At 55.1% G+C, this 68,093-nt stretch overlaps 9 protein-coding genes across 9 annotated transcripts in view; 5 read left to right on the top strand and 4 right to left on the bottom strand.

The window, feature by feature from the left end:
* NCLIV_025690 (hypothetical protein) overlaps window positions 1-693 on the top strand; it is a gene marked incomplete at both ends in the record, with an annotated part of 14,040 nt that extends 13,347 nt beyond the window's left edge. Inside the window, 2 exons of the mRNA XM_003882764.1 lie at window positions 239-370; window positions 583-693. Of these exons, the coding sequence (XP_003882813.1) occupies window positions 239-370; window positions 583-693 (243 nt within the window). The remainder of the gene's footprint in view (window positions 1-238; window positions 371-582) is intronic.
* A 3,727-nt stretch (window positions 694-4,420) lies between these two features.
* Window positions 4,421-9,551, bottom strand: NCLIV_025680 (secreted alpha/beta hydrolase superfamiy protein,related; the record flags this gene model as incomplete). The annotated part of the gene is made up of 8 exons (XM_003882763.1): window positions 4,421-4,614; window positions 5,083-5,950; window positions 6,305-6,706; window positions 6,963-6,981; window positions 7,039-7,165; window positions 7,780-7,929; window positions 8,207-8,300; window positions 8,922-9,551. 8 exons carry the CDS (start codon window positions 9,549-9,551, stop codon window positions 4,421-4,423), a joined length of 2,484 nt encoding a protein of 827 aa, XP_003882812.1.
* A 5,155-nt stretch (window positions 9,552-14,706) lies between these two features.
* On the top strand, window positions 14,707-17,871 carry NCLIV_025670 (ATP synthase subunit beta, related; the record flags this gene model as incomplete). Its single annotated transcript, XM_003882762.1, has 4 exons — window positions 14,707-15,085; window positions 15,895-15,983; window positions 16,361-16,502; window positions 16,796-17,871. The coding sequence occupies 4 exons, from the start codon at window positions 14,707-14,709 to the stop codon at window positions 17,869-17,871; spliced, it is 1,686 nt and encodes a 561-aa protein (XP_003882811.1).
* Window positions 17,872-25,463: 7,592 nt separating this feature from the next.
* On the top strand, window positions 25,464-34,668 carry NCLIV_025660 (hypothetical protein; the record flags this gene model as incomplete). Its single annotated transcript, XM_003882761.1, has 15 exons — window positions 25,464-26,175; window positions 27,270-27,285; window positions 27,375-27,432; window positions 28,412-28,483; window positions 28,782-28,829; window positions 29,497-29,574; window positions 30,217-30,275; window positions 30,792-31,023; window positions 31,586-31,702; window positions 32,042-32,112; window positions 32,839-32,906; window positions 33,041-33,077; window positions 33,486-33,562; window positions 33,886-34,010; window positions 34,366-34,668. 15 exons carry the CDS (start codon window positions 25,464-25,466, stop codon window positions 34,666-34,668), a joined length of 2,073 nt encoding a protein of 690 aa, XP_003882810.1.
* Window positions 34,669-36,214: 1,546 nt separating this feature from the next.
* Window positions 36,215-39,700, bottom strand: NCLIV_025650 (conserved hypothetical protein; the record flags this gene model as incomplete). Its single annotated transcript, XM_003882760.1, has 1 exon — window positions 36,215-39,700. The coding sequence occupies one exon, from the start codon at window positions 39,698-39,700 to the stop codon at window positions 36,215-36,217; it is 3,486 nt and encodes a 1,161-aa protein (XP_003882809.1).
* Window positions 39,701-42,326: 2,626 nt separating this feature from the next.
* Window positions 42,327-44,734, bottom strand: NCLIV_025640 (conserved hypothetical protein; the record flags this gene model as incomplete). Its single annotated transcript, XM_003882759.1, has 2 exons — window positions 42,327-43,560; window positions 43,917-44,734. 2 exons carry the CDS (start codon window positions 44,732-44,734, stop codon window positions 42,327-42,329), a joined length of 2,052 nt encoding a protein of 683 aa, XP_003882808.1.
* Window positions 44,735-47,066: 2,332 nt separating this feature from the next.
* NCLIV_025630 (putative gorasp2-prov protein) lies at window positions 47,067-51,625 on the bottom strand (the record flags this gene model as incomplete). Its single annotated transcript, XM_003882758.1, has 8 exons — window positions 47,067-47,164; window positions 47,728-47,790; window positions 48,271-48,469; window positions 48,892-49,354; window positions 49,934-50,079; window positions 50,409-50,623; window positions 50,897-50,996; window positions 51,449-51,625. The coding sequence occupies 8 exons, from the start codon at window positions 51,623-51,625 to the stop codon at window positions 47,067-47,069; spliced, it is 1,461 nt and encodes a 486-aa protein (XP_003882807.1).
* Window positions 51,626-56,271: 4,646 nt separating this feature from the next.
* Window positions 56,272-60,811, top strand: NCLIV_025620 (hypothetical protein; the record flags this gene model as incomplete). The annotated part of the gene is made up of 3 exons (XM_003882757.1): window positions 56,272-58,883; window positions 59,319-59,593; window positions 60,363-60,811. 3 exons carry the CDS (start codon window positions 56,272-56,274, stop codon window positions 60,809-60,811), a joined length of 3,336 nt encoding a protein of 1,111 aa, XP_003882806.1.
* Window positions 60,812-65,250: 4,439 nt separating this feature from the next.
* On the top strand, window positions 65,251-67,419 carry NCLIV_025610 (uncharacterized protein; the record flags this gene model as incomplete). The annotated part of the gene is made up of 4 exons (XM_003882756.1): window positions 65,251-65,585; window positions 66,254-66,470; window positions 66,891-66,936; window positions 67,220-67,419. 4 exons carry the CDS (start codon window positions 65,251-65,253, stop codon window positions 67,417-67,419), a joined length of 798 nt encoding a protein of 265 aa, XP_003882805.1.
* Between the last annotated feature and the right edge of the window lie 674 nt (window positions 67,420-68,093).

Here is a 68,093-nt window from a genome sequence, read left to right as displayed (position 1 = left end):
TTACGTGAACTGGTCAAGAGACACGCGATGCTGACGCCCGCCCCCCCCCCCCCCCGGCGGTTTCGGGGCACTTCCTGCATCCGTGCCTCCCCCGTGGTTCGACGCCACGTGAGCGGAGCTCCAGTGCATGCGCTGGACGTTCCAGAGATTTCCACGTATAGTTGCTAAGACAGCTCCAAGAGTTGCAACGACCTTTGTACTCCAAATCACTACAGATTTTGCCTGCGGTTCCCCTCAGGGCACGTCGGCAGACATAACAAAAGAGAGCCTGGTGAGGCTTCAAGACAAACTCGCGCCTCTCGGCGGTCGCCTGGTCATGTGTGTCCACGACGAGATCATCGCGGAAGTCCCCGAAGACAAAGCAGAAGAGGTGCGTCGAACGCCATCTCCACTCCAACAGATCTGCTTCCCACGAGGAACAACTCGTTTCCTTCGGGACGAGCGACAGTCGCGCGAAAGACACAGCCTTCTTCCTTGTCCGGTGTATCGACAGCGTGCACGCCCATCTCAGAGCCAGGGTGCGCCTTCCCGGCACACTGCATGCGCGTTTCGCGCCGGTGTTCCCTCTGTTGCTCTCCGCAGGGCTTGCGAATCCTCATCGAAACGATGGAGGCCGCGGGGAACAAATTTCTTCGCTTCGTCCCGTGCGTCGCGGAGGGTGCAATCGCCGACAGCTGGGCGGACAAGCCTTAGGCGAGCTCGGCGGTTTCCCGCCGCCTCCACTGGACCTCCCCTGCACTTCCACAAAGGTCGAGCAGAGGCAAAGATCTGCACATGAGCGTGGACTTGCCTACGTATGGATTTTTTCGCGCGGCGTGACCCGCAAAGACTGCCAGCCGCGCCAAGGGGTGTTCTGTCGGCGCGTCGTCGGAGATCCCCGGTCCCTTTTCCAGCGGGTCTGGTGATTGCGGGAACGCCCCGTTCTTGAGGCGCGTCGCGAAGGGCCAGACCCCGTTCACGCTGCTCAGGCTCTCGGTCCTCCGCGACGCCAACAACGGTTCAGGCATCGTCCCGCGCTCTCCATTGGAAGCTGGGGCGAGACTAATTCGAGCGGGAAGCCTCGTTCCAGGGTGTTGGGCCGAACCGGCGCTCGACGTTTCCACAGTTTTGTTCCTCCAGAAGATCTGTTGAGGTCGAGATTCTGCGCCTTTTCAAAATGCCAGGCGTCTGCGCGGATCTTCATCCCACACAGGGGAACCGCGAGGGATTCGGTTTCAGATTTCCGGGGATTCCACAGGTCAGCTGTTTGTTTCCCTAGGCCTTCGATGCAGACGGCATCAAGGCTTGACGACTGTGTCCAAGGACGCCGTTGCTCGTTTTTTTGGCGGTCTGAGCACGCGTGTCGGGCAGATCAACTCCAGATTTGCCTACGTTGCCCATGTGACTCGGGGCTCCCGACACGTGCGCGGCTTCAGAGAATGGTCAGTTGCCCCCGGGTACGCTGTTCTCCGTTTCTCCCGGTTGTCGAGTCGCCGCAGACACTTCTGTGACGGCGAGTTTTGTTGAGACAAGACACCCGTCGGTATCGAGAACATTCCCCTCGGGAAGTTGTGCGGGGGGAGCGTCGAGAGCCGTGTCTCTGCTTTCGGCGAAACGGGTTGCGCGCCCGCGGTCCGCTCGACCGTTCCCTTCGGAGGCTGGTGCAGAAGAAACTGTGCTCGGAGGAGTTCTTTGGGACGGTTTTCCCTCTTTCGAGGCGGTCATTTCGGGCAGCGACTGCGTTGCGAGTCAGCCGCTGCCGCAGGGAGTGCCCAGTCAGCAGGTTTCTTGATTCACGCGGACGACGGCAGCCTTGAAGGGTTTTCGGTGGGTGGGCAGAAGGCCCGAGGGAATCGGAGACAGTGTCAGTTTCGTGCTTGTTCCGCCTTGTGGCGCTTCACGTAAGGCTTACTTATACGTGCCTGTCGGTGATTTCTCTCGCGTGTCCGGTTTTTTCTGTCAATCGGCTTTTCCGCTCTCTCTCCAGCGGTTTGTGAGGGACTGCTGTCGCTCGCTAGGGTCATGTCTGCGTGGAAGGTTCTCTGTATTCGCACTATAATGTGTATACGTTTCAGGTTATCTGTGCTCGGGCGTGGGAACCGGAAGTGAGCGTGAGCACTCGGGTCTTGGTGCCCGTTGCACACACACACACACAGCCCTGCGTGGAGCACAAGTTGTCACATGCGTGCTTTGTCCTCCCGATTGACAAGCCCAGGTAATTTAGGTGTCTCGCGTCGCCCGCCTTTCCGTGCATGTTTGACTTGTCGAGCGGCGTTGAGGCGTCTCGTCCGCTTCGCCAAACGTCGTTTCCGTTGTCAACAGACCGTCGAGAAATCCCGTTCTCCGGCGCGCGCAAACCTCCAGCGAGTTGCTGCCAGGAGCCAGCGACTGTCGCTCGAGGCCGCGTTTCTAGGGTCGAGGAGTCGGCTCTCGCGTCCGAACTCAAAACTGCGATACGCGACGTTTTGCCACGATTCCTTCTGCGCCGTTGCGGCCACGAGCACGCGCCCGGCGCCGAGGACACGCCAAACACGGTTAGAAAGCCGCGGGAACGTGGCAATCGCGCACACGTTTTCATCCGTGTTTCCTCGTTTCCGATTCCGCGACCGGCTACACATGTGCAGGGAGCACCGCGTGGCGAGCTACAGCGGGCGGTGTGCTGGCGACGGTGGACAATGGGCCGTGCGACCGACGGGCGGGCAGTGTGTAACGTAGAACTGCTACCTTGGTCGTCTGCGCGGAACCTGTAGCTGCGTCAAGCGAGAAGCTGCAAGTCCTCCCGAGTGCCCGAGGCACGGAGTTGAGCTCGCCACAACGCGCAACGGGCGCCTGGAGGCGTTTCCGTACCCCGGGAGGGAATCGTATTGCCAAAAAGGACGCTGTGAAACGCACGCAAAGCACTATCGGAACGACAGAAACTCAGTTTACAAAATCCTCAGGACATCCGGGGAAGAAAGGCCCGATGCTCTCGTGTCTCCGCGCCTCTCCGGACGCAGAAAACTGGCAAACGGTTCAAACCGACATACGCATGCTTTTCCCGTTCCCCAGAGGCGTTTGTCACGTAGACTGGAACGCGCGCGTGATCGACGCAGCCGCTCGGGCCTGCGCGTGAACGGAGACCCCCGCCTTGCCTTTTCTGGCCTTCGAAAAACCGCATTGATTGTCAGTGGCGAATCTCGTGGACGCGTGTTCACGGCCTCGAACCGTTTCAACCCTGCAGCACGGATTTCTCTGCATGCTCGCTCTGACCTCCCGGTCCCGCGTGAGGTGTATGTCTCCCGCGTTGTTCTCGAAAGCGGTACGCGCTGGAGGCCTCTTCGGGGTTTCGCGCCCCTGCGTTCGCCCTCAGCTTCTTGCGCTCTGTCGCTTTTATGCCATGCCCAACGACGGGAGCGGACTGTCGCCCAGAAGCACTTTTTTCGCCTCGACAGGAAACGAAAAGAAACGTGTGGACCGTGCGCCTGTCGTCTACTGTTCAGACCGAGGACGGCTCCATGCCAAAAAACGCTACGACGCCTTTCCGCCTGCTCAGAAGGATCCTTCAGAAGCACGCGAGAAGGGCTGCGAAAAGGACGCCCAGCGCCGCGAGGCTGCACTGTGTCCCTTCCAGAGAGAAACGAACCCGCGTGGCCGTTCTTTCCGCGGAAGAAAACTTCACCTCGAGTCGGAACTTTTCGAAACAACCAGAACAAATAGGAGTCCTTCAACCTTGTCCCGCAAGCTGCCTGTCGCCCACTGGCGGGGGTACAAAGCGCCTCGGCCGCCTCGCAGAAAGCCCTTCGCCTGCGGCTGCCTGGCGAGGCGACAAAGAGTCCCTCTCTGGGCCTCGTCGATTACGCGATGCCGATCCCACTGCATGCAGTCAAACCTGCACTGACGTCGACACGCTACCGCCCAGCTGTCGCCCGCTTCCCCCGTAGGCGAGTCTAGGACAGACAAGAGAGACAGACTCTCTCTCGCGTGCGGAGGCCCCTAGGGCGAAACAAACCTCTGACCAGTCCCTCACGGCGCCTCCCGGAACACGAACTGAAAAGGAAGGCGGCAAAACGCTACGGAGACAAGCGGGGCGTTTCCCCCCTTTGCTCCCTTCCCGAAGTGGAGACCTACGGTCGTGTGCCGCCCCCCCCCCCCCCATCTGTCTTTTAAAAAAATATCTTCTGAATGCGCCGTCTCAACTGTCTCCACTTTTCCAACCGGCGACCTTTCCCTCGGTATTTTTTTGGGGGGATGTCTTGGGAGGCGCGCGCTGGATATCCCCGGGCTGGGTGCTCGGGGGTTGGGCGGGGGCCAGGCAAGAGGCCTGGTTGCATGCAAAAACGATGCCCTCTGGCGACGGCGAAGAATGGCGAGTGTCTCCAGATGCAGACGCACAGAGGGCCCGGAGCCGTACGGCGAGTCGCGGGGGACGTGTGGAGCTGAGAGCACGACTCCCGCAGGTTTTTTACGGCGACACTCTAGAGAGCGTCGGCACAAGCACTTGGTCTCCGGATCCTTGGAGAAGAATTTCTTGCGTCGAGTTCGAGTCAAAGGACAAAAGGTGAGAAGTCGCAGCGGCAGCCGCCGCCGAGGCACTGCGAGACCGGAGACCATCGAGAGGAAGGTGGACGGTCTCTGAGGTCCTCTCTTGTTTGCCGCCTGCGGAAAACGGGAGCAGAGGCAGAAACTCTCTCGACACGTAAGAAGAACGCACCGCTCACGAAACTCGCGTCTCGACCGTGTGGACGCAAAAGGGACACATGTCCAAAAGCAGCTTGCCGGATACGCTGCAGCCACAGAGGGAGGCACAGGCCTCGAAGGCTGTGCGTGAACAGATCTGTTTACACAGGCTGAAGACAAGAGAAGCTAGCGTTTCACGGAACGCCTCAGGTTTGTAGGGCCATATATCTGGTCCACCTCGGCGACGACAGACCGCGTGCGGAGACTGCCCCACCCCTGCAAAAAGGTGAGAGTTCATCGCAGGGCCTCATAAAAAAGGCCTTCACATAAAAAATACGGCGCCGCACTGCGGCAGCCGAACGAGCCTTCCCGAGGTTTCTGTGTCGCTCCACATCCTCAAGAAAGCGCGACGACCTGACAGTGGTCATCCACTTCTCGCGTGTTTACCTGCTGTCTCTTCGTCGCCCGCATCGGGGAGCATCAGCACAGCTTCTTCGAACTCTGAGTCTTCAGATGCGCCGTTCTCCCCCTCCACCGGGCTGTCCGTGAAACGCTCGACAGGCAACAGTCGCGTCTCTCCAAACGCATCTTCTTCCTCCGTCCCTGGTGTCTCATCGTCCGCTCTCTCCCCCACAGGGGCCAGGCCACAGTCTCTGGACCGTTTCGGTCCCTGGATTCGCCGCTGCTGTCTTTCCTCCAGAGACCCCGCGCTGGTCTTCGCGCGGGCTACAGAGCTGCCTCGCTCGTGCGCGGCTAGCTCCGCCTTCATCTGCGCTCGCACGCGCCTCTGGATCGCGCGCTCGCCTCCCTCCGCTTCACAGGTGGACCTCCGGTCAGACCTACAGTCAGGTTTTCCGTCCGATCTTGGCGCATCGGATCTCTTTCCGAGCTGCTGGTCTGTGTCTGTCTCCTCTCGGGTGCGCCGGCGGAGCGGGCCTTGCCGAGCCCCTGCGCCGTCTGGGGTCTGCGCGAGGCGAATAGTGAATTTCGGCGAGTAGCCAAGTTCGTGGAGATAGTCTTCGGCGCGCGTGCCGGGAGGCGCGCGATCCTGCGGCTGCACGTAGGTCCCCTCGGAGTCAAAAGGGAGGGCGAAGCGCCACTGCTGCATGCCGCACGTCGCGGGGAAGTCGAGAAAGGCCATGACGCAGCCGATGCTCGCCTGAGCCCTGTCGGCCAAGACCAGGTGCGAACAGGCCGGAAAAGTGATCAGGTGCGAGTTGGGCATCAACGCCCGCAGCGAGGTTGCGCACGACAGCGGCGCGACGGCGTCGTCCTGACCCCACAACATGAGCACCGGCTTCCCAGTCTCTCCGACCTGTGCGTAGTCCACAAAAAGAAACGCACGCACACGCGGGGTAACAAACGGGGGGAAACGGGAACCGCGGATGATCGAGGTCACGGCGATGCGATCGGGGGGGGAGGGGGGGAGTTCGTACACAACAGGGTCTCCTGCAGATTACAACTGGAGTCCTCGTCCGTGCCTCGTCCCCCCCTTTGTGTGCGCTAGCCCCCTGGGACGCAGGAGAAAAACCGCGAATTCGCAGCCACTTCGGACACGCAACTGTGCAAGCAGTTCACTGCATTTCCGAAAACAACGTGGCCTCTTACCGCCCAAACATACGCGCTCGCTCGGAAACCGAGAGCTGAGCACCCCAATACGCTCGCTCACCCTTTCGTAGATTTTCCGTGCATCCCAGAGAGGGACGTGCGTGACGCAGCCCACAAACGTGGCGACAACCCCCTTCTTGACGTAGAGTTGCCACATGAGCCTCCTCCACAGAAGTTCTCCAGGGGAGACTCCCGACACGGCGCCTTGTTCGGACGGCCTCTTTGCATCTCCTGGCGCTCCAGTCGAGTCTGCAGCTGCGGAGCCCTGTCTGCAGCTGAACGCCTTCCCGCTTGCTCGTCCCGCTTCCCGCCTTCTCTCCTTTCTGTCCCCCTCCGAAGGCCGTTTTCTCCAAGACAGGCTCTTCTTCCGAGGCTCCTCGGGTGCCTCGGCAGTCGTCGGCCCGGCTGCAGCCGCCGACGCGCTCGACCGTCGCCGCTCCTCGTGCTCCTCCTCTTCGTATTTCTGCAGACAGAACACACAGAGACACTCCGCCGTTGCGACTTTCCACGGAGCGCCCGACCCAAGCCGGCGACGCGTCGCGAGTCGCCGGAGCGTGGTGAGACGAATCGGGCGAATCGACACGGGTGAAGCGGGGCTCTCAGATGTGGGGGTTTTTGCGCAGGAAGCCGGCAACTGACCCCTGTTCTTTGTAGCAGGTTAGGATGGAGATGCGGAAGGGAAGCAACGAAAGGAGAGAAAGCCGACCTCGCGGGCGTACCTGGACGAAGCCTTTCTTGCTAAAGCAGCAACGACAGACGCACGTGGGCACCAGGCAGCAACAGGGAGACACGCACCACCCGAACCGTTGCAGCACTCTGACGGCGAAGGGCTTGTTCGGGAGCAGTCCCGCCGGAGCAACCAGGCAGATGCGGTCAACTAACTCTTTCCGGTGAAGCGCATACTCTGCTGCGATGACGCATCCTGAAAACGAGACCACGCACGAGACCGTTAACAGACGCCGGCAACGCCGGGCGGGTGTACAGGCTCAGCAGATTTGCAGCGCATCCCAGCCAGGTGTCGCCACAACGCGACATGCATGTGGCCCGGACGCGCGAGCCTTTGAATAGAGCCGCGAACCGGAATCCCCATAACCACGCAACAAGACACACTTGCCAGATATTTACAGATGCACACGCCTGCAGTAGTGTCTACTGAGTCATATAAAATAGATAGATAGATAGATAGATAGATAGATAGATAGATATTTCCATATGCATATCAAGCAGAGATTCAAGTATATACGGAGACATGCATCGAAGTGCATCGGAGAATCAACGAGTAGCCATTTTTCAGGAGCTACACACGACAGCTTTGTCCTTCGGCGGGGCTAGATGAGGATCAAGAGGGGGAAACTGGTGGAGACATAGCGCGTAAACAAGGGGAAACGGATGGACGAGAGCAAGAGAGGAAAGGCGGGAAACGGTAAAAGGGAGCGTCGCCACAGCGTCCTTACCTAGGCGTGCATGTATTTAGCTCGCATGTATGCATGGGGAACACAAATCTCTCAGCGTCCCAGGTCTGGCGGTGTTTCTTACCCATCGAAAAGCCTACTACAGAGATGCGCTCATTCTGGAGGCCGAGGTGCTCGAGGAGTTCGTCCGTTTGTTTTATGAAAAACTGGAGACCATAGCGCTTCAGAAAAAAACTGTAGCGCGGCGATGCAGATAGTCCGTGACCGTAGAGATCTGCGTTGCAAAATGCAGACGGCACAGAGTTAGCCGTATTTTGAGCACTATTAGGGCGACTCGGGAAATATCCAAGGAAATCAGGTGCGAATGCCGGGAGGGGAAAGCCCAGTGCTTCGATGTGAAGGGCGAGCACAGAAGGATGCACGGCACGCCTGAGTGTGTGCACGGCTGTATGTCCACAAGAGCAGAGAGGAACCTTGTGATACCGCTCCGAATCGGAGAGATGTGCGAAGGAGTCTAGGGAGAGGCGAAAACCTAGCGCTCGGTTGCTGACCAAAAATCAGAGTTCGGTAGCCGAAACGCGCGAGGACTTCTTGCATGTCGTAAAAGGTGAGCTGTGTCCCGTTCAGACCGTGAAATGTGACAACCTGAGAACAGGACACAAACCGACGCTCACGTCGTTCCCTCGGCGGCAGAAACTTGTTCCTTGGAGAGAAACGCCTAGCAGAGAGTCACACGCCAGGCTATCCCGATCCCGAAAAGGACAAAGCGAAACAGAAACCACGCGTCTCTCCGGGAGTTTTGCTTGAGGTTCCATCTGCGCAGCGCCGAGGCTTCGTGGATGGGGCTCGGACGAGGACGGCTGAGGGTTTGCGGTATCGCCACCAAAGAGGAGCTCCCCGCAGACCCCAGAGTGGAGCCTCGAGGTGGCTGCGTTCAAAAACAAGGCGTGAACCATGAAGGGACTTGCTTGCGCTACAGGTACCGTTCACGTGTCGCGTCTCAGCCCGGTTTCGTGACGCGGGTTTAGGAACGCAATGCACGAAGGCCTACTGCATTCACGGAAGACGGACTCGCCACATCCAGCGTCAGGCCCCGAGGAGAGGCGATGCGCTCTCTCTCGCCTCTTGGAAAGGTTACGTTTATCGTTTCCCTGCTGGATTCGGAGTCGCGCGATCCTCTTTTTCACAGCTCTTGGGGCGGCCGATCCAACACCACGAATCCCCCCCCCCCCCCCCCGGAGTCTGTGGTCTTTGCAAGGAACTCACAATCGGGCCGCCTGGAGGACCTCGAAGATCGTAGTTGATGATCCCAAGCGACGCTTTGAAGGAGCGGAAATAGGTGAAGGGGCTACAGACGCCCTGGCCCCGCAACCATTTAGGTACGGGGTAGTCGGCATTGCAGTCTCTGCCTGAATCTTCTTCCAAAATCTTTTCCAGATTGATTTCCGCTTCGCTCAGAACGCGCTTTTGCCTTGCCGGGGATTCTTTCCCCAGACTCCCGGCTTTCTCTCCCCCCAAGCCGCCCACCTTCCCGCTACGGCGACTCTCGGCAGCCGAGCAAGGGACGCCCTCTCCGTCGAGTCCGTGTGCATTTCCTCCGCTGTTGGAGACGCAATTTGAAGCAGGCGACGCAGAGGTGTCTCCGTTTCTCTCCTCGCACGCCGTTGCGCCCTGAAGACAGCTCGGGGCCTCACAGCCCCCGGGGTTTGGGCACTGTCCCCCAAGGCCCGAATGCTGGTGACTGCAGAAGAGTACCGAGGTCGGAGTCTCGGGCGACACGAACCTGCCGACTGGCTGTTCTTCGCCGGGGAAAGCTGCGCCGTTGCAGCCTGCAGCCTGGGCCTTGTCGGGCGGCCGGCCGGTTCTGTCCAGCTTGGCTCCAAAGTGGAGGGCCATGGGAACAACGCGAAAACTGTTCAGAGGGGAAGGCAGAGGAGTTCGCGAGAATCCCACAGGCCGCGCATTTCGCGTGGCAACGGAACGGGGTGCGCGAGAAAACAGGCAGGGCTACGCGGACACAGAAAGCTGGTGATGAGGAGGCAGCCTAGAGAGCCCGGTGTGGGTAGGTGACAAGGGGGAAGTTGCGTTTTTGCGCGATCCCTCGCTGGACAAAGGCAAAAATGCGCCAGGACGCGGACGAAGCGAGACTCCGCTTGCAGCTCGTAGGAAGAAGAGCGGTCGAAGACAGATGGACGGAACAAATCGAAAGACACAGAAATTCCGGTCGCAAAACCTAACACTACCTCCTCTTCGAATCCAAAGGATTACGTAAGACAATGACGTGACGGCCAAAGCACAAAGAGCCTGTGGGAAGAAGGGTCTTTTTGGACGGCATACAACGGGCTAGGGTGGGAGGACTTGGGCCAACGACACCAGAACGCCGCAAAGAACTGCGAAACCACATGTATGCTCATGAGGCAAATCTGGAAAATGCTGCACTGGGAGGGTGAACCCATGGAAATGACCTGGCCGTAGACGGTCTCCGCGTTCCTGTGCTGCCACGAGATCACGCTCTCGGTCGCAACCAACCCTCAATCCCGCTCGGAAACTGTATTCACAACGATCTGAAGCCTGCACCGTTACGACTTTTCGCTTTTATCTTCCATCGTGGCAGAAGATCGGAGTGGGAAGGCGCGGGGGATATGTTGCTGTCCTCGCCACTCCCTCCCCCCGCTCTCAAGAATCAGCCTCTGTTACCGCCTTCCTTCTGTGTGATGGGTCTCTTCACCGGTCACCTGAGTACGTTGATCAGCCAGGGAAACGAAGGTGTACCGAGTCTTAGAAACCTGACGAAGCATCAAGTGTCCCGTCGCTTCCGAGGAGGCTGTTACAGCCCGGGAGACTCAGTTAGAGGCTTTCCCTCGGTCAATCGCATTGTGGAGGTGGCTAGTAAAAACACGAGGGTTTCCGGTCGTGCGTCTGCCTTGGCCGTCCAATGCATGAAGCCGGAATTCCGTGGCTGAAGGAGACGAGCAAACAGAACCTTGCGAAGGAGATTCAGCGAACAAACGGCGCGTTGGCTGGGCTCAAAGGCCCGGGCACTGAGATCCCTTGTGACGCATGGCAAGACCTAACTTCCAGGAGAGACAAACGGTCGCATTTTCTCAGTCTTGCAGAGCTCTTGGAAGAGAAAAAGAGGTCGAGACTTTGCAACGACTGGAGAGGCGACCCTGCGAAAATATGGTAGCTCGATGAGCCGTGTGACGTTGCAGTTGCGGAGGGATAGCCTGTCTGCACAGGCGCGGGGTCAGACAAAATGAGGTTAAAATAACCCTCCCTCCGAATGTTTCTCTCTCGGGAAAGCCCTCCGGGTCTCAACGAAATCGGTTAGTGGGAAAAGAGTGCAAGAGAGAAGGCTGAGAAACCCGAGAAAACCTGCCACCGACAGACCTCCCGCGCCCGCGATCAATGACTCACCGCTCCAGTCCCACTGCATGCGAAACGCGCTGCAAACAGTGCTCCGTCAGGAACAGTTGTACGGTCGCAAACTTGCAAAACGCAGCTGTGTAATAAGAAACGCTGCGTCGCCGGGGAGGCGGTTCGCTGGAAAACAGAGAGCGGGCTCTTCTTCCGACACGACGGTGAGAGAGGACACTTCAACAGACCCTCATTGTCTGTCTGAATACAGAAACGGGTGGCCTAACAAATCAGAGGATCGCGCTCACAGCAGTTTGCTGCGAGTTTTGCGAGAAGAACGTGTCTTCAAAGGGATTCTGTGGAAAGAGCGATTGAAAGGCGGGTTTCTGGTAAGTCCGTATTATCGCGCGAGACTGCGAAAGCGAGTAGCTTGTAACCTGGCCAGTACTCGACACACGCGTTCTGTCGCTTAGAACACTGTCCTGGCCGTCACACTGCGTGTACCGTGTCAGACCAACGTGGATCCCCCACCCCACGTGGATCCGGTAAACAAGGACATTCAAGACCTCAACCAGTAGTCCAACTTGTCGTATGTACTCCCCAGGAAAAGGCAGTTGTTCAGGAAGGACCACGGGGAAGGCGGTGGATTCCCGCTGCCAGGCTGCTTGGGCCGCCACCGGGCGAACCGCCTTTCAGCATTTCGCAGAAAAATCGATAAACTCACTCGTGGAGCCGATTTGAAAGCGTACCGCTGTTTCGAGCGGAACTATGCATTCTAGGCCACTGATTTACGAGGTCGTGCATCCTGATCTGTGAGAATTTCCGTATCGGGCCCTCTTGTGTGCTGATGATGGCAGCGCTTCATCGCATCATCTTCCGTCATGTTGCGCTTCGGGTCCGGTTTGGGAGCTCGGAGCTCACAGTGTGTTTGAGTCAGAGCCGTCTACTTGACAGTCCAGCGCACGATGTCGCTGGCTTTCCCAGACACGTATGCGATGGAGAACACCGGGAACCGCCCTGTTCTCCATGCTGAACCGCCCACTGAAAGACTCTGCCTCCAGTGACGAAATAAAAAACCGCATGTTCGCACCGTTTACTCTGCCTGGGAGGCTCACAAAATCGGAAAGGTAGTTGGATGGGCGACAGAAAAGTGAGGACACTCCCCCGGTGAGCACTCCGGATGACGAGGTGACTTGTTGCCTTCTGCCTCTTATTCCTTCGACGTCTGATGAGGTCCATGGGAAAAACAGACTGACCTAAAGGGCCACATTGACTATGTATGTTACATCAATAGATGGCTGGGATTATCGGGTGAGATGGGAAACAAATGATTCACATATTTAAGTGCAAAACTGGGGGCTTCGAAGTCGAATCACTTGGCACGGTGAAAGTCCCAAGGGGAGTCACCAGACTGACAGCCACTCTCGCCCTCGGATGGAGCGGCAAGAGTCGTGAGCAAGTTCCTCGCGCCAGTTTCTGGTTGGCTGTTTATTGAAGATGTAGCCAAAGTTGGAAGAAAGGATAAAACGTGTAGGTCCGCTGGGGAGGCAGGAGGCAAACGGTAGACGGTTTTAATGCCTCGCTGGGCAAATCCCTGTACCAGTCTACATCTTGATGAAAGTTTCCAAGTGGATACCAGCAACTCAAGAAATGTGTATTTGCTGTTTTGTGCATCTACATTGGCGCAAGCATACACATCAGCTGTGCAGAGAGGAAGGCTGTGTGTGAACAGCATTGCTCGGAACACCATGTGAAACTAGAAACTGCGAAGGCTGGGAACCCCTAAGAGACTCTGAGACAGGCTGGGATTTATCAGTGAATGCTCCACTCACTCTTTGCACCGAAGGTGGACCGTTGTCCACTTGAACGACAAGCTTTTGGGCTCCTAATGTGCAGCGCATACTGTGCACGAAGAGACTCGCGACGGCAGCCTTTCTTGCACTGGTTCGATTTCGCGGTGTCCGAATCGAAACCGTGGTAGCCGTCGCGTCTCATGCCCGAACGAGAACGCCTGCTTCCGCTTCGAGGGAAGACTCTCTCGCCCTGTCACAACGATAAAACAGCTGTTCCTCTAACACTCCGTAGCTGATTGAAAACTGGAGCGTCTGACACGGCCAGCTTCTTCTCTTTGAGGATAAAGGCGCACGTCAGCAGCTGCGCGCGAACCCTTGTCCTGAAATGTGTAGAAGAGTGTTGCTGTTTTTTGCCTGATGGCAGCATTGCTGGGCAGCGTCTCCTGGAACCTGGAACTTCGCCACCCCTCATTTCAGCGAAGAAATGGCCAGGAGATACAGCGGTCTACCTGCGTACGTGCGAACCCATTCCCCTATCTACGAATCCTACGCTGGTGCAGTGTGCAGGCGTCGCTCCCGTAGCAAAACTCTTTCTTTGTGCTTGTGCTCCCAGCGATCCACCGAAACTTTCCATCTCAATGGAGTTTTTTTGTTCGACGAGTACCAGCAACTCGTCAGAAACAACTAAGAAGATCTACGCCCACCAGCCCTGAGATCGGGGTATTTCCAGAAAAAGCCGGGTTATTTTCAAGCACTCTCGATGCTGTTTTTCCGCCCCGTGCTACAAGCAGTCGACCTCACTCCGATAGTCACATCTGTTTTACCCCGCCGTTCTTTTTGTGTCGAGACACAAGCTACCAGAGCACAGCGTGCTTTGTTGGATCTTTCAGCTGGCGAGCGGGTGATCTACCACCGAGGCGCCGTTCACACGGTCCCGAACTTTTTCTGGTACGTACGCATAAATCCAGATGCCAACCGACTGGGGCCAAGTCACTCGAAAGGTTCTCGGCCCTCGCGGTTGAAGCTTACCCATCCCTTCGGAGGCTTTTCGTTTGCAGGCAGGCAGACTGCCCCGTAGATTCTTGCTGAACGAGGCAAAACTGCGGCACGGACGCGTCCTTTCTCGGAACGCCCTCATGCGTAGAAATAAGGCCGGACGAGGACGGGTGCCGCCACGCGGTCGGTCAGGAAAAACCCGTGCAGGCGTTTTGCGCCTCTGCGTTTCGCAGATTTCAGCTGTCTCTATGGAATACACTTTTCTGTACGGGGGAGTTTGTCTGAACAAAGACAGCAAGGCCCTACCCTCTTTGTGTTTGGGGCACAGCGCCTTCAGATCCCTTCCCCCGATCATAAGGCGGTAGCTGAGGCAGGGAAGAATGGCCCAGGAGCACCGGCGGCGGTCGATTCAATCGCTCGGGGGAGACACCTTGAAGAGGGCTGTTCTTTCCAAGAGAAGGGCCAACAGCGAACGAGAAGAACGAACAGTCTCGCCTTTTTTTTCGAGTGCTTCTCCGGCAGCTGGAAAGCCTCTTTCTATTTCTTCCTGCTGGTTTCCCGCGTTTCCCCCCGTCGTTTCGCTCGTCCCCGTTCTGTTGTGCGCAGGGGGTGTGCACGCGAGCGACTTTCCAGTGCCACGTGTGGAATCCCCTCACACGTTCATGCTGGCGCCTGTTTCCCCCGCGTTGTCCCTTGGTTTTTTTGTTCACTTTTTCGTTTCTTCTTGACGTCTCTTCTCGCTCCCACCTCGGTTTCGCGGAAGGACGGAGGCGCCTCGAGCGCGCGCGGTTCAGTGAGGGGCTTCCGTACACCTCTCTCGCACAGTGCTGTCTCACCCGTCCTCCCCCTGTGCTTTGTCACCAGAGAGAAACTTTCGTGTGTCTGCCTGGAACGCTTCCCGCAAAATGGCGTCTCCTGCGCTCCAAACGTGGTGGCGCACCTTGGCCCGCCTGCCGGGCGTCCAGGCGCGCTCGAACCACTTCGGTCCCCGCGCTCTCGGTCACGGTGCCCGCAGCGTTTCCCCTGCGGCGATGGCCTCGTCTGCCTCGCTGCTGAGCCCTCGATCCTCTTGCCTCCGTTTCCTCTCCTCTGCTGCCCCGAGCGCAAAGAAGCCGGCCAGCGCGGGCACGACCCCGCCGGCGGGCACAAACCTTGGGCGCATCACCCAAGTCATTGGAGCCGTCGTCGACGTCCACTTTGACGAGCAGTTGCCTCCGATTCTGAACAGCTTGGAAGTCCAGGGGCACTCAAACAGACTCGTCCTCGAGGTGGCTCAGCACTTAGGTACGCGCCGGAAAAAAAACGCAAGCTGTGTTTCAGTAAGGGCGATTCGGATGTCTCGCCACAACACACACACATTCGCACCGGAAACCTGCGCCGTTCGCGTCACAGACTCGGGGACTGGGGGACCGAACCGTTCACGCTGCAGCTGCGCAAGTGCCGGTTGTGTGCGACGGCTGCTCGGGGCTGAACGTCGGGCGTACGTACACTTTGTGTGTCGAGCAGCGAGTGCGTCCGAAATCCATCAACGTGAACATACGCGCGAAAATGCCCCGGCTCACAGTCACCCTTCTGCGTCAACGCGTGGAGTTCACCTGAATTTGTGCTGGAGGGTCTTTTTTGTGCTCCGTTTCAAGCGTCGTGTTTTCGTGCACGCGGACCAGGGAAGATTTTCAAGTGGTTCACACCCGCAGGTGGCGGAATGCGCGTTTGGGTACAGAAGAGAACTTGGGGCCGTGACGATGTAGACGTCGTGCCTAGACATGATGTGCACTGGTTCCCTTTTTTGCGTTCAAAAGCGTTTCCAAAAAGAGTGGAGAGCAAATCTCCGTGTGCGGGGCTTCTTCGCAAAGAAACTGGTTTCGTCACGCTCGGCACCAAGGCTAGCCGACAACTCTTGCAAAAGTGTGCGCGCTATTAAGGCATCTGGCCGACTGATTCTGCGCCATCATGCCCAGCGCAGGTTGCGGTCGACAGATCTTGGAATCCCGGGGCCGTAGCGGTTTCGGGTATTTCCAGGACAGGATGTGCAGTGCTGTCCTCTCCTGAGGAATGCTTGTGGATTTCCGCGACTGTCCGCTTGCTCTCTCCAGGCGAAAACACCGTCAGGACGATTGCCATGGATGCCACTGAGGGCCTTGTGCGCGGGCAGAAAGTCGTTGATACTGGCGCCCCCATTCAGGTGAGAGACCCCGCGAGAGGGAGTTTTCAATTTTCCAAGGGAGAGTCCCCAGAGGCAGTGCATGCGCCTGCCTTGCGCCATTCGGAACAATTTTGAGGGGGGACTCAGCTTCTGGGTCTTTCCGAGATGGTCAGAAAGAGGGTAAACTCATGTGAATTCGTCCTGAATCGATGCAACCCTCCCGAGGGAGGTCCATGCTTGGCCAGAGAGCAGAGTACGCGTACACGCTGGGGACTCGTCTGACGTTTGCACGTGTAGAGCTGCCATGTATATCGAGGCTCTTCACTGCGCCCCAATCGCAGAACGTTTCTCGGGTCCATCGTCTCTGGAGCTGTTTCAGTTTGTCTTGGATCTCCGGTCTCTCTCTTTCCCTTCAGGTGCCCGTTGGCGTTGAAACCCTCGGGCGCATCATGAACGTTATTGGAGAGCCTGTGGACGAGTGCGGACCGGTGCCCGCGAAGAAGACTTACTCCATTCACCGTGCCGCTCCGCTCTTTGCTGACCAATCGACCGAGCCAGGTACTGTGCGTGTGTGCTAGCGACGCGCTTTGCCGTAAAACGCTTTGGTACTCTCTTGTCAAGCGCCGCACGCACGGTTGCTGTCGGTGGGCAGTTTTCAGGCAGGCACGAAACGGAGCGCTGTGTGTGTGTGTGCGGTGGGAGACTTGGTGTTTGGCTTCGCTTCCGAGGGCTGCAAAAACAAACCCGGGAGGATTTCTGACGGCGAGTTCTCAATTATCGCCCAAGGCGGCGTTTTTCCTGCGGCATCGTGAACCGGGGCGCCGTTTTTCGTGGTTTCTTTTGCTCTCCAGGCCTTCTGCAGACGGGCATCAAAGTCGTGGATCTCCTGGCCCCGTACGCAAAGGGCGGCAAGATCGGTCTCTTTGGGGGCGCAGGAGTCGGAAAGACAGTGCTGATTATGGAGTTGATTAACAACGTCGCGAACAAGCACGGCGGCTTTTCGGTGTTTGCTGGCGTCGGCGAGAGGACCCGCGAGGGGAACGATCTGTACCACGAAATGATGACGACCGGGGTGATTAAGAGGAAGAAGCTGGAAGACGGCAAGTTCGACTTCACTGGATCCAAGGCGGCGCTGGTGTACGGACAGATGAACGAACCGCCTGGGGCGCGCGCGCGTGTTGCGCTGACGGCGCTCTCGGTCGCCGAGTATTTCCGCGACGAACAAGGCCAAGATGTGTTGCTCTTCATCGACAACATCTACCGCTTCACTCAAGCGGGCTCGGAAGTGTCGGCGCTGCTCGGCCGCATTCCCAGTGCCGTCGGCTATCAGCCGACGCTGGCGACAGATCTCGGCCAGCTGCAGGAGCGCATCACCACGACGAAGAAGGGTTCGATTACTTCCGTACAGGCCGTGTACGTGCCGGCAGATGACTTGACGGATCCTGCGCCCGCGACTACCTTCGCCCATTTGGACGCCACGACTGTGCTGTCTCGACAGATTGCGGAGCTGGGTATTTACCCGGCCGTTGACCCTCTGGACTCCACCAGCCGCATGCTGGCTCCGGAGATTGTGGGCCAGGAGCACTACGACACGGCCCGCGCGACGCAGAAGCTGCTGCAGGACTACAAGTCTCTGCAAGACATCATCGCCATTCTGGGTATGGACGAGCTCAGCGAAGAGGACAAGCTGGTCGTCTCGCGAGCGCGAAAGATCCAAAGGTTCCTCTCGCAACCCTTCACTGTGGCGGAAGTCTTCACCGGCAAACCCGGAAGATTCGTCGAACTGCCCGAAACCATCAAGAGTGCACAGACGATCCTCCGTGGCGAATGCGACGACTTGCCTGAAATGGCCTTTTACATGTGCGGTGGCCTCGAGGAAGTGCGGTCGAAGGCTGTGAAGATGGCCCAAGAAGCGGCCGGAAAGTAAATTTGAAGCGGATGCTGGAAACGTTTGGATACACGCGTGCGGAGGGACGGCGCAGGTGGTGTGGACACAGACACACAGGGGCTACCGGAGAGCCGCAGAGAGGAGAGCAGGAAGGCCGCGCCGCTCTTTGCGTTTGAGGCGCACGGCCATCCTCGAAAAAGAGCGGTGGACGTGCCCTCACGGCTGCTTCCGAATTTGTCGACTGCTTGTTTGAAGCCACACCATGTTCTCTAGGATTTGTGCCGCATGGCGTAGGAGTGAGTGTTTGTGGAAACGCGTGCGTTGAGATACCGAACTTCCTATACCTTTGTGGACTCGCAGCGTTGCCTGTCCGCAGGAGGCTGCCTCTCTCTGCCCGGCTCACGTCGCACCTTGTAACTTCGCGGCCAGAGCGAAGCGCCGGCTCAGCGAGGATAACTCCTCCTACGATGGGCCGTTTATTCTACTAGCCTCTGAGGAGTCCTCTCCCCCCGCAGTTAATACGACTGGTGGCAGTAATCCATATAGATACTACGCCGCAAATACAACCGGTAGAAGACCGTGTAGTATATGTCAGCGAGTGTTCTGGGTTTCTGGACATGGCCAGTGCACGAACTCCAGCGGGTCGCACAGAACGCTCGTTCGCCAAGTGTTTACACATCGATCGTCGCTGACGCGTTCCACAAACTCGAACACTTTTCTGCAGGCGGAAGTATCGGGGTATCATCATCCGTATCGACCACTTTCCGGAATTGTACGTCTGTAGTTCTTTCCCACCTCTTTCCCCGTGGAAAGCGCAAGAGCAGTGGGGAAGCACATTCGCGAGACAGCTTAGGAAGGCAACGGACTTCCCTTCAGTGTGTTTTCTCGGCGGATCGCCGCCGCGACTCACCGGCGAAAAGCAAAAGTTCACCGGCAGGGACGTTTCAATGGCCACCAAGCCCTCGAACGCGTGGAACGGTCTTCACGCTCAGAGAGGAGGGGTTACAGTACGCGCTCGTTCCAACCTCTGTGGACCCGACGTGGACACCCTTCTGGTGGAAGGTTTCATTTTTCCACTCTACGGATTGCCGAACAGATTCCGAAACGCGTTTTACAACGGATCTCTTCTCGTGCAACTCTGCACTGCGTCTTTTTGCGAGCAGATTTGGGTTCATCTGGTCACCTTTTGAGTTCGTGGAACCTGCGCACCTCTCTCAGATCATTCACCTGAGCCAACCCCGGACAGGGCGGGGTTTTTCTTCCAGTGGCCAGGCGTTTTTCAGCAAGACAGAACGAACTGTGTCTTGTCAGCGCAAATCGGTCTAGCGATCCTTTACTCCACAACAGGCGACGGTCTGTGCTCTCCGGCGAAACCCGAAAAACAGATTTTTTGTGTGTGTAGATCAGGGGGAAAGCCGATTTCGACACCCCCCCTCTTGACGGAAATGCCGTCTCTGGGCTTACTTCGCGTTCCCTTGTAAGCTGAGCACTCTAGGTGGCGTCACTTCACAGGAGCGTGACGGTCTTCATTTGTCGGAGCGGTCCAAGCAAGGAAAACGCGTGTTCAGAGAAGACAGATATACACGTCTGAGAGGTTGCCGAGTCGATACCGCGAGTGCGCGCGCGCGAGGAGGCGGAACAGGGCGGGGAACAGAAGTTCTTTTCTCCTAAGGGAACCCGCTTTTTTTCTTGGTCTCTCTTCTTTTCATTTTTAGTGCTTGCTGCTTTCTCTTCGTCTTTCCGGGCATTTTTAGACAGCCCATCGTCCTTCGCGTGTGCGTTGTCGAAGAAGCCCGCGAACGGGAAAAGACTTTGACTGTTTTCCGCGGAAGACCCGCCGTCGTTTTCCCAAGTTGCTTCGTTCAACCTCCCAGGTTCCTTCTTTTCCGAGTTTCCCGCTCTGATATGGCTTGCCAAATTACGCGCCGAAGCGCGGTCGAAGAGCGACGAAACAGACAGAGAGCGCCTGCATACGACCGATCTTTTTCTCTCGAGGGGGGCGAGAGCGCGCAGCTGGCGCGTGGATTTGTCTTGCTTAAGAAAAGGAGACCGACTCGAAAAAGCCCGCGCACATTGCGCACAACTAGACTGTCTTTTCGGCTTTCTCGTGCTGGACTCTAGGCAAATCGCTTTGGCAGAAATTCTCTCGAAAACCCGAAACCCTCAGAGGGGGGAACTCGCGCGGGGCGTGTCTCGTCGGCCGAACTAGCGCCTTTTGTGTCCTCTCGAGAAGACAAGAAACGCTGTGCGGTTCCACGCGCAGAGCCTCCTCTCCCCCCCTTCGACTCAGAACGTCTCTTCTTCAAATTCGAGGCTCCCTTTGTGTTTCCTCCTTTCGCCCTTCTCTTTCCGATCCTCTGTCGCTCCACGTGAATTTCCACCAAAGGTTTTGCCAACCGCCGGATAGGCCTCAGTCGTGCCGGGTTACCTCCTCTGCAGCTTGTCTTTTCCCAGTCCTTCCCCAGAAGCACCGGTTCTGCTTCGCGGGATCTCTGCCTTTTCCAGATCTATCCTTTTCCGCCCTCGGGCACTCTGTGCATCCTCTCCGCTCCTTCCCGTGCTGTCGACGCTCCCGAGGCTCTTCCCGTCTGGGGCCCAGCAGCCGGGTTTCTGACCGAGTGCAGAGTCGCATCATCCGCACTCATGCGCAAAAGTATTTGCTTTAGTTTCCACGTCACCTTGGACAGCTTCTACGGTCTGTTCTCTGGCTCCGCCGCCTCCCTGTTTCCTCTAAAGAAGAAGAGAGCCCTGGATATGCGTCGAATCGCGCGGCGCTTTCCACGTATCCGCCCAAATACAATTGCACTCATCGAGACCTGTGCACAGGACAAGCTAAAAGTTAAACACAGGGAGATACATCTCCGTCTGTATCTCCCCACATATATCTAAGTGACGGGGTGTATAGGTAGGGAGCTGTAGGGTCAAGATGGCGTCTGGATCCAGTGATTTGTTTGTAAAGTCTTTGAGGAGCAACACGTCCGCCGTTCGCTCTGCTGGGTCTTCTCGCCCTTCTTCTCGCGTTTTTTCACATTCGCACAGAAATTCGGGTGCTTCCCTCCGACCGTCGCGGGCAGTCTCGCGACCGTCGACCTCTGCTGGCTTCCCAGACACCTCGAAGCCCCTGTCTCGGCTGAACCCGAACGCAGCTTCTGTCTGCGGAGCTTCGCTGAGGAAAACGGACCAGAGAACGTCTGAGTCTTTCGCTCTTCGGCGCGAAGCTTCCGCGTCGCCGGCCGTTCCCTCTCGCACGCCCTCGCCGTCTTCCCCCGCTGTATCTCTGCCTCGCCTGGCGTCAGACTCGGCGCCGCCTGAACACGAATCCGCGCGACAGGAAACCCGCACAAACGCCCGTCGAGTGCCTTCTCTCTCTCCGAATTCGCTTCCTTCCACGGCATGCGGAAGACGCGAGCAGGAGACGCCCCTTGTGGACTGGCAGCAAGGCTGCCGCTACGTCGAAAAAAACAGAAACGAAGGAAGAGGAGACCTCAACAAAGGGTCAACCCGTGACGCAGGAGGAAGAGCTGAAGAGCTCGAGGGACAGCGAGATGCAGAGTTCGGTCCTTCATCTCGTGGACGCCTCTCTTCCTGTCTCCGACGTGGCGAGGACGAATTGAGCTCGGCTGCCTCGCCGAGAAGAGACAGCGAAGAAAGTTTTCCTTCCCCCCGCTTTTCCCGTCGATTGCCTCCTCTCAGACGGCTTCCGTCCCGCGAATCTGCTTCGCCGTCGCTGTCTTCGCTTCGTTCGTCGTCCTCGCTCGCTTCGCCTTCTTCTCCCTCAAGACCCAGCGTTCCTGCCGTTCCCACAGCCTCGCGCCTCTCTCAGGCTATCGCGTCTCCAGTCTCGTCTGTCTCCTCGCCTCAGTCGCAGTCGGGTTCCCCCCGGTCTCTCAGTGGACATCGAAGGGACTCTCCAGAAGACCGTCTCAGATCTCCCGGGTGTTCGTCACGCTCTCGCTTGCTTTCCGCCTCTGTTGCGGGAGAAAACAACTCGGAGCTGCGCGCAAGAACCTCGCAGAGAAAACCCGAGAAGAGCGCTCTCTGCCCGGCTCCTCCGAGGGGTGTCTCCTATCGCGCCCCTGTCTCCGAAGAGACAGCAGAGACACCCCCGAAGGGACAGCCGGGGACTCGCCTCCGGGAGAGAGCGCTCGAAGGCGCGAGAGAGGATGAGAATGGAACGGCGTCTGAACACCGGGAAGGGCGGAGATCCCAGAGGAGCGGAGACGGCAGATCAGAGACCGAAGTCGCCCCTCGGCATGCGCGTCGCTGCGCTTGCTGCACTGGACCGTCAGACGGAAACCAGGCTCGGCGTGGCCAGGAGGGAAACCTCTGGAAGGGAGCGGATGCTCTCGAGAGGAAGCTGTCGAAGAAAGGGAGACCCGAGAGAACGGCTGACCAGCTAGTCAACGAGTTGTACGACAAGTGGGTATTCCTCCGGGGTGACCCGCGGAGTCTCTCTGGAGAAGTTTACGCCAGAGCGCTCTTGTCTGACGTGGAGGGTTTCCACGACGAAAAAGAACGAATCCGAAACAGGGGAGGGAGTACATACACTGCCCGTTCTGGTCCGCTTTTGCCTCTGCATGCACATCTCTTCTGTGTTGGGTGGAAGGACCGGAGACCATCGGAACGCCCAGAGAGACACTTGCAGGGACAGAAAAGGACATCGACAAACCGGCCCCACGCGTAGAAAACGACACACCCACGCTTAGAAAGATTTCTCAAGATTTACTGTCCAATCTGTGTGCCACACACACTTGACAAATATTTGCATGCGCGGCGGGCAAAAAGGGGAAAAGGAATTCTGTGACCTGAATGCACACATAAGCACGTGGCAGCATCCAATCCATAGTCTCACGTATATCTCTACTCTAAATACATTTATATATGTATATATATCTGTATATATATTTTACATATATATGTATATATATGTGAATGTGGTTGCCTGTGTGGTTGTAACTTTAGTTACTCGTGAACCTGTTTGGCAGGTGTATGGGGACTCAGAATCTCGGATTTCCTTTCGGCCTGTTGTACAGGCATCGCGAGGGCCTTGCTCGAAGACAAGTGCTGAAGTCGATTCTCGAGGAGGAACAGGTGAGATTTTCTGTGTCTGCCAGTCTGTCTCTCCAACGGACGATGACACTGCTCTCACGCGTAGGCTGTGGCCTCGATCTCTCCACAGATGCCTGTTTTTCGAACGTTTTGTGTTTCCTCGGCATGTAACGACCGCCACTTCGCAGTCTCCAGTGTCTCGTTCTTTCTGCTGGAGTCTTCTTTCCTCTCGCCACCCTTCAGCGTGTGCAGCTGCCTGGAAAGGTTCACTGCCATCTCTTTTCGTGAGGCGTCCGTTCCTTGTGCTGGCCTCTTCTCGAACGCGCAGATGAAAGCGTGCTCCTTTCGCCCTCGAATCAACTCCAGGTGAGGCCTCATACCCTTCTCCCTCTTGCTCCTCACCTAATATACATACAGATGTGCATGCATATAAATATATAGGTACATACGTACACACGTCAGCAGAGTCGTATCTCTCTCTATATATATCTGTATATCTGTCTGCATATAGATATAGGTGACGCTATGTATGTGTATCCCTCGTGCTTGGGACTGGACGACGCGAATGCGGCAGGAGTCGGTCATGAAACATTTCGCGCGGTTGCCGCCAGTGCCGAGCGGTGCGTCCGAATGTAAGGGCTGCATGCACATAAACCAGGATGCGTGCACGCACCCGTGCTCGGGGCACCACGAGAGAGCTCCGTTCTTGCCGCTGTCGGACTCAAGCTTTGAAGGGCGACAAATGCATTCTCCAGTTTTCCCACATGCACATATACACATGCACATACACACACTCAACCACTTACACACCAATTTATATATATATATATATTTCTTTGTTTGCATCCGTGCATTGACATGTGTATCTGTAGCAAACAAGTAGATGCATGCACGGAGGGTTCAGTGGGGCTGGCGCCTGTGAAACCTAAGGGAAAACGAGAGAGAGAAGTGCAGGACGAGAGTCAAATCTCTTTCTTACAGAACGCCCCCGCGACGGGCGGGAACTCAAGCGCCTCTGCCAGCGCACGAGCGACTGCATGCAGAAGCGAAGAAGAAACACGACTCTGTTTCTCGAACGCAAGACCTTCTCGGCCTCATTGAGACCAGCAGCTATTCGTACAGACCAGTCGTAAGCTCCACAGACACTTGGGCGCCTCCCCGCTTCGCTGTCGCTGTGTCGCATCCTCACAAGGCTCTCCGAGGCGTCTGCGAAGCTTCAACGTGTCTCGTGTATCCCACGCCGGTGCATGCAAAGTTCAATCGGAAATATGCGTAGCTGCACATATACGTGTCTCCAAATGTACATCCTTCTTCATGCGCTTATGTATGCATACGCGTGCCTATCTCAATTTGCATCACTCTACATCTCGCACCACTTCTCTCTCTATTTACCATCTCTCTATACATTTATATGCAACTGTATAGGGAAGCATGTACATATCTGCACACAAATATGTAGGTCACGATGTATCTGGATTTAGGTGACATCTCTAGCTATCTATATGCGCCTATCTCTCTACATTCCATCTGCATGTGTAGATGTATATCTGTGAGTATGTACCTAAATATTTACACGCAAGGATATTTGGATACGGATACATATATAGACGTTTTATGTCTACACGCTTGTTTAAAGATTTCGAAGTGGAGAGGTTTGTCGCAAGGCAGCTAGATCCGCCAGGTGGGGTCTCCCCTTCAGGTTTCCAGCGCTCGAGACGCCCCGACACATCGATGAAGGTGCTGCCGAATCTTTTGTCACACTCTCTGTGCCTGCACAGTCTTTAAGTGCTTCAGGCAACTTGTGTAAACCGTTTCTTGGTCTCTCCGCAATATAGGGTTGACCGCCTTGGCTCTTCGTTTTCTGTCGGTCTGCCGTCTAGACACCCCGAGGAGGGTTCGGCAACTTGTCTTTCACTCCCTGTTTCTTCTGCTTTCTGTGGCATGTGAGCAGATCACTTCGCATCCTTCCCTGTCTTCGCGACACGTCCCTCTGCATCGGCGAGTAGGCTGCTTTCTGTCTCCCTGCGCACGCGAAAAGAGGACTGGAGGCTCGAGGGAAGGGACGAGGAAGATCGCGACGTTCTCTCTGCGGGCGACGATTCGAGAGAAGGAAAGAGATAATCGCCGCTATTCGCGAGAGAGACAGTCGCCAAGCACACATTTCTTGCGTTATCCGCATGCACGACCTCCACAATCCATCTTACGCAATCCTATATATAGATATATGTGGTGTCTTTCTGAGTTACAAAGGAATGCATTGAACGTCCCTGTCTGTGCTTTTGAGAGTGCACAGATATGGATTTACAGTCTCTTGTAGCGTTTTTTGAGGATGTTTGTGACTTCCCACAAGTTCTTGCGTGACACTTTTCGTGCTCTCTCTCTCTCTCGCTATTTGTCATGTGTAAGGAATACCGGAGGAGAAAAAAGGGAGGTGTGCATATATGTGCTTCTCCGCGTTTCTTTTTTCTTCAGTTGGACTGTCTTCGTTTCGTCTGTCTGTCGTTCGCTGCGCAAACGCGTGCACGCCTCTTGCTGCTCAGGTCGAAGAAGAAATCGCGAGAAAACAAATCTCTCTGGAGAAAATGGAAGAACAGCAACGAGACGCTGAACTCTCACTCTGCACATTTGCGCCTCAAATTCTCTCTAGAAGTCGGATCCTCGCTTCCCGAGAAAAGAAACCTCGCCCATCTTCTTCGTCCTCTTCTTCGTCTTCTTCGTCCTCTTCTTCGTCTTCGTCTTCCTCTTCCTCTTCTTCGTCGTTTGCTCGTTGCGATCCGCCTGCGCTGGAGAGGCGCAGAAAAGGGAGCCAGTCTGAAGGCAGTTCGTTGCTGTCTTTGCTAGAGTCGAAGCCGCGCCCGTGTCCCGCAGAGAACCCCGTTTTCCTTTCGTCTTTCGCGAAAAAGACTGAAGAGACGCTCCAGGTTGAGGCGGAAACGTCCGCGTCTCGGCAGGCTGACGCCAACGGATCGCGCGACGGCGAGAGGAAGAAGGACGAGGAAGAGGAGAGCGAACGTTTCGAGAAGTGTCTTAGCGACATGATTCTCGGGAGAAAACGAGACAAGACGCAGCGCACTTTGGTGCCTCAGCGAGAGAAAGGCAGCGCAGAAAACTCACCTTCTGTTCGGGTTTTTTTCGATTTCCTCGAGAAAGGGAAACAGAGTCACAAGGCGCACCTCTGTGTTCGAGCGTCTGTCGCGTCGAGGCCAAATCGCAGTGCGATTGTTTCTGGAAGAAGAGGCGAAGACGAAGAAGGAAAGGCGACACGACACGGAAGTGGCGAAACGCGAAAAGAAGGTAAACACATGCAGGAAGTGGATATCGGAAAAAGCAAACGAAAGAACTACCTTTTGTGCTGACTTAAACGCACACACATGTCCAATTTTTTGTATACACGGCGGTACACAGGTGTGGATCAGTCGATAAATATGCATATTTGCGTCGAGTACTGTGTGCATGTACAAATATGTAGTATATTAATAAAATGTACACATATTTCTACAAAACGCAGGAGCTCTCTTCGCTCTTCTCTTTTGAGTCTTGTTCTTGATTCTTAGGAACCAAAAGGGGAAGGGGAAAGATACAAAAGGAAATTGAAAAGGCACCAGGGAGTGATAGAGATAGCACGAGAGACTTCGCGATAGAGAGAAGAGCGAGAAAGAGATAGATGCAGATAGAAACATTGGGTGGGAGAGAGGGAGAAAGAGATAGATGCAGATGGAGCAGTAGGGAGAGGTAGCACGAGAGGAGGAAGAGAAAAGAGAATGCGAAAACGCATCCAAGGCTTTTGGGGTGCGAGAGTGAGGAGCAATGTCGTTACGCGTGAAGACGCGCTGCTCTACCATCGAGTTGTGCGTTTCTTTTTTTCTCCAGGCGCATTCCTTTCTGCTTTCTCAGCTGGTCCGAGCCGCCGTTCTCAATCGTCTCTGCCTCTTCCTCCCTTCGAAGAAAGGCAAGTGGAGAGCTGAAGCATCACAGCACGTGAGAACGTGTGCTATTTTCTCTCGCCCGTTCTTTCCGAAACCATGTGTCCCTCTCGCTTTGCCGAGCCAAACGCTGTCACGACCGGTTCTGTCGAACCGGTCGTGACAGCATCCATCTCCCTCTCACCCTATCTCTTATTCGCTGTGTGTCTGCGACTCCCTCCACCTGCGTTTTTTCTCTTCGCCTCTCTTTTCTCTCTTCCCATTTATCTCTCCAGGAATATATCTCCAGTTACCTATCTCTCGATCAAACGCTTTTTATGTCTACTACTCTCGATATTTCACTTTCCTGTTTCCTGTCGATCTCTATCTCTCATCCTGTCTGTCTCTCTCTTCCTCATTGTCTCGCTTTATATTTATTTGCCTCGCTGTCGCTCTCTTCCGAGCTTCACACTTTTTTCTCTTCAGTTTTCTCCCAAGGCGCGTGAGAAAAAGGCTCTGTTTCCAGAACAGCTGATGACCTCCTTTTCTGGCGACAGTTCCTTTCCTCCTTTCCCTCTGGTGTGTTTTCAGACTGGCGTTTTACTCTTTCGTCAAAACAAAGCGACGGGAGCTCCTCCGGCGAAAGCTGGTAAGTCTTCAAGGGAGGAAAGGAAACCACTCTCCCTTCTCGTGGATCTACGAATTAGGCGGACGCATGCAGGGATGTCTCTGTGCAAAATCGTCTCCCTCAATGCGTCATCCTGTCCATGTACTCCTCTACGCACACTTTTGCGCGTATGTAAATCTCTATATAAAGAAGTATCGGCCTTCCAGAAGAGAGCAGGCTACTTGTATCAAGAGCTGTATGTCGGCAAACACTAATACGTATATATCTCTGTGTGTGTATGTCATATACCGGGGAATTCGAGAAATATGTATACATATGTAGATATGTAGATATATACATTCATCTAAATGAAGGGCGAGGGAGGTAGAGATGTAGAGACACACGCAGCTGTATGTACTAGCAATGTGGTGACAAGCATCTAGACAGCATAGAGACATCCTGACATACATAAAAATATGGAGATATGCTACAGAATGACAAATGCGGCCAACCTATATATATATATATATATTTATTTATTTATTTATGTAAATGGAACATTCTATGTTTCTCAGACATGTGCGAAGACGCAGAGATAAGAGACTGTTAGTTACACGTTTGGGCGCGTAAAGACGTGCGGGGGCAGAGAGAGAGACTCGTTTTTATGACGGCTGTTTTCCGCATAAAAAATCAAAAAAACGCGTGTGTTCACCGGCCGTCTCCAGAGTCGCTTTGAGGCAAATCAGACGGTCTCCTCGTTCCACGATTGCTTCCTAGTCCTCTGTTCCGGTTATCAGGAATGTAGGCGACCAATGGTTGCGTTTTCTTCTTTCTCTCGTTCTCTTCCTCTCCGTTCCGACACGACGTTTGGAAGGGAGAACTTGTCACACCAGCTGGGCACCGCGTAGAGGCCAGGGAAGAGAGAGAAGACAGCGAGAGTCGAGAGAGAGAAGAGAACGGAGAGAATCAGGCGAAAGCCCCCGTCAAGATGAAGGCGTCATGTGTTTTTGTCTTTTTTCAGGATCAAGGAGTCGTGACGTTCCGGCCTACGCTGTGCCCCACGACAGAGAAACTTCTTCTTATTCATCCCGATGTAGGGCTGAGGAGAACATCCTTTCTCTCTCCCTTTGCAGCCAAAGTCTTTTTGCATGTTGAGAAGAAATTTCCTTTTCCCGTCTCTGCGTTCTCCCGAAAGAAATCCAGGCATTCGCACATCTACACATGCATATGCACACACGCCTGCACATGCATATACACTAGCGCATGCGTCTGCGTCGATATATACCGCTTGCTCATCTCTACGTTCGTTCGTGTCTATTTTTTTCGAGATGTGAATGCATGTTCTTTGGTAGTTCAGTGATTTGCGTTCACCGGTTCGCTGTGTTTTTCAGCGCCTCTTCGAGACGCCCGACGAGCGATTGCACCGTCTCGCAGTAGAGGTAGGAAGTTTGGGCGATTTTTTCCAGAAACACGTTCGCCCTGCGAATCGTGCTTCCTGTGTGTGTGCCTCCCGTGGGGGAATCGAAAGGCCTAAAGGCTCGGGTTCTTCGGTTTCATCGCTTGAGGCGTGCGGAGCAGTGCGCTGAGAACCGCACCTTCACACGCCGCCCTGACTTGCAAACGTGAACCTAGATCCTTATAACCTGTACAGTTTCCTCTCCGCGTGCATCGATACACACATGCTGCACGCAAACTACAAACATCCTACCCTCACGTATGTATCTACACGTGTCTGTATATATTTGTGTAAATATGGACAAACATGTGTATGAATACATGTGTATGGGCATGCGTTCGTGCCCGTTGTTTTTTCTTTCAATCGTTTCCAGGATAAGAGGGATATGAACGGTCGGAAACGTGGACATTTGTTGGGAATCTAAGACCACAGGCATGTGTGCTTTTTCTTGGTTTTCTGTTAGTCTCCGACGGTTCGTGAAAGCGTGTCTTCTCTCTCTCGCGTTTCCTTCTCTCTGTGAGAATGGCCACGTCGTTTCCGAGCTGGAAGAGGTCTGGGATGCAGCGAAAGAGGTGTTCCTTCTTCCTCACTTTTCTTTCGAGGCTGGTGAATTCTTTCCCATGCTCTCCTTTTTGTTTTCTTCATTTTAGGACGTTGAGAGAAGAAGAAAGAAACAGGCGGCCCTTGCCGAACAGAAACTCTGCCCCTTCACTCCCGAAATCGACGAGGTACAGGCAGAGACTTCCGTCCACGTTTTTTCCTGGAGGCGAAAGAAGGGGGAAGTTTTCCAGAAGATACACAGCTCCGTTGGACCACCTCTCTTGTGTAGGAGTGTGTTTTGAATCTTGTTTCAAATGCATTTGTTGGCATTGGCGTGCACTCGACCAAAGTAGCAAAACCATGTGTCGGGCGCCTCCCTTCCTGAGGGACTGTCTCTGCTTGCTTCACCGTTTCCAAAGAGATTCCTAAAGAATCACTCTGCTGGAGAAAGACCCCGGTGCGCATCGCCAGCGAACACTTTCAAATTCAAATCAATCTCATATACACATCCACCTACATATACATACATATAATATATATATATATATGTATGTATATGAATGTGCATTTGAGTGGACAAGACACTAGGTGTACTGATGGACACGTTGATAAGAGGAGCGAGAAAGAGGACGACAACGAGGCAGGCGGGCTGTCGGCGAGAAACGCTGCGCTCGTTTGTTTCGACTTGTGTTTGAAAAAGAGCCTCTTTTTGTTGACAGACGAGACTTTCCCTTGCGCGTGCACGGGCGCGCATGTCGCACGAACGTGTAGGGATGGCGAGGCCTCTCTGAAAACGCTTCGCTTGGACCCGTGCGTTTCGCCGTTCTCAGGTTTCTCGCAAGATCGCTGAAAAGCAGCACCGGTCCTTTCAGACACTCATCGAAGCCTCGTAAGCAGCCGATCCTTTTTCGGTTTTTCCCAGCTGCATGCGCGCTCTGGCGCTCCCCAAACCGATCCTCGGGGTTTTCCACGTTCTGGGCATCGAGGGGTTTTCCACTTTCTGGGCATCGAGGGGTTTTCCACGTTCTGGGCATCGAGGGGTTTTCCCCTCTAGCGGCCTCTCCAGTGCGGGACAGCGTCTGTGCGCCGACTTCACGAAGCCGTTCCGGCTTGGAAGAAGGAAGGCGAACGCAAGAAGGCAGCAGGATGCAAGATCCAAAGGGAGCGAGAAAATAGCAAGAAGCAAGAAGGTGCGGGAGAAGAAATGAAAGAGGAGCAAGATGAGGGAAACGACACAAGGCATAAGACATCAGGAAGAGGACAATCGCACGGGAATAAACAGATCTCTTTCTTTCGAGAATCTGCAAAGACGGAGGCGACCGAGGCGCCCCAGAAGTGAAGGGGGGCGAACACACGAGAGCGACAAACACGCGTTTTGCTCTTTATATCGCTTTTTGTTCCGCAGAAGATCGCGGCAGGCACCGAAGCACGCAAGAGAATCGAACGGTCTTTATTCGGGAGGCGACGCCTCTCCTTCCCCTTTTCCAACTGATTTTGGGCACGTCTCTTCGCGGGAGACGCCCGAGACAACAGCCTCCTCATCCGTTTCCGCTTCTTTCTGCGACGACAAAGGTGTAGCTTCTTCGCGTCCCTTTGCGCGTTCTCTCTCGAAGACTGCTCGCCTCGACAGACTGCGGGTGAGAGAAAAAAGAAATGTTCGAATATTCCGTCTCTCCCTTTTCTTCTCCCAAGACAGAGAGGGGACCCGCGTCTCTCCAGTGTCAGGCAACACGCGAAGAAGTTTCTGGGGAAGTTTCTGTCTTTCTCGTGGTGTCTTGCGTTAGTTCTCGCTAGCGAAGCTCTGTTCTGGAGCGTCGCTCTCCTCTCTTCACGTGAATGCATGCAACGGGTGTCTAGGGATTCCTCTTGATCCTCGCCAGTGACAATCTTCGCCAGAGGCAGAGAAACGCGGGAGTCTGTTGCGATGTCTCGCGAGGGAAACGTGCCGCGTTTGCCTTTTCACGTTGCAATTCGGTACACGCGTGATGTGTTTCTCCGAGACCAACCCGCGAAGCTCTAAACGTTTTCACCTGCATAGACTCTACGCCCTGCAGAGGGAGTCTTTGATGTGTTTTTCCAACGGAAGTCGTGGCAGTAGGCATAGAAGGCAAGACAAGGCGAGAGACGCTCTGCTCGGCTCGGGCTTTGCTGGCGAGTGATCTGTGTCTATCGTTTCGATTCGTCCTTCCCTGCATGCAGCGCCGCTCGGCGAGTCTCCGAGGAGGCCGAGGGGGATTCGATTTGGCGAAGGACACGAAAGAAGAAAGGAAGAAAAACCCGTATTCGCTTGTGCGATCAACCTTTCATGACATGACGGTGAGAAGCGCTGGAGAAGAGAAGAAAGCGGAGCATGCGTTCGGGAAAGGAGAGAGATGAGAAATGGGAAAAGAATAGAGAGAGGGACAAGCATAGAGAAGGTGAGCGAGACGCAGCCTCTTGGTTCTTTCGAAAGAGTAACCACGAGAAGATGCATATCTGAAGATTCTTGCATCAGTTTTATGCATACGCCCCAACTCCAAAACCTCGAAAACAGGAAGGCGAGACGCCGACGTGCTGTCCTTTCCTCTTTTCACTCTCCGACGCTTCGAAGGTGGAGAGGGAATTCGCACTGTTTGCATATGGTCCCTTTGGCTCCTTCTTTTCTTCACTTTACAGACGTACATGAGGCGCGTCGAGGAGGAAAGAAAGAGAAAGGAGTCCTTCCGACAACGCTACAAGCAACAGCTGTAAGAGAGAGAACGGAAGCCAAAGGGAGGATTGCCGGAGTGCATTCTTTCCATCAGGTTTTTTCGTTGGGGCGGGACCGCTGCCTAGCTGTCTTCGTCTCAGATCCCTTGTTGCTGTCGGTAGAAGATCCCTCATGCACTGAAAGGCTCTTTGATCCTCTCTTCTTTATTGCAAAACCCGTCGCTTTCCAAGCAGTTCAGATGAAACAACAGAAGCGCTGTGTAGGTCGTGAAACAACTCGTTCTCTCTACGTAAATCAATATATATATGTATGAATATATATATGCACAGACGTTTAATATATGCATCTATGGGATGTTTTTAAATGTACGAAGTGCGTTTTGTAGTTGAGGAGGGTGCGACATTTCTCTTTTTGTAGAGGAAGGCGAGTACAAGAAAGAAGAGTTTCGAGGACCCAAAGGCCTCCCCAGGATAGTGCATTTCGATGTGGAAATTATGGCTAGAAATGCATAAAATACAAACATACGCATATATGTACACATAAAAGTCTGTCTGTATGTGTGTATCTGCATGTGTTGAGGTAGAGATTTGCATGCAGCCCTCGTGGTGTGCTACTTCGATTTCACTTTCCCGAGACGTGTTGGGGCCGAATTTGGGGATCGGCGCTACGCATTTGGCGAAGTGTCTTTCTCCAGTGCTTGTCGCCTTCGAATTGCGCGAAAGAGGATCTCTTTTTCCGTCTTTCGTTTCCTTCCTTTGTTCAGGGAAGCAAAGGAAATGGAGGAATGCACGTTCCAACCTCGCCTGCCGCACAGTTTGGAGCCGCCCGTGGGTACGTGAGAAAACACCCTTTTTGTTCGCCTTTCGGTGGTCCCTTTCCTCTCCGAGGTTTGCCCGAGAAAGCGCTCTGCGCCAATCATCTTTTCCGCTTTCGTCGCTCTGTGCTCCGACTGTTTTTGTATGCAGTAGAGCCGTCCTTCTTGGAGGTTAAGGGATTCAACAGGTGCGTTTCTTTCTTCTCTCTTTTCTTTTTTCACCGTAAATATCCCCTGCCTTCTCTCCGTCTTCTCGCCTTCGCCGGGCGCGTGTGGTTTCTTGTTTCGTCGCGACTTTCTTTCCGTTTTGTCTTTCTTCTGCTTCGCGTTCTTCTCTCTTTTAAACCGGCGTGGTCCCTGTGGGCCTTTTTCGCTCTTCCTCTCTTCGACCCCTTCTGTTTCACCGAGAATGAACTTCGATCTTGCCTGCCGAAACCTCTTCTTCTCTTCTCTCAATAAATGCCTACATATATATGTATATATATATATATATATAGCCATGGATAAAGTCGTATACATGCGTGCGTATGTATGTATGTATGTATATATATATATATATGAATGCATTGATGGGTTTTTGTGTTCCTTGTGCGTAGGTTTATTGAACTCCGTTTGCTTGCGCAGAAGAAAGAGGAGGAAAAGCGGCGGCGCGAAGTCGAGGTCTTTGGCGCGAGTAAGTGCTTGGGTTGGGGGCATACAGGATGCCACAGAAGAGAGAAACGGGAGAGAGAAAATCCGAAGGATAATGAAGCAAAGAGAAGCCGAGATCGCCGGATGCGCGGCGGATGCCATGGAGGGCGAGAGAGAGAGAGAGACGCCTGGGGGAAAGAATCGAGAGAGAGGTCGGGGGGGGGGGGGGAAGGAGTGTGTAGAAAACCGCGAAAAAAGTTGAGTGCGGATCACACCGCAAGGAAAGGGCGTCCACACACCGTCCGCTCCCCTTTTTCGCGCGCGCGCATGCACGAGAAGAGAGCAAACGTTTGCGGTTTCTTCCAGGCCTCGGATCTCCACGGAAGGTCACATGCCGCACGAACCTCGTCGGCATCTCAGTGCCCGACTGGGACACCCTCCCTGCAGAGAATTTCAACGGCAGCGAGAAGGCGAAGAAACCCTCGCGCGCAGTAAGAAAAAGGACAGAGAGGAAAGAGAGAAACCGGAGGGAGATTCCGAACGAGCAACTCTGAAGAGAGAGCGTTGAGCAGGCGGGGCAACGAAGCGATGCTTTTTCACAGGCTTCGAGAACGAGACAAGGACGCTCGTTTCTCATTTTCCATTCTCTCTTTATTGTGTTCCCTTTGCTCCCCCTGATTCCTTGCTGTCTCTTTTCTCTTGTCTCTCTTCTGCCTTTCCTGTTCTCCTCTCTTCTCTCCTCTATCTATGGCCTCTTGTCTCTCTTCTTTCTCTTCTCCTCCTTTCTATTGTCTCTTTTTTCTCGTGCCTCACCTCTTCTCTTCCTCTTGTTTGTCTTTTCTTTAGCGGGGCGAATCCAAGGCGCGAGGCGCGAAACAGTCGCAGACTCGCGCCTCCCGCCAGGCGTGCGACGATCTGCATGCGTTTGGAGATTCTCTGGAAGCGAAGCGTCGCTTCCAGGCGTTCGAGAAGGAATTCGAGGCCTTTTACGACGGCACAGAGTCGCCGGGTATCTCTTCGCTAGCCCCGACTCTGAAGAATCGCAAGAACCGCTCAACTGCGGAAGAGAGAAAAAGTGTCTCACCCACGAGAGCTCAGAGCTGCGCTACCAGTTCTCCCACGCTGCGGGGCAAGGCGGCAAGCAGCTGAAAACGCGTTCCTGAAGAAATGCAGACAACTTCCTCCTCTGTCGCTTCTTAACAGTCTGCCTCTTCGCGGTGCCTATGCACTGAACCTCTCCTGCAATATGCCCCGATCCTCTGACAGAGTCTGTGCCCATCCATGAACCTCGCAGAGCGCATATACATATCAGCTGTATTCTTACATATGCACTTATATATATATGCATATGTGGTTCTTACATATGCACTTTTGAATATCCATATCAACTCTATTCTTACATATGCACTTTTGAATATCCATATCAACTCTATTCTTACATACGCACTTTTGTATATCCATATCAACTCTATTCTTACATATGCACTTATATATATATATATATATATATATATATATATACATGCATATATGGATAAGTGGGTATATATATATATATATATGCATGCATATATTCATGTTGAATCCGTGTATATTTATCCGCCTTGCGGTAGATGTCGGTACATATATACTAACATGTGTTTTTGTGCGGGGTTCCGTGTGGCGAAGACGGCATTTCTTTTTGGATTTGAACTGCTTTGCTTTGCGTTTTTGACCCAAAAACCTTATGCGTCTCGCTGTCTGCGGTCGCGGCGTTGTCGCAGAGACCCGCTGCCTCGCTCTCAGACGAGTCTGTGCACCAAAGACTAGAGGGGTGTTCTCAAGGTTCTTCGTTCTGTGAAGAGAGGCGAAGAAACGGCCAGGCAACAGAAAAGGGGAAGGGGTACTTTGCTAAAGGGAAGACGTGGAGAGAAGCGCACGCGAGTGTCGAAAGATCGGAGCCGACCGCGGATGCACCGAGTTCAAAGGGTCGTTTGCGAGAAGAAATCGTCTCTTCGGGCACGTCTCTTCTCGCTCTCGCGCCTTCTTCGGGCACGTCTCTTCTCGCTCTCGCGCCTTCTTCGGGCACGTCTCTTCTCGCTCTCGCGCCTTCTTCGGGCGCGTCTCTTCTCGCTCTCGCGCCTTCTTCGGGCGCGTGAACTGGAAGGCGAAACGTTTTCTCTCGGTGCAAAACACGCCGACTTCAACACCGCGGGCGGCTCCACGAATCGAGCGGATGCCTTCTAATTCCTCGCACAAAAACCGTCTGCTCTCTATCTTCCGCTCCATTTGTGGAGGCGCTGAAACCGACCTAGGAGAGACGTGATTTTGTGTCTGCAGACAGAAGGCGCAGCATCTCGGCCCAGGAAACTTAAAATCTTTCTTGTTCGCTCGGTTCCCAGAGGACAGCCTCTGCCTGGAGAAAAAGAACCTTTCCGTTTAAAAGAGAAAGCAGGAACGAGATGACGGAAAGGGCGACTGGGAATGGTGTGTGCGGACGGGACAGTCCCGAGCTCGACCGTCTTTCGGCGTACGTCCAGCGGCAAAAACGCCGGGATTCAAAAGGCAGTAAAAAGGCACCAGTTTGTCTGTGAAAACACATTCCTAGAAAAAGCTATCTCTAACGTTTGCTGAGACCGGGAAAAAGACGACACAGGGACACACTTTTCCCAATTCTCCCAGAAAAAACCGAAAAGTGCTCTGTGAGCAAGGACTCTCAGCGGAAGCGCCGACGCCTCGCCCGGTCTGTGGCTCGGATTCTCGCCCAAGGCACACGCGTCGCAGTCGGAGATTCTTTGCTCTCTTCTCTTGAGCGGACTTTGCATGCCTTTCCGTCTTCTCTCTCGCGTTTCCCCGAGAAAACTGCACGGTGCGGGAAACCACCGCGGAGCTCCTCGGCTAACAGACGGGAAACGCCTGCCTCGCTGTCGAGGGAAGGACGGAGACGATGGAAGGCCGAGAGTTTCTCGAGAGTCTCTTCCAGCTGCAAACTCATTTTGTCAAGGCCTCGATCGGCCCCCAAAGGTTCGAACGCTGACACGACAGTTGCTTTGTGCTCCCGCAAAAGGCGCACAAGCCGCAGGAGCGCTTCGCTCTCGCGGAGCAACTGAGTGAAACATGAGCAGTGTAGATACACCACATTAGGCGGAAACAGCTCTTCCACTGTTTCCACAGTCCCTGTTTCCCTCACGTCCTTTCTCGCTTTCTGTATCTTATCCTGGCGCTCTGGCGAGGTGTCTGGTGCCGTTCCGGCGGTCTCAAACGCCTCGCGAGAAAAAACGGATTTATTCTCCGTGCACTCCACCAGGAGATCATCCAGAGGCGATGGATGCCTCGCATCGCCTCCAGGCCGCGCTCCGTGGCGCGTCGTGAGAACAGGCGCGCAGTTTTCTGTCTCTGCTTTGTCTCGCTCGCCCTCGACCTCCGCGAACGCGCGGAGCACGTCGTCTGCATGCAAGAAATCGCCGGTCGCCACGGCACCTTCCAGCAGCGCCACAGCTTCCTCGAGACTCTTCGCCTGTCGCTCTATCTCGCGCGCCGAGTCTCCAGGCTGTTCTTGGCGCGCGGCTGAGGCGTTCTCCCGAGAGACAGCCTCGACTGTCTCTGCCACAGACAACACCGCAGGCTGAAGGCTCCACCGGCCGCACAACTGCTGACACGCCGAAGACGAAGCGTGCGGAACCTGCTGCAGGCAGTGGAGCGCATACGCGTCGGTCGCGTCGCTGCTTCGCGTGAGGTGAGGGAGAAGAAGTGACGCTGGGCGCGTGGAAGAAAGCGGCCGCTCCGAGGCGTGGCCAGTTTGCCTCCCGAGAGGCAGCGTCTCGGAGAGTGGAAGTGCCCCGCTCCTCGCGCTGCCTTCGTCGGACTTTCCGACAGGCGCAGCAGGCGCGCGCGAGTTGGCGAGCTCCGGTTTTGGCGAGCGAGTTCCCTCCGTTTCTTCCCTCTTCGTGCCTTCTTCCTGGATCTTCACTTCCCCACAGATGCCGAGGGCCTGCGGGCCCTCTCGGGCTGCCGCGTCCCCGTTCACATGGACCTCTTCCTTCAGAGCCGAGCCTCCGCCCTCGAGCCGACCCGCAGGCGTCTCTGGGTCATCTGTCGCGTCTCCAGGCTTCGTCGCTTCCGGGCGAAGCGCAGAGAGTTGCCGCGCGAGGCGCTCGAGAAGCGCCGTCGCCTCCCACGCGACGGTCACCGCGCCGTGCAGAAGCAGCGTTTGCTGGAGTTCGTTGAAGACAATCGCAAACGGCTCGCCGCAGAAGGCGCAAGTCGAGAGCGGCGCCGACGCAGAGTCCAGGAACAGCCGAGGAGGATCCTCGGCGGCGGCGATCGCTGCTGCCTCTTCAGCCGCCTGCGAGAGAGGCAGACGCAAAACAGAAGACGAAGGGGAGACGAGAGATGACGACCCCTCCTCAAAAAAAGAAGAGAGAGAACCGAGGTGCAGGCAAACCTCTCGAGTCAACTGCCGAAGAAGAGTCCGCTGCGCGGCGCGGACCACCGGGCACAGCGCTCCGTTGGGTGTACATACACCTCGGGACACGCCAGCTAGCGAAGCCCGCGGCTGGTCTGCATCCGGTTCTGGAAGGTCGCGGCCTTCCTCTTGTGCGTCGGCCGGGAAAGCGATCGATCTGGTTCCCGGAGGAGACGGCGCGCATCCTGGGTCCCCTTCCCCTACCGCGAAAGCGTGGCTGCTTGGATCGGCGATCGCCTCGCTCCCGTCCTGGGGTGTACGTACACCGCGCGCGTCACTCTCGACGCAGGACAGGGAGCAGATTTCTCGGGCGGCCGTGTCGTGTTCGTGCTGGTTTTCGCAGTCCTGAAACGCCCAGGCCCACGTCCGCATTTCCGTCTTTGTCATAAACGGCTTATGTGCGTTTCGCGGTTCTGACTCGGGTTCCCGCTCCTGCTCGCAGTCCATCGTCTCTCGCTCCTCACGCAGGCTGCCTTCGTCCTCTTCTCTCCCACCCGGGGCGCCTTCTCGCTCTCGCTCGGTCCCTGGCGCGCATGCAACGTCCCACTCCTCGGTTAGCCAGCGCTGGAGGCGTCTGGGGAACCAGGACGGGAATTTGCGTGTCTCGTCAGGTCCCCAGTCGGCCCCTCCGTCCCCGCGCGTCTGTTTCGCTTCGAGGGCGGCGAAGCTGCGAAGGTCCGCGACCCGCTCAGCCAAAAAAACCCGCACGGAGCCGAGGGTCTCTTCCGCGGCTCTGCACCCGCTTGCGTGTGGAGTCTGTACACCCGCCCCGAGGCCAAGCGGCAGCATCAGCTGGCTCTGGAGGAGCATCCGTTTCCGCTGGAAGACGTCGGGAGCCGCGGCGACTTGGATCCAGGCGGAGACGCCGCCCCAGAGGGGACGCGAGGCGGCTGCAGCTGCGAGGCGTTGACGGACGGCGTGGCCTTTCCGCCGAGAGAAGACGCTCGCCTCTTCGGTCTGGGACAACTGCTGGAGTTCCATGTGCATGCGCAAGTGCGCAGTCTTCTGCGCAGAGGTCGCGAACCGGCGCGAACACGTGAAGCAGAGGTGCGGCTTCGCCTCGTACAGGGCCCGGAGCGCAGACGTCAGGGCCGAGGAGGCCGAGAGCGGCGCGGCGAAGCGGTCTGCATGCAGCAGCGACTCGAGGAGTAGCTGTCTCTGCTTCGCCTGGTGTTCGCGGCGCTGACTCCGCAGGTACTGGAGAAAGCCGAGGAGAAAGATGCTGGACGAGGGCAACAGAGCCTGCGACACAGAGGCGGTCTGGGTCGGCAGGTGATAGATCGCCGTCGCCGAAAAGGCCGAGGCGGAAGAGACAGAGGAAGAGGCTTCATCGTCTGTGCGCGTCTGTTTCGCCCGCGCCTCTCGCTCCAATGCATGCACGACCAGGCGCCGAAACGGAGGAGGAAGAAGACTTGGGTGGAGCTGCTGGAGGTAGCGCGAGACGGGCGGGGCGCGGAGTCGAGGAGAAGGCGAGGGAGAAGCGGTGCGGGCACTGGGCGACGGACAGGGAACAGGTGAGGCCGCAGAGGCGCGGGGCGAGAGACAGTCCGGCCGAAGTCGCTTCCTGCTGGAGGGGACCGGAGAGGCGGCAAGTCGAGATGCTGCGACTGCGTCGAGGTCGATGTTGAAGCGAGAAAAAGACGAAGGCGGAGGAGAAGCGAGGGAAAGAAAGTCGCGCGAGGTGTCGAGACACCCAGGCTTGGTCGAGGTGCTGGAGCCGCGCTCGGCCTCCACCATCGTGCCTGACGCACCCTCCTCTCATCCAGGAAAGAGCGGAAAGGCCACGGGGAGAGGCCGAGGGAGACGAAAAAAGAGGACGAAAGTCGCGCAGCGATCGGCAGCAGCGTGAGACTTCCAAACGGTGGATCGAAAAGCAGCTGTGCTGTGGCCAAGCGAGCGAAGAAATGTGCGAAAGAGAACGCCGGAGAAGCAAAGAAGAAACGCAAATGTGCAGGGCGAGGACAGTGGCACGCAAGGGGAGACGGCCCCGGTAAACATTGACGGAGCTGCAAAGCCCAAGGCAACTCGCAGGACACTGAAAAGGGGGCGAGCGACCTCAGAGCAAGAAGCGAAGGGAACGGTTGAGAAACGGCCAGCAGGGATTTAGAAAGCAGAAGACGGAGAAAAGAAACTGGAAAAAGACGAATCACCCTGTGCTTGTGCCCGACGGGACAGAACGGGTTTACCTTGCATGCAGTTTTTTTGCGATAACCCGCATATGTGTTCACCAGTGTCACTTGGTGGCTGGCCGACTTCTCGCTTCTGTTTCCCCGCCTCTGTTAAAACTTTTTCCGCATTTGTGTGTGTGTGTGTTCCAGTTGCCTCTTGTAGTACGCGTTTCCCAGGCTTTTTCAAGTCTTCGGCAGATTCCCCGACTCGCTTCGTGGGGTAACGCGACACTTGACTCACTGTTCTCCCCTTCTCACTGTTCTTCCCTTCCCTCCCGCACTCTCTTCCTCTCTCGGTTCTGTTCCGGGCACGAGGCTTCCGCGTTGCTCTGCTGTAGCGAGATCTCTTTCCACGGAGGGAGGAGTCCTGAAGCCTCTCTCAGTGCGGCGTGGCGGAGCCGACTGACACGATGACGTTTTGTGCACTCGGAACACACCGGTAGCGCTCTACACAGAATCGCCGGTTTCCTCTGAAAATCACGAGAGGTGCGCCGAACCATTCAGTTCCTCCGCACGCAGGTCAGGAACGAGTTCGAAACCCGCCGAGGTCGAAGAGAGTGCCGAAGCGAAACCACATCCGAGGGAAGTGATGTTTTCTGGTGTGCACGTGCTGCGTGGGCTAGTCAGAAACCGCAACCAAACAGCTTTCTAAAACCAGTGAACGTACCTTTCTAGATGGACAACTGTCCTGTCTGCGAAACGTTCGTTTTCGGAAGTTGCGTGGTCCGTTGCCACAGTGCCACCGGAATTGCAGAACGCGAGGGTTCGGGGCTTCTGGTGCCTGAGCGGCCCAAGACCTCGCCGGGGTAAAAAGGCCAGTCCTCCTCCAGCTTCGCACCTAGCGGGAACTACGAGCGACTGGAAAGAGTGACAGACTGACGCTTCGCAAGGCGCGTTCAAAAACCTGATGTGGAAACACCGTTAAAACACGCGTATGCGTACACGTTCCTACGTGGCAATACCGCACGTCCAGTGTTTCTGTTTGGGATCTCTCTCGAGAGCTTCCCACGCTTCAGAAAGTGTGTCTGTGAGCTTGTGAAGATCATCTCAACTCTCCGGTCGCACATCGCATGCCCGTCGTCATGTTTAAAGACGCTAAGGGAAGTTGCGAGCACTCGAAACTCACAAAGGTGTGCCCGGCTACGGCGCGCCGGGATGCTTCAGGAAAGCAGCCAGACGGCATGCCAGTACGGCTTCAGATTACAGACTTTGTCCCAGGAATCTGAGGCCGGAACGTGAGATCGGGAAGAGAGCCTCGAAAACACATTTGAAACGCGCGGACCACCGACGCCGACGGTCCGCGCGCTCACCAATCACGCAGGCGTTCTTCCAAGACCCAGCAGTGCACGTTTGGCAGCGAAAGCGTCCTCTGTTTGTGAAACTGATCAGTGTCTACAGCACGCGAAGGCGCATCGCTTTATGTCGAACGTCTTTGGCTTCGTGGATGTCTGAATTTCCACGTACTAACAGCTCTTTTGCGAAATACGGCGAAGCGTGCACAAGATAGAATGCAGGTCCGTGTGGTTCCTGTCCATATCGCTGTCTTCTCAAGTCTTCCAGAAGAACGTTGAACTGCCTTGGGATGTCTCGACAAAAGCACATTTTAGGAGGTTTTCTTGCGCACATTCCTACGGAAATTCGGATTTTACCCCCAGAAAGAACAGACAGGCGGGTCTTAACACGGAATACTTGCAGCCTGAGTCAAGCACTGGAAGGCACGAGAGTGCTGTCCGTTTTGGCGAGCCTCTCTGATGCAAGAAACCGGAGGCGAAACTGCCAGCGACAAACAATACTTTTGTCCATCACAGGGTGGAGCATTGGTTCCGGTGAGAAACGCGAATCTCCTCGCGCGTGTCTTTGCCCCACTCACCGATTCACAAGAGAACTGAGTAACGACCTTTCCTTTTGGTGTATCATGATTTCCACAGCCGTTGACAAGCAGTAGACGGAAACACTCCAAGCGTGTCCCACATTCGCTTTTTTCGTGCACGGTGCACGGTTTTTTCGCCAGGAACTCTACTGCCTAGCGGATTCCTGCTACCTGTGTACGCATCGCCACTTACAGAGGGTGGACGTGAGCACTGTTCCAACGAGGCGACAGAAACGCGGTACGCTTCTTTTGGTTAATAAAAGGCGAGAAACACATTCGAGACGTCTTCGCCGTCGCCTCGGGGCGGTTCGCAAAAAGGATCACGTCAAGGCCGGTTGCGGTCCTGTTCTCTCCACCGGGACCATTCTTGGTTCATGGGCGGTTCGAAGTCGTCATCCGACGAGTCGCTGGATTCCCGCGACAGCAGTCGATCGACCACTGCCTCCGGCGCATTGAAAGACTGTCCCTTGTCCCTCAGCCACATAACGTGCCGTGAAGCTGTTTTACTGAGGGGAAGAACCCCGGGTCGATGGGGCTGCTCTCTCCAACGATGAAACGCCGGATACGGCCTCCCCCGATCTGCTGCCTTCATTTCCCGGAGCATCCTACGACGACACTTTTCGAAGGCTGCCTCTCGATTCGTCGCTCTAAGGCGTTGGATATTCCGATAAAAGGCGACTCCTTCCTTTGGCAGCCACATCGTTTTGAGCAGTCCGCCTACTTCAAAAACGGCAAGCCAGCAGGCCATTCCCGGCAAGCAGTTCTCGTAGTGTTCTTGCGAAGGTTCTTGCGCCCACGGATAAAACCACATATACCACGGAAGAACTTGTTGATGCCACCAAGCCGGATCAGAGCTCCCCCCACGCGAACGACGGAGTTGCTCCAACACGTCTCTCTTGACCACCTCAACGCCCGGCGGACCTCCGCCAGGCCCAAGAGGCCTCCTCGAAAGTGAAGGGCCCGGTTGACGGAGCATCCCCAGTCCTCCGGCTCCACTAGTGCTCGTCGAAGGCAACTCGTCAGCTGCGAACCCACCAGCCGCTCCACCGGCTAATGCAGAGAACGGAAACGCTTCGTTTCCTCCGGAACGTCTTCCTGCTGAGGTACCCTCTCCGGGGTCATCGGGCTCTGCCGAGGAAGCCGTGCCTGCAGCTGATGACAGCTGACTCTGTTGGGGACGCGCCAAAGTGCTCCCGGGCGGGAAAACGGGGCCAGGCCGCGTCTCGCCTGACGAGGCCGAAGCCGGCGCTCGCGGGCTGGGCTGTTCAATCGGAGGAACGGGAGACGCACCGGAGACTCCGGCGCCAGCGCCCAACACACTCTGCTGAAGGGGACGTCCTGGCCAGGTCGCTGAGACCCGCGTCGGCGAGGCCTCTCTGCGCATTCCTGCGGACTCTGACCCCCGAGGACGCATTGACGCAAGGCCGGGAACTGCCGAGGCTGGAACGGCGAATGGACGGGCATCACGGGAAGTGGAGGGGGAGGCGTACAGCGACGAAGGCGTCTCAGGCGCGAAGCCGCCGGAAGAGCGAGGCGGGGATGTCTCTCGGCGAATGGACCTGATGGACAAAATCAGAAGACTCCCTCTGTTTCACACTTTAAAATCGGATTCCTAGGTTTATACGAACCACGTTTTCTGGAGAATATCTACGACGAGTTTTGGCCTCCTGGTGTGGATCATGAGTGTCTTTGTTTTTCACCGGATCCGGGGTTTCACGGTGTGGCCGTGGACTTGCGAGAGCTGTCTGTTTCTACGCTTCTGTCCCGCACGAGGCCGAGTTGCGTTGTGGCCGTGGAGTGCTAACGCACCTTCACAGGGACGACTGTACGAAGCAGGCCGCAGACACACACCAGGCAGAAGGTCCCTGGAGGGAGTCACAGTCGCAATTCCGCGTACGGCGTCCACCGAACTGACCTCGAGGGGACGCGCAGCAACAAATCTTCGCCGTCGTCTTCTGACGGAGGATCGCGAAGCAACGAGCTCCTCCTGGCTGGTCGCTTCTCCACCGTCCAACTTGAACCGAAGACTGGTTGCCACGGAGTCCCAGGCGACCCGAACCTTTGGAGCGCAAGCCCCGGAACTCGGGCAGAAGCCTCCCCGCGTGGTGCCCGTGGGGTTTCTCCTGACGGGCTATACGCCGACTCGGTTGGAGCAGTCGCAGAAGAGTGCGCGATGTCCCTGTCTAACGGGCCATGCACCGAACCAGTTGGAGAACCGGAACTCGCTGCTTGTTCGAGACGCCCTGGGCCACCCTCAGAGCTTCCGGGACTCGGCTGCGCAAGAAGCGCAAACGGAGCAGGAGAGGCGCGCGGCGAAGGGGGAACGTTCGAAGGAGAACGAGGCGGAGGACTGGGAGGAGGCGAGGGGGAGGGGTCGGCGGAGAGTCTCCGGTGTCGAGTCCCATCTGGAGGAGGATCGCCTTGGACAGCGGAGACGCCTGGTGGATTCGGGAAGGGAGGAGCTGGAGGAGCGGCTGTACCACAAAAGGAGAGTGTCAGCTGCTCAGAGAGGAGACACCAGTGAAAGAAGAGGAGGGAAAGCGGCGCGGAAAGAAGCTGCTTGGAAAGCGCCGCGGAAAGAAGCTGCTCGGAAAGCGGAGCGGAAAGCGGCGCGTCGGGAGCTCGGTTCCTCGTGGGCACGTGTTTAAAGTCCTTGGCCGCACAGGAGAGAGTTCCCACGAGGTGAAGACACAGAAACGCGCGAGGGAGAACTGAGATAAGGAAGTTGGCCATTTGCCAAGCGGTTGCAATCCTACACGTTGAGCTGCCAGCAAGCAGTCCAGGGGGGTGGTGTACAGCCATCGTTCGGCCGATCTTCCCTTTGTCGCACAGCGCTTCGACGTGGCGACTCGCGCTGTTCGGACGAGACCCGAACCGGCGGATCTGAGCCGCTCGAAAAGCAAGACGCTCAAAGGACGGAAACGGGTGCGTAAAAACGGAGACAGTTCGCGGACGTGAGAGCAACGAGAAAACTCAGAGAGGGAAATAGGCAGTCACAGATGTTCTCCAGTTTCGCCGGCACTCGACACCTTCCCCGCGAGGCGTCTTGTTCCAGTCTACGGCGGCCGTTTCCCGGACACTCCCCGGGAGACAAGGCGCCTGCCTTGGGGGGAACGTGTCACTTTTCGGCCCGCCTCCGCGTCCTGCATTTGAGACGCGCGCGCTCGTGTCGCATTTTCCGGTGGAACATCGACTGCCGGAGAGTCGGGGCCGCTTCGCCAGCATGTGCAACAGGAGGGTGAGCTCCAAGGACGCGTGGAACGGACACGGCAAGGTACTCCGGGAATACAAGAACGCGACGACAAGGAATGTTCCGCCCTCGGGATGAGAAAGCGAGGCTTCCCAGAGTTTGTGGCGTTACTCCCACGCTGACCTGTCGACTTCTGACTACAGAGCCGTACACCGTCCCAGCGAAACTGGTTTCGCTGTCTGTGCGACGGATTCTGTTCGCTCGATTCGCCAGATACCGCGTGCTTCCTCTGGACATTCTCGACTTCATCGCGGGTTCTTCCCGCCGCATAGGAACGCCCCGGAGGTTAATCCTCGAGCAAAAGCGACGACGCAAGCGCCTCGCCTCGCGTGTCTCGTGTACGCCATCCCAGCGACTTGATACTGCTCGATTCGATGTTGCAGAAGATTCCAAAAGAGAGCTCGGACTCACATAGAGGGCGTTCGACTTTTTATCTGGTTATCAGACGCAAAGCACAATCGTAGCCTCCTTTTCGGGACCCTTCGCTTTTCCCAGAGACAAAGCGCTCGGCCGCTGCGTGTGGACACGCACCTGACGCCGCTGTGGCGTCTACATCCCAGCCTCCTGTGCGCCGGGTACCGAAACTTAGGGCGGTGTGTGTGTAGACCTGTGCACTTGAAAAAGGTTTTAGAAAGAAATCAGTTGCGTGGCGAGAAACAAATGAACTCCGCGGAGCCTCGCGTCACAGGGAAAAAACAAAACCGGAAGAAAGCTGTGCTTCGTTTGGGACACACCACTGCAGTCCCTTGACTCTTAAACATGCACGATAAAACGGCAAAAACACGTTTTTTTCTAAATCTTCTCTCTGCCTCTCCGCAATCCGCCATTCTCCCGCAGCTACCTTTCATGACCAGCCTCTCTCTCCACTCGCTCAATCCGCGCGTGCAGTTCTTTCTCCTCCGTCTCTGGAGGGGGACCGGACGAAGCGAAGTGTTCACGCGTAGGCGTGCGTCTCTCGTCTCTGCTTTGCCCCTCTCCACATCGCGTAATCCACCCCTCTTTTTCCTCTCTCATTTCTTGCCTTTGCGCCTGTCCATTTCCCGAAGGGATGATAACAGCCTTGCCTAGAAGCCTGCATGCCATACCTTCCCTCTCCCCTTCCCTCCCCTGAACATCTTTCTATCCGACCAAACCCCACGCACGTTCCGCTTCTTTGAAAGGAGAGGACATTCCAAAAAGTGAAGACAAAGCTCTCGGAGAAGGAACCTTTCTCCTTTGCTCTTCTCGGGCATTCAAAAAATGGAGAAAGGCAACCGCAAGCAACAAAAAAACCGAAATACGCATGCATGCCTAAACAAGGCGTCGTCCACAGCTCGCAGAAAAACCTCTTTCAAAAAACCCAGACGGAAGATTCACTTTTAACTCCACTGTGCGACTGGTATTCCGGTTCCGTTTTTCTCTCGAAAGGATGCGAGTGTATTGGAGGAAACCTGAGGTAGTCAATGGAGAGATGATGCCGATACAACTTCTCCCGGTCGCGGAGGTCCTGACGGATAGACACAGATGCCGAACAAATGTAGGTACGGGCATAAAAAATCTTTTGGGACGTTAGTTTCGCGGATATCCGAGAAAAAAAACGTCTTCTCCCCCTATGGGCCGAAACATCGATTTCCCTTCCACGAAATGCATGCACCCTGTTCTCCACCTATCCGTACGCACCCCGTCTACGGAGTTATCTCTCTGTCTCTCTCCAAACTATATCCACAAAAGTGCTTAAAAACACCCTGTATGCACGTCTTTCTCGAGAGAGATACATACAGATACATGCACGCATGTGTTGCAGGTGAATGCCAGATTCACGGCACAATGAGACGTCTACGTTTCCAGTCCCTTCGTCCTTGTCTTCTCACCTGTAAAGACAGCTGACGGATGGCGAGCTATCGCTGCGGCGTAGGGAAAATCATATGCGAAATCTGCAAAGCCCGCAGCACGATAATCAAAACACACCGCGCGGCCCGTACTCCTCTTATACAGACAACAAAAGATGCATGTGGATAGGCGTACGGAATGCATCTGCACGAATAAATGAAAAATATGTGGACAAATACACCAAAACACCAGCAAGAAACTTACATGAACACAGCATCTTGTGTGGAGACCACACGCGTTTTCCGCCACTGTCTTTTCTCGACACACATTCAGACGAAAACCCCATTTTTCCCCGACAACCGGTAGCGTACACGAATTCTTAAAGAACCAAACACTCAGAGCCACAGAAGACACTCGCCGCGTCTCGAGAAACACATACACTTACATGTGCATATGACAATTTAGTGACTGCATAAACACATCTTCCACGACCCCGGTGTGACTATCCGCGTCGGCTACCGATACAAACATCCCCATATAAATTTATATATATATATATATATATATACATCTATATACAGTTGCATATACACGTCTTTTTACATGTATATAGATGTACATATTTATGGATGCATGCATGCGTATTGGGCAAGTAAACGAAGCTTACATGGCGACGCCTCTTCCACACGAGAGGTACCTTGACTGTCTCTTCCCAAGTCTCCTAGTCGGGCTGCACGGGCGAAGCAACGACTCGCACACACGCACTGGATTCAGCCCTTTTCAGGGAGGGAGTCTCACCGGGAAAACACGCGCCTTCTGCACGCTTTTTCTTCCCGTATCTCACAGCTCTTGTCCCCAGACAACTCCTGTTCGTGTCTATCTATACGCTGTTCTTCCGTCTCTGTAGGTCTCCACAAATCTCCCATTCCTCGTTTCCTTTCCCAGGCTTCTTCTCTGCCCATCCACCTTCTCTGCTGTCACATGCTGCCTTCACCACAAATACGTAAACGCATGCATCTATCTACCTAAATCTATGCATCTAATACCCCTATACATATATATATATATATCCGGATATTAACAGCACCTCCGACCGCGCATGCACATATTTTTATTTTTACAAATGGAAATGTTTGAAGAAATTTGTGTACAGACACGCTCCCGGAAAGTGTCATTGTGGGACCTTTGCAAGTGCTCGAAAGGCCGCTACCTTCTCTGTCGTTGCAGAGCGGAAAGCTCTCCTTGAGAGGGGAATTTGTGACAGGATAAAGACAATAGCCTCTTTGCTGAAAAGAGAAGTTAGGCCTGTTGTCGAACTCGTCTGTCGAGTCGTCCTCGCTATCCTCCGGAAACGAAGGGATCAACCCCCACGCGTCTTCATCGAATCCATGTGCGTAGGGAGGGTACGCCTGCACAGACACACACACACACACACACACAAGAATCCCGCACTGGACGTGAACGACAAATCGAAAGGAATCCCCGTGAACGCGAAGCACAAACCCGCAAAAAGAAACATCGAAATTCTACGGCATGCAGGAAGTGAAGCTGCGCATATATATATATATATATATATTTATATACACATATGCAGAGAGCCCTCCTAACTCGACAGACGAGGACTGTCGACTTATGTTGCCACGAGGGACGTGGAAAGGCGAGAGAAGAAAGCGGAACGTCCGCTACGTGCCGACTGAGTCTTGATTGATACAGGTCTCTGGATAAAAAGTGGAGAAATCACGAGAAAAGCACAGGTGTGCCACGAATCTAGAAGTTTGCCGTTTCACGAAAAGACCCCTTCGCGCACATCCTCATCCACTTCTCGTCTTACATCCTGGAAATTCGCACTCGGCGTCAGGAGAACGGGAGCGCCGTCGCTGTCGAGAATGTACATTTCCTCTTTCTCGTTTCTGTCTTCTGCCACATTGCCTTGCCCGTTGCTCGCACGCAGCGCATGTGCGTCTTCTCTCCCTCCCTCAGGTCGTCCCGCAAGGTGTCTCCCGCATGCCTCCGAGCCGTTCGCCTCGCCCGGAGAGACACTGTCTCCTCCACCATCTGGCGCCGTCTCGCTAGTTGGGCGCGAAGCACGCGGAGCCCCCGGGGCTTCAGATTCACCGGTCGCGCCCGAAGGGACGGCGCGAGCACGCGCAGCCTCTGTGGGCTCCCCGTCGGCAGCCGAGAGCGGAAACTGAGAAGCGTTTGGGCTCTTCTCTGTGGGGACGGCGTCCGCAGTTAACGCTCGCCGAGAGAACGGCAGGCGATGGAGATAACCACTGCCGAGTTCGCACCCCAGACTGAAAACACACATTGCACAAAGGCTCTTCAAGGAAGCAAAATCCCCTTCATTCGACGTCTCCGTTCTGCGAAACCCCGCCGTCGTCAGTCTCTGACATGTCCCAGCCGACGTGCTGTGCTCAGCCGAAGAGGAATTCTAAAAAACTCAACCACACCAGTTTACTCTTCAAATCCTTCTACTCCAACATATATATATATATATATGTGAAAGGACAGTTTTGCATGCGCTTCCCTTTCCTATTTTTGCATGCGTCGACATAACAACGCGAATATCTGCGGTTAATTACTAGAAAAGGACACTCGACGGGGTTTCCTTCTCGCTCTTATCGGTTCGTGTGTGCGCGCTCCTCTGCCACGAGGATGAAGCCAACCAGGTTTCTTCCTCGATTTTTTACGAAACGGTTAAACCAAGTGCATCAAAAATGCATTCAGTAAAGCCCCGACCGCCTTGGGAATCTCTCCGTTCTTTCTTCCTGTTCTCCCCTTCTCTCTCGTCTTTTTCTCTATCTTTTTCGTGTCTTTCTTCCCGCTCCTAGTCCCCTTTTCGCTCTCTTTTATCTTTTTTCGTGTTGGTATACCTGCCTTCCCCTCCCCAGTCGCTGTTAGGGACGATGAGCACTTCGCGAATGCTTTCTGTGGCGGCGTTGAAGACGAAGATTTGCAGGTGGCGATTGAGAGCTGCGGAGACGCTGTCGACGAGATCTTCGACGTCTCGGAAGACTCCCTGAGAGGGAACCCAGCATCCGAAAACGCTTCTCCACGCGAAGAAAAAGGACAATCCGTTGCTTTGCGAACATTGCTATGCCGTCCGCCTTTTCATATGACGAATTTCGCCCCGAGGAAACTTACAAGCAAACATGGAGATTCCGGGAGGATATTGAAATTCAGCACTGTTGACTACCACCGGTCGCCCACAGCGCCCCCCGAAACACGCCCTGGCCCAAGGGATAGAACACACGCGAAAAAACACCACACTGCGTGGAGCAAATCCCGCCCTGTTGCGCTTGTCTCTTTCTCTAATTCGGTCGTCTCCCAGAGAAGCGCTCGCTTTACCTGGCTGTCGGCGAGGATCCAGTCCTCCCTTTCGACGAGGCCTGCGTGGGCTGCCGGGGAGTTTGGCGCGACACTCAGAACTCGCACGCCCTCGCTCATCACATTCCCCACATCCGAAAAGGAGACGGAGAGACCCAGTGAAAAGACAGACGAAGCAGCCGAGCGATGCGCGCGAGACGTCGGAGGCAAAAGAACTGCCGGACGAAGTGTAACAGCTACAGACAAACGAAAAGGCACACCAAATAATCCTCACAAATCCACACGCACACCCAAGCAAACATATATATAGATATATAGAGTATATGAACGCCTAAGGAGAGTATATATGGACAGATGGAGAGCCTGAGGAGACCCCCTCCGAGGTGTATGTACACGGCGGAGTGGAAGGAGCAGAGGGTGAGCGATGCAGATCGAAGAGAAGTCGAGGTTGATCTGTGCCTCGGGATTTTGCGAAAACGCATTCTGGCCGATCAAGTGAAAATGCTCACTACGGAAACCGCGCATGCGCGCGTTGAAGACAACGAGTTGGACGGGCTCGGGGTCATTTGACTGATTCACTTTCGCGAAGAAAGCCTGGAGTGTCTCCTCCTGCAAACAGCAAAAGCATCTTGCAGTCTCGCTCACGAGAATGATGCCACTTGGATCGGAAAAGCCGAACACGAAAGTTGTGAAGAGAGGAGGCACCCAAAGACCGCGCACAGACTGGCGGGAAGAAGGCAACGCAGTCCCGACGAAGGACGGGTCCCCGATCTGTGAGCCTCGCGCTGCTGTCAGACCCACGCTTTCGCCTCGTTTGATACACTCTTAAATTCTGCATGCATTTCCTAGAATTCCAGACTTCACCCCCCCGGAGGCCGCCCGTTGTCGCAAAAACAAGAGCGAAAAGGACGCTCACGGGGCAGTTGCGCCCAGAGAAAACGCGCGAACTCAGGAGACAGCGGCGCTCTCTTCATCTGGACACAGGCGAGGAGACAAACACGCAACCGAATGCCGAGCGCACGAGAAAAGGCAGATGCTGCCGAGTGCAGAGAGGCGCTTACAGTGGGAGAGGTGAGAGGCACGTCGTCGATTTGCGTGATGAAGTCAAAGAAGATTTCCAGGCCCGCAGCTTCCGCAGGACTTCCGCGCTGAATCTTCACGACTCGGTACGCGCCGCCTCGCGCCTTCTCGCCTACCGCCAACGTCCCCCGCTGGTCGAGAGACTGGCCGGCTCCCATCTTGGCGTTTGCGGAAGAAAAGAAAGAGGCATCGATCCAAGGACGTGCCCAATGGCGATCTTCACACACGCGACCCCGCCCAAACGCACACAGGGACACGCAAACTCCCTGCTTTCTCGCGCTGTCAATACACCTGGCACGTCCACGCGGCCACACCAGACACGCGGTGTACGTACAGCGCGAAATTAAATCACATGCACACACCCTATCTTCGCAGATACAAGCAACGCCGTACACAGTTATATGCAGGTGTACACATTCAGAGGCTTGTGAAGGTGCTCCCAAGCACATACATATATATATATATATATACAGAGAGAAGGAGAAAGAGAGGTACAAAACCAATAGAGGACTGGATACGATGCTTGGATGAAAGGCGATGGAGAAAGAAAAGTTTAGCAAAGAGCCCCTCGACGCGCGGAAGTCAAAGAGAGCCGAGCCGACGATCAGAGTGTAAGCAGATTCCCGGCAGCCACGTTTTGAAGTGGCTCCGAGGATTCCGCTTTTCGTGCGAATCACAGACACACCGGTGCGGCAGAATTCTTTTCCGTACAAAAGCCGCGAACCATGTACCTTATAGCTCCGTCTCTATACCCACATCTGCATCATCCACATCGAATAATGCAAAACTAGACAGCGATGGATATACATACGGGGAAGTAGGGCTGCACAGACAGGGAGACACAGAGAGGGGGGGACCTGTGTCAGGAGGGTGTTTTGTTTTTCTTGTTTTTGGGATTCACCGTATCGCGAGTGGGGAACCACACGAACGGACCGACTGCGAGGCAGCACAGACACAATGTTTGAGAGAGAAGGGGCGGATGCATGCGGCGAGGGTCAACTCACTGCGACGAGTCCGAAAGAAGCGAGAGAAGACGCGAAACGATTAGACGCGACGCAAAAAACAAAAGGTAGTCGCGGCCTCTGCTAGCCGTTTCACGCTCTCAGCCGGGAGCTCCGGCCGCAGTCGGAAAGGAGAAGCGGGGCTTCGTTGTCTTCCACGGAACAGAGAGAACCTCTGTCGCTTTCGTAGGAGCAACGCGCCATCAAAAAGAGGCGAGAGCGAGGGAGAAAAAAGACAAGAGGCCTGCGGGCCGCTGACCCACCTGCCGCGAGAGCCGGTTTTGAAAATCCACCAAACTGCCAGGGAAAGGGAGCGTTGGAGAGAAGTCTGGACGGGAACGCGCTCCGGGAAGACACAAGGGAAAGGCCGCGAAAAAAACAACAGAGAGAGGCGCCCTTTCCGCTCGTTCCGCGTCGAGCGGTGCCGGCCAAAAAGGCGATCGCCAGCGAAAGAGCACGGCCGCCTTCGGGTGACGCGAGCTCGGCCGGAAAGTGCGGTGCCACTGTCTGGCGCGATCGTGGCGAAAACACAGAAAAGACGAGTTCACGAGGAACAGACAACTCGAGAAATGAAGAGCGCTAACCGAGCCAACTTCTAGCCCCAGTTTCCGCCTCTTTCTCGGTTGCGCCGTTCAAAGCCGTCGCGCGAACGCATGCTTTGCCGTGGACGCCTCAGCTGTACATACACCCGAAAAGCAGGAGGGGCAAAGACGACGCGCGCTGGGAGAGCGGGACTCCAAGGTCACACGTGCGTGTGTAGTCTTTCCAAAGTCGGGAGGAGACGGTGGCTGGCTAAAGAACGAACGCGCGGGCAAAAACACTGGCGAAAAGGGCGAGGCACCTCCTCCTCCTCGCAAAAACTCGCGAACTGGCTCGGAGCACGTCGATTTCACGGGTTTTTTGGGTGTACATGTATCTGCAGCTGCAGCTGAAGGTTGTCATAGGTTAAAACCGGATTTGGCGCCTTACTTTTTGGCATCCTTCCAGACGTCCTGCGAACCACCGTGACGGGTGGAGGGCAAGGGACGAACAGCAACGGCGCGTGACGGGGCTCTCAATGACCAAATCGTTTTTTTTGACACAGAAGAGGTAACACCCCTTGCGGTTGATCCACTTTGCGATGGTTATTGGTTCTATAGAAACTCTTGAGAACGGGAGGAAACGCAGGCAAAACCAGTTCAAACTTCCGTTGCCTGTGTGCTCCTCGGCTCGTCTCCACGTCCAACAGTCTCCCTGGCGCCGTTGTGTGCGGTGTACGTACACGTCAAAGGGTACGGCCGTGTTTCCTGGGTAGAACGAGAGGCATATCCGGTATCAAAGTCGCCCGCTTGGGACCCTTTCTCATCGCTTTTGCTGCTGCGACTTCATCGAGACACCGGAACTCCTGAAAGCGGCAGAGAATCCCTGTGGGACACGCACCGATTCTACGGTGTGTCGGACCGGAGACCACCCGCGCGGCGACAGACATACAGAAGAAACGCTGCGATTCATCGCATCGCCTCCGTCAGACACCAAATTTCAGCCTTTCCGCACTCGGTCTCTTGGCGGCAAGCGATCTGTTTTTCATCGCCTCAATTCGCTTTCCGTGGTATTCTTTCCCGGCTAAGCTGAAACGTGGAACTCCCTGCGCACTGCTCCGACACTGCTGGTTCCGCGGCTGCCTCAGGTCTGAGTTAAAGACGAGGGGATTGGAACGAATTTGTTTCCCAATGAACCGATTTCCACAAGTGAACACCGCGCTGAGGTCTTGAAACCGAGCAGGAATCTTCTGTTTTGACTCAAATGCATCGGGGCCGCTACCGGTAATTCAGTGTGCAGGAACGCGGCCGTGTCTCTCTCTTTCGAGAAAAGATTCCGCTTCAGTTGGCCTGCGAAGGATGATTTCTTTCCCATTCTGTGCGAGACAGTGCCTCTCGCTCTGTTTCTGAAGTTCTTCTGGCCGCTGTAGATACAACCCCTGCGGCTGTGCACAGTGTGTACAACGAGTTGCGTCGCCGTTCGTGTGCAGCGGCGTCTCCGTTTCTTCGCAGGGCGTTCCGAGAACACGTGCACTTTTCCGACGTTGCCTTTGCGACTTCCAATTTTTTTCCTGTCGCGCACATACGGAGCAAGCAGGAAAGGGGGAAGCGACTGACGCTGGCCCTGAGCACAAACTGCCCCCAGACGTACGTACACAGAGAGGACGTATCGGAGGACTAGAGAAATCGCCAGACGGAGAAGTATCAGGGAAGAAGAGACGCAAGACGGAGAAGAGAAGGAAGAAGCAGAGGGGTCGGCGAAGGCGGGAACGGCGAATGAACAGAGGCACACAGAGCCCCACTGCACGCGATAGCAAGCGTTTTTGGAGGAGGCTAGCCGTGCAAGAAGAGAGGGTCCGTTCTCTCGATTGATCGGGAACCATGGAGAGGCGTACTCTGCTCCGGTGGCGCCGAAGGGATGAGGACGGGAAAGGGAAGGAGGGCGAGACGCGAATTCGGCGGGACAGCGCGGGGACGACGCGCGGGATGTCGCCCCGCTTCTTCACCGCGTTCAAGCACGGTTTCTTCTCCCGAGACGGGAACAACGAGCAAACCCGAAAGAGGCCGTTTCTGCCTTTCAGCAAGTCGAAGGCTTCCAAAAAGAACACCTCGGGAGCGGGGCACCCCACCCTGAACGGCAGGGCGCGATCGGTCTCCTCTTCGACCGCTTCGTTCCCCCAGACCGCCTCGCGCCCGCCAAAGACTTCTGCGCCTGACCCTGGCGTTGCCTCAAGTCTGCGCGGCTCTGTCGCCTGTGACGCCTTCTCGCCCTCCACGACTGGTGCACTCTCTGTTTTGCCGACAGCGTTTTGGTCGGCGGGAAGATCCCTCTCTGTTTCTTCCTCGGCCTGTCCCCTGCCGACTGTGGCAGAGACTGGAGGGGCGTTCGAAATGGAGGAGCCTCCGCGAGAAGTCGCGGCCTCACTGCATGCGTCTGACGCTTCGGCCGCGGGCGGCACTTCCCCTCGAGAACGAAAAGAGATAGCCGTAGACTTCTCTAAGGAGACAAAGGCGGTGCGTGTCTGCACTGCAGCGGACTGGCCGCGCATGCGTGCACACGGGAATCCTCCCTTTTCGCGCCGAGCCTCTGTCTACAAGCGTCAAGGCACTCTCTCGCGTTCTTCGCGTCCGTTGCGTTCTTCGCGTTTCGGCGCCTTCAGATGTTCGGCTCCTCCGTGGCGTCGAGCTCGCGTGTGTTGCCAGTCTGGTTCGCCTTCTCTGGGTTCGACAACTTCTCTGCATAGGACCCAACTTTCGTTTTCCTCCCGACAGTCTTCTGGGCAAGCTCTGTGTCGGCAACACTCGCGGGCTCCACGCCCCACTCCTCGGACACGTCCCCCGTCTCTTTCGCCTTTCTCTGCCCTTTCCTCTCGCGCAGCTCCTCGCTCTTCTCGCTTGTCTTTGTTTTCGTCTCGTTTCGATTCTCGTTCTTCTGCCCATCTTATCCGTTCTCATTCTCGCCAATTGATCCGTTCTCATTCTCGCCAATTGATCCGTTCTCAGTCTCGCCAATTGATCCGTTCTCATTCTCGCCAATTGATCCATTCTCAGTCTCGCCAATTGATCCATTCTCAGTCTCGCCAATTGATCCGTTCTAAGTCTCGCCACTTGATCCGTTCTCAGTCTCGCCAATCGATCCGTTCTCATTCTCGCCAGTCGATCCGTTCTCATTCTCGCCAACCTATCCGTCTTTCTTCTCGCATAACTCCTATTTCTCCTTCGAAGCGCCAGGCGCCGCGTTTTTCTGTTCGTCTCGCCTCGCGTTTCATGCGTTCCTCCCGTCCCATGTCTCTCCCGCCTCCTCCCTCCACCGCGCAACCGCCCTCCGCCGATGGCGCGTATCGGCCGAACGGCGCGCGCGTCGCGTCCTGGGCCTCGATGCAGGGAGAGTCGCGCACACAGACGGCGTCTTTGCGGGAGAGCACGGCAACCCTTCTGGAGGAAGAGGAGACGGAAGAAAGCTGCGGAGAGTATGGTGAATGCTTTGAAGAGGCAACGACAGACACCCAAACGGAGGCAAATCCTCAGGCGTGCGAGGAGACGGATTTCGATCTCTTGGGTCGCAGCGACACTTTCTGGTCTCTCCCCTTGTGTCCGGAACCCCCTCGGAGTTTCCTCGTGGGCTTCCTCGCGCTTGGCGCCCTCGTCGGTTTACTCTACGGGGTCTCCTTGGCGCGTTTCGTCTTCTCGCTTTTCTTGGCCTTTGCGAACGTCTCGCCATTCGCGTCTCTGTTTGCGCCTCTCGCGACTGCAGCAGAACACGGAAAGACGCTCCTTCAGGCGGGAAAAGAGGCGGGCCTCCTCGCGGCTGGCGCGTACACCTCAGTCGTCGACGCGTTGAAGCTTCTCGCGCCGTTCCGCCACGTCTTCACCCTCACAGCCCTCTGCGTCTTTGTCTTTTCCAAGAAGTCGAACGGGAAGAGACACTCGGCAGTCGACACTGTCCTGGCCGCCCTTCTTCTCCTCATCGGCGGCGAGGCGCGTTGCGAAGACGCGACCCGCGGACCTTGTGCCGAAAACGACGCAGGGCCAGAAGAAGAGGAGGAAGAGGAGAGACATGCCTCTCCGCGCGCGCCGGTCGAGCACAAGACAGCTGACCAGTGCAAGTCGTCTCAGTCGGGTCTTCTAGAGACGCAGACTGCACGGTCTTTCCGCGCTCGAGGCCGTGCGCAGCGACACGGCTTGGTGCGCAGAAATCGAGCCGACAAACGCGCGAAAGGAGGTCCGCCGGCGTCTGCGTTCGCGCAGATCGGCGAGGAGAGACGAGCGCCAAGTCGAAAGGCGAGTCGAGATATGGGAGAAAGCGTAGGTGAGAAGGAGACCACTGGCAGCGTTCGTTCGGACGATCCCAACGCCGAGACCACAGACGTCGACAAAACGGGCGTTTCGTCGGAGGGCAGTGACGCACCTGCTTCCGCTGAGGAGCCGCAGGGAGGCTTGGCCGAGTCTTTCGAGTTTTTCCTCGAGGCAGTCGCTTCGGAGGTGCTCCGGCCCTGTGCCGACTCGTTCGTGAACCTCCTGAACGCGCCTCTCGCCGCTGTTTCTCCGGCACTGGAAGGCTCGACGCAAGGGGCGCGACCGCGAGAAGAACGCGAAGAGACGGGCGACGGGGCCTGCCGAGGAACTGACGCGACCAGCGGGGGAACCGAAATCGCCTTCTGGTCCGGAGGAACTGCACAGTCTCTCCAGGTTTTGAGAACAGCCCTGGAGATTTCGTTCTCTCCGAACCCGCGCGCTGCATCGGAGGCTCCGGAATCGCCCCTTTCTGCCTTTTCTGCCTCGTTCTTCTCTTCCTGCTCGGCATCTTCCTTTTCTTCTTCTCCGTCTTCTTCCTCTTCTCCGTCTTCTTCCTCTTCTCCGTCTTCTTCCTCTTCTCCGTCTTCTTCCTCTTCTTCTACGCGTCCGGCGGATGTCCTCTCGGCTGCTCCGTACATCCGAGCGGCGAGAGGACGCCCCACGCCGTCCGCTCCGGTGGGGGAGTATCAGAGACACTTGAGTCTGTTGTGGGGAAACGAGGCGCACGCGGTTCTCACCCCCTCTGTTGTGACTTCTTCACGACCCCCCCACGGCCCTTGTGCTTCGTCTGCTTCTCCTGTCGGTGCTTCGCCGCTCCCCGCTGCGAATATCTGCTGGCCACGCACGCCATCGACGCGCACGCCTTCTCGTCTTTCTCTTCCTTCTCTTCCCATGCGTCCGTCTTGTGCCGCGGAGGCGGTCGAGCGAGGACAGCCGCATGCAGCGAGTCCGCCCGTTGCGCACGCCTTTCCTGTTCGTCCCTCTGCAGATGCAGAGGCCTCTCTGCGTTCGTCTCTCGCCTCTGCGTTTGCGTCGCAGTCTGCAGGTCGGGTGTCTGTTACCTCCCTTGCGGCTAGGTCTTCTCTCTCCTCTCCTTCCCCTTCTCTTTCTTCTTTAGCTTCGCATTCCTCTCTTTCTGCATCTCCTTCATCTCCTTTTTCAAGCTCGTCGGCGTTTCCATCATCGCCTAGGGGCGGAGAGAGAGCGGGTCGATCGCAGGCGCTTGCGAGTGCGGCCCTCGAGGGGGCGAGAAGTGGAGACGTTCCCGTTTCTGAACACGACAGAGAGACTCTCGCGGCGCCTGCGTTCGGCATTCGGACCTTTCGAACGGTTGCGAATCATGCCAGGGAAAGGTCAGGAACCGAGGCGCGATTCTGGGAGATGCCGGCGCAGCCAGGCAGCCTGAAGCGCAGTCGGGGAAGTCTTTCTCGCGAGGAAGAGAGAACGCCGACAGACCTCGGCGCAGACGGAAGCGCGTTGCGCGCAAGCCCGTCCGAGCCGGAGGAACGAGAAGGGAGACGGCGAGAAAAGACAGACGAGAGAAGACGGGACCGAACCGGCGAACACGAGGAAATGGGAATCTTCTCTGTTCCCGACGAGAGGTGCGCAACAAAGTGAAGAATCAGGTGTCTCCTGTCTGCCGCCCTCAGAAAATGCTGCGTGCGCAATGGCCACACGTTTAGGTCTAGAAACTTTGGGCACCCGTCTACATCTATGTATTTAGAAACATATATCTGCAGACGGTACGTGCGTGATGATGTGTGTATAGTTGCGCAGGTCTACATAAGTCCGTGTGTATATTTATCTGTAGAAGCGTGTATACATATATGTTTGTTTCTGCGGTGTACAGCCAGCAGGTTGTGGTGTGAATGCATATTCGTGTCGAGTGTCAGCTCGCCGATGAAGACGCAGGACCGGTGCTCGCTTCCTTTGGTCGTGTTTGTTCTCCAGCCCCCCACAAATGCCGGCGTGCTCCGCGCCTGGTTTGCGCCTCTCGCCTTTCGGTGCAACAATGGAGGCGCGTGAACCGTCCTCAGTTTCATCGGCGGCGATCGAGAACTCCGCGCTGGCCTCAGCTGTCTCGCGTTCGCCCTCGACCTCTCTGCGGAGGATATCTTCGGGTGTACGTACAGCGGACGGGCCAGTGCCGCCAGCGTTCCCCACGTCCCTGTTCTCACCTTCACCTTCTTCGTCGGGCGTCGCCGCCCTCACGGATTTCTCGCCCGCGTCCTCGTTCTTCTCTTCGTCTTCCTCTTCCTTTTCCTCGACGCTGGTGTCTTCTTCCGTGTCGTTCTCGTCTTTGCGTGTGCCGGTAAGTCACGGCCTTCCAGAGAATGGAGACGCAGCAGGGTGGCGAGAAGACGACAGGGACACGGCGCGAGAAGAGACGCGAGATCTTCGAAACGTCCGGGCAGAAGGGGCATCTCAGCGGAACCCTTTCGCTAGACGAAATGCGGTCGTTGAGGAAAACGCCGTTACGGGGGGCGCAAACGCGGACCAGAGAGGAGACAACGAATGGCGAGCACAACGCACACACGACGGGCCGTACGCGCTCCTTTCGTTAGTGGAATTCGAAACACAAGATGCACGCGCAACGGAGAGGGCCCACTCGCAAATCGTGCAGCGAGATCCGTCAAATGCCTCGACCGTCTCTCTGCTGCCGGCCGTCAGACGCCGTGCTCCCTGGTGGATTGATGTAAGGAAAGAACGCGCACATTTGCATATATATTTGCAGTGTAAATATATCTGCATCTATATACATATATATGTATTTGTATGTATTTGTATGTATAAGTGGATATATATATATATATATATATATGCATGCATTTTTTGTTTACGCGCGGGTGGGGGCCGGAGGAGGGTGACCTGGTGGATGCTCTTCCGCTTGGTCTACGCCAGTTCGTCTTGTGGTCTCGCGGGTCCTCGTCACGTTTCTGTCACCTCGTTTTTTGTCGATCTCTGGGTCTTTTCTTTTCCCTGTCTCTCGTCACACCTGTTTTCACTCCACCCGCCTCGCTGTCTCTCATCGGTCTATCTGACGTATCTCTTTCTGTGTCTATCTCTCCTTTTCTATCTAGGCGAAGAGACGAATCTCTGCGTGCATCTGTGGAGACGCGGCGGTCTGCTTGTCTCCGTGTGTTTGCGTATTTTGATGCTTGTTTTGCCGAGTGAGATTCGCAAATCTGCGAGACGCCTTGTATTCCAGTCGCGGAATTTGTGTCAGGCGCCCTCCCCTCAGGTGCTCCTGGAACTTCTCCCGGAAGAGACAGTCACGCGCGAGGTGTACGAACGCTATCGCGCAAAGAAACAGAGACAGTCGAGGTGCGGGTCGGCGTCCCGTGTCTCTCTTGCGGGTGTCTCTTCTTCTCCCTCGTGCCTTTCTTCGATCTCCGGCTTGGAGACAAACGACGCAGAAAACGGATTTATTCGAGGCGGGAAAACAGGCCACGAAGCAGAGGCGACGGACGAAGCGTTCGACTGCCGAATTTGCATGGGGGAGTTTGAGTTGTCAGACGGGTACGTGTAAAAAGTGCAACACAAAAATGGACCAGGTGTACAGACACCGAGAGAGAGATGGCAAAGAAGAGAACGGGTGCTCGGAAGCTGCCGAGGACGGTTCGTGGTCTCGTCTTCGGATTTTGGTTGCGACGAGTTTCGTTCGCGCGTTTTGTGTGCCAGAGAGACGGAAATGAAATGTCTCTTCTGTCGAAGTCTCCCGTCTTTGTTTGGAAGAGCAGCGAGCATTTTTTTCATTTTTTCGCTCGCTTGTTGAGGATTCGCCTCTCTGCGTCTTTGTCTTTTCTGCAGCCTGCGGCGCCTTCCGTGCATGCACGTCTTTCACACGAGCTGCCTCCGCCGGTGGTTCGAGGTACTCACTTTTTTGAATACTACTTACAAATACAAGGATTTCTGCATGCACAAGCGAATTTAAATATTTATATGCATGCAGAGAGGTGAACAGCGGCGCAGTTGTGAAGATTGGAACGGTGGCGGAGCGGTAGAAGGGAAGCAGAGAGAGAGGGAGATAGAACGAGAACGACGGAGAGGTACAAGTGATTGACAGATAGACTTTCTGAGCGAGAGGAGGCGGCAGAGCCAGGAAGGTGTGCCCGGGGGCTTCCTTCGCAGACGTCTTCGAGATGCATGATTCCCACGTAAAGGATTATGTATAGATATATACATTTGTAAATATATTTGTAAACGTGCGACTAAGGCAGTGGGCACCTCTGTGCATCTGTTTCGAGGTGGAGATGCCAACCGTTTTGCAGAGGTCTCGAAGGAGAGAGTTCGGTGAACGGGCGCCGCTCGCGAGAAGACGTAGAAGCGGAGGAGAGTAGATGGAGAGGGCGCCTGTGGACTTGGATACAGAAGCGCAGAGACGGAGCGAGACAGCACAGAGGCGACTAGGACTGCCGCTTCGTCGTAGTAGAATGTCAAGGAAACAAAGGAAAAGCGTCTCTCTGCCACATACGCATATATGTGCACGTGCTACGGCGGGAGGATCTGCATCTCGGTGGCAACATGGTTTTTATTTCTTTCGGGGCGACACAGGGTCGTGCGATTTAAGGGAGTTGACGGGTTGTGCGTCTTTTTCGGTCTCGGCACGAACTTCCGGCTCTCGCCTTTGGGCCTTTCCACATTCCGCATTTTCCACACGCTTCGTTGTGTGCATGCGCTCAGGAAAAAACGACGTGTCCCCTCTGTCGCTTTGAGCTCACGCGCATTCTGCTCACGTCTGACTGACGGCTCTCGGCCTTTGAAACTTTTTTTCTCTCTCCCGGCACAGCAAAATCTAGAGGCTTCTCCACGTTTTTCTGTTTGCTTCGCTCCTTTGCGTGGTCAGCTGCAGAGAGCGAGAGAGCTAGAACGGAGACGAAAAGGGGTTAAAATGGAAAGTGTGAGGATAGAATAGGGAGCGACGCGTAGATCACGTCCGCAGCCCACGGAAGTTGGAAAGCGGGACGCAAGACGGGAGAAAGAAGCGATGGAAAGTCGAAGAGGAAGGCGAGAAGGAAAAGCGACGTTTCTGCGTCGCGTTTTTGATTTTTTCCAGTGATATTTGCTTTTTCCATCCGTTTCAAGCGTTTTTCGAGTGCTGCGCCCTGGGTCTGTTTGCCTCAAAATGCAGCGTCACTTCAAGTTTTTTAGGTCTCTCGAGACCCGACAGTGATAGCCTGCTGTTTCACTCAGGGGCTACTGCCGTGAGGGTGTACTGTATGCAATCACGTACCAACGGCTCTGAACTAAAAAGCACAACACATGTCTGCATCATTATCTGTGGGTGTTCGGGTCAATGAACATATATGCATGCATTTGTCAACGTATTTTTTATGGTGCACTTCCCGTATAGAAATATTTTTAATGTATATTGCACTGTTGCGTATGTTTCGTATGTGCGTACATGAGATGTCCCTTTTTGGCTCTCTTTCGTGGTTTTTCTCGGGTGAGAGGCATCGAGAAGTTTCTCATTTTTCGCGTGGCTCTGGCGCGGAGGGCAAGAATGCTTTTCAGAGTTGTGTGCCCAACATATTTTTTTGCTCGAACCAGTGGAGTCCCTTCTCGGTGTGGATGTCCATCTCTCGGGAAAGAGGAACGTTTCTCCCACCTGCGCAGGAACGTGATTCGCACAGATTCTGAAGCACACACGCAAAATGCCGCCTTCTTTTACGGAGGATTCTTCCGTGTAGATCTCGGACCCTGTCTATTTATCTGTTTCCATCGCCCTCTGTGTATACCTCTCTTTTGCATATCCTGCGGACTCTGACGTAATATCTCCACGTCTCTAACACTCTCCGCTTTACCTTTCTGCTTTTCTACCACTCTCCTCTTTTCCAACCCTCTTGCATGCCGTCTCGCCTCTCTCCGCCTTCGCGCGTTTCTTCGCTCTAACCGTCGTCGACTCTCTCTTCTTACGCGCCGCAAAAGACAATCGACGAGGAGACTCTGTCGAGATCCCTAGCGCGGCCGAGCAGCTCTATCTTCCCTTCTCTCGCCGCGAGAGAAGGGTCGGAGAGGAATCGAAACGTGCACTCGCCGAGAGGTTTCTTTGAGAAACTGGACTCCCAGATTACTTTCAGGGAGGTGCCTCGTCGAATGCAGAATGTTCATCTTTTTTGTCTTCGTGAACTCAAAAAGAACGGAAAATGGAGACGGCGGAGGTCGGCCTTTGCGACATATAACCTTTCCAGAGAGGCAAAGAACAATGGAGAGAAGACAGGGACACGCGCGACGGCAGACGAGTCACGACTCTCGTCCTCGTCACAGTTCTCCCTTGTTGCTCAGTTCTTCCCGATGAATCCCTCTCACAGTGACGGGGAGGGAATGGTCCTCCTTTTCTGAAGGCCTTTTCGTTCGCCGCAATCTTCTCTCTTTCTCTCCACGGGACACTCTCTGCACGTTTTTCGCACAGAGAAGACCCGCCAAACGCTGTTTGGTTGACCTTTATACTCTGCGTGTGCTGCCTCTCTGTGTGTCGCACGGATTAGGCCTCGTCCTTTCTCGCTCTTCGTTTCGCTGTGTAAGGCGCGCGTCCGTCTTCCCCTTCTCTCGTCTTTTCTCTTTCTTGTGTGATTACGGTTTTTTACAAATAGGCCGTTTCGATATTTTCCGACGCGGACGGACGCTGTCCGGTCTCCCTTTTCTTTCACTGGGAACACACGCGTTTTCGCCTCGTCGGCCATCTCTTCTCGCAACCCACATGCAGACAGGCTGCAGAGAAAGAAGGCGGAAAGGCGGCCTTTCTCTTTCCTAATTTCCATATTTTCGCCTGCTGTCGACTGTCTCCTTACCTTTTTTCTGTCTTTTTCTGCTGGTGATGTGCACGGCCCTCGACGACGCTTTTTGAACGCATGCAGCCCTGCTGCGCGAGCCTCTCTGATCGAGAGTTCGCCGGAAGCGGAACGGGGGAAAACAGAGAAGACAGAAGGCGCCGTTTCCTTCTGGAGTCTGAGAACTGGGATGCATCAACTCTCCCTTTCCAATGTGGGGTGTACATACACCCGAAAACGCACCACAATGGCGTCTCCAATCCTGTTGTCTGGGCGGGCCACGGCCCTGACCCCAGCCAGTCTGTCGTCCGCGCTGCGTCTTGTTCCTTTCTCCTCATGTGCCTTCTCTCTCTCTCTCTCTTCCCCGACTTCTTCACGCACCTCTTTTCCCTCGTCGTCCCTCTTTTCATGTCCTACGCCCTCGCTCTGCCGCGTCTCCGAGGCACGCCCCCGGCCTTCTCGTCCTCTTCTTCTCTCCCGTGGGCGCACTTCTCGCGCTCCCGCTGACAATCCAGTCTCTGCATGCGTTGCTTCTAGACAAAACGGCGGTAACACGGAAAGAGGGGGAAGATCGGGCTCGCCAGGACGCTCCGATTCACAGTTGCCGTCGCCAACAACCGTCCAGTGTTTTGGTCCAGAAGAAGCCCCCTCGTGGTCCGGTGTGTTCCCTGGCTCTTCCGCGACCTGGCGACACACGGCTCGAGGCATCTGCTCCCGTGTACGTACACCTCAGCGTCGGTCGGTTGGTCACCTGTCTGGGCGGCTACTTCACGCATCGCGGCGCACGCATCACTCGCTACCGCGCACCTCTCTGTCTTGTGTATCTGGCCCCCCTGGCTCCCTTCTCTCTCCTTTCCCTGCAAACTTTCCGCTTGATCTCTGTGACGCCAGTTCGCTTCGTGAGACCAGCCTTCATGTCTCTCCTTTCCTTGATCGCTGGCGCCTCTCGCTTTCTAAGCAGCAACTCACTCCCGGTCCAACTTGCATCTGTAGCGACAGCGTTCGTCGTTCCTCTCGACTCCCTTTTCTGCTTCCTTCTTCCTCTTTTGCTGTCTACCACACACGAAACGAACACAGAGAAGGAGAGAACCTGCCAGTGCAGGATGCCTGCGGTGTACGTACACCTCGGAGCGTCGCGTCGGCTCCTTTCAAAGGCTCTTCTCTGCTCGTGTCTTTCACCCAGACCAGGCGGATTTTTATGGCGGCGCAGGAAGTGAAGAGAGACGCAGAAACCGAGGAGAAAGAAAAGGCAGAAGAACAGAGAAGACGCCAGCACAGAGAGGGGCGGGAGGCACCTGGGCGGACAGCGAAAGGCGACGGAGAGTGCGGCGCAAGGGGAAACGTTGAGAGAGGAAGCGATGAAAGCGAAACTGCGCGAGGAGACGCAGAGGCGAACGACCAGCAAGCGGCGGACGAACGCGCCACAGATGACAGCGACGACGAGCCTAAGGTGTACAGACAGCCGGAAGGCATGATTCAATATGTCTTCCAGTGGGGAATTGGCAACGCCTTTCGAGCAATCAGTGCCAATAGGTAAGTCGACTAGAGGCAAACGCGTCTTCTCGAATAATCATATATTGACAATGTGGAGATGCAACCACACACCTGGAGGGAACAGGCGGAAGTCTTCATCTGAGTACCGTCTCAAGAGGACTGCGAGGCCCCTATCTCCATATACACGTACATCATGCATATATATATATATATTATATATATATTATATATATATATATATATTATATATATATATATATATTATATATATATATATATATTATATATATTTACAATTGTGCATTTGTATAGTTTGCATCTGCTTATGTATATATATATATATATATATAGTTTTGCTAGAGAACGCTTCCTGTTTACTCCCCATCGCCGACTTCTATGATCTCAGGACCGCAGTGGGAATTTTGTCGCTCTCTTCTTTGCATCTCTCAGTCTCGCATTCTCTCACCTTCCCTCCACCCCCCCCCTCCCCAAGCAGGAGGCGATCTCTGTTATTACTCCTGACCTTTCTGACGCACCTTCCCTTCGACGCGGTCTCTTTTCCACGCTTTTTTTTCTCCTCTTTTTCTCGCCTCTGTTTTCCAGCGTGTTTTTCTGTTTCTTCTCCTTTGCGGCTGCTTCGCCTTTTCTGCTTCGTCGTTTCTTTCCGTCAGGAATCTGGCTGTCTTTGTTCCTCTTGCGTTTCGCAGATTCCGGCCAGTGCATGCAGCCCGGCCGAAGGAGGTGTCTATACACCCGAGCTACTTTGAGTCGCCGCATCCGTGTTTGATCTGGGAGCCGTTGAACGAAGCCTGGGAGGTCTACTTTTACGAAAATTTGAAGAAATCTGCAAAGCCGTTCCCTGTGAAGAAGTTCGGCATCGCGCGGGCCAAGCGCGAGGCTCTCGCCTTCCTCAAACAGATGGAGGTGCGGCGACAAACACTGTTCTCGAGTTGCGTGTATCTGTCTAAATAAATCGCACACACAAGCGGAAAGCAGCCGATGGCGATCGATGTTGAATAAAGCAGAAGCATCTCTCCATCCCTTTCTATATCTCGCTGTCTGAAGATGCTTCTATCTCTCTTTCTATTCCTTTCTCTGTCGCGTTGTCTCTACATGTTTCTGTCTGTCTTTCTATCCCTTTCTCTATCTCGCTGTCTAGATGTTTCTTTCTCTCGTTCTCTTTATATCTTGTTGTATTGATGTTTCTGTTGCTTTATGAATGTGTGGAGAGCCTGGTTTTGGCGTGTTTCTTCTGGGGTGTCCTCGTCTGTCCTTTCACTCTGTTGTTTCGCGTGTGCATTTCCCTCCGTTTCTTGCCGCGCTTCTGTGGCTTCTTGCATGCAGGAGGAAGGACGCATGGAAAAACCAACCTTCTCTTCCGGAGTTGAAGGTAAGTTCAGAGTCCCCCCAGTCACTCAAGATATAAACACGATCTGGGAGTGCGAGTCTGCCGCTGCCAAATGCATGCATAAGTATATAAATCTACACATCAATCTATACAAATATATACACATGTCCACATCTGCATCCATATATATATATATATATATATATAATCATTACTGTATAGCTACAATACGCACGTCTAGGCAGACTTACATATATATTCATTTCCATGCATGCCACCTGAAATTACGAGTGCATTTGTGTCTGATGAGTTTTTTTTTTGTCAGGAGTCACTTTCGATCAAGTGACGGGGAGTTGGATTTGTCGGTATGTGGACGAGGATGGGCGTTGCATGTCTCGAGGTTTTGGCGCAGATTTCCACGGTTTTGAGGAAGCGAAGAAGCTGGCAATTGAGCGTCAAGAGGCGATGAAGAACCTCGAAGCAGACTGTCTAGGCCGCAACATGCGCCTTGCGAAAGAAAAGTGAAGGTTTCGGGGTGTCTTGTTTGTGCGAAGGAAACCCATGTCTCGTGCATGCGCAGCTTTTCGAGGATCTCCTGGTTTGAGGAAGGAGAGAAAACGCGCGAGAGGATGCAACCCTGCCAACCGTTGGTTCTCGTCTGCTTTCTGCAGAGACAAAAAGATTCTCTTTCTTCCAATGTTCCCTCGCTCCACACACACACACACATCCATATATATTCAGATCTCCATATAGAAGGATATAGATGTGTACACCCCTGCAGGTGGATAGTTCTTTCAAAGACCAGCAGGCTGGCAAGACTGTTCTTTCATAGACGGAAAGGAAAAGCCCGTGTCGATTTCTCTGCTCTCTTCACTCCTCGCCTTCTGACTTACCACGATATAAAGAGAAAATGTGAAATGCACAGGCGCAAATCTATGCACATGCAAATACCCATCCAAAGATATGTATATATATATATATATAGGTGTACGTGGATGTGGAAATCCAGTTCGAAGTTGCGTGTGGAGAGAAGCTAGGTTACATCCCGACTTTTTCGGCGAGAGAGAAGTTACCGGAGAGACTGGAGAAACCTGCCGAGATTGCCTGTTCACCCCTGGGGTTTCTCTCGCTCTTTCGCTCGAGGTTCCCTTTCCAAGAAAACAGCTTTCTCTCAGACTGAACAGAGGAAGAGGGGGCTG

This window comes from Neospora caninum, chromosome VIIb (assembly GCF_000208865.1).
Source record: "Neospora caninum Liverpool complete genome, chromosome VIIb".
In the NCBI taxonomy this organism is placed as follows: domain Eukaryota; phylum Apicomplexa; class Conoidasida; order Eucoccidiorida; family Sarcocystidae; genus Neospora; species Neospora caninum.
The sequence above is the reverse complement of the archived record's forward strand: the minus strand, read 5'-3'. Positions and strand labels throughout refer to the sequence as shown.